This window comes from Lactuca serriola, chromosome 9 (genome assembly GCF_051521515.1).
Source record: "Lactuca serriola cultivar US96UC23 chromosome 9, Lser_US96UC23_V15, whole genome shotgun sequence".
NCBI classification, from domain to species: Eukaryota; Viridiplantae; Streptophyta; class Magnoliopsida; order Asterales; family Asteraceae; genus Lactuca; species Lactuca serriola.
Window position 1 is genome coordinate 204,314,260 of NC_136416.1, and position 72,089 is coordinate 204,386,348.

General features: G+C 37.1%; 1 protein-coding gene, 2 long non-coding RNA genes and 1 other non-coding gene across 6 annotated transcripts; 2 read left to right on the plus strand and 2 right to left on the minus strand.

Annotated features, from left to right (window-relative positions):
• Positions 1 to 30,686: 30,686 nt before the first annotated feature.
• On the minus strand, positions 30,687 to 33,882 carry LOC145075514 (uncharacterized). Of its 3 annotated transcripts, XR_013692449.1 has the most exons (11): positions 33,389 to 33,877; positions 32,868 to 33,074; positions 32,695 to 32,779; positions 32,456 to 32,610; positions 32,131 to 32,201; positions 31,978 to 32,071; positions 31,703 to 31,817; positions 31,544 to 31,604; positions 31,301 to 31,367; positions 31,087 to 31,151; positions 30,687 to 30,913 (listed from the first exon to the last, which is right to left on the minus strand). It is a non-coding gene; the product is annotated as an uncharacterized LOC145075514 (long non-coding RNA). The 3 variants fall into 3 exon arrangements; XR_013692450.1 differs by having other exon boundaries at positions 31,301 to 31,382; positions 32,131 to 32,610; positions 33,389 to 33,882; XR_013692448.1 differs by having other exon boundaries at positions 32,131 to 32,610; positions 33,389 to 33,881.
• Positions 33,883 to 40,743: 6,861 nt separating this feature from the next.
• Positions 40,744 to 40,850, minus strand: LOC145077469 (small nucleolar RNA R71). Its single transcript, XR_013693211.1, has one exon. It is a non-coding gene; the product is annotated as a small nucleolar RNA R71 (small nucleolar RNA).
• Positions 40,851 to 41,998: 1,148 nt separating this feature from the next.
• Positions 41,999 to 42,631, plus strand: LOC145076481 (uncharacterized). Its single transcript, XM_079022343.1, has one exon. It carries the CDS (start codon positions 41,999 to 42,001, stop codon positions 42,629 to 42,631), a length of 633 nt encoding a protein of 210 aa, XP_078878469.1.
• Positions 42,632 to 70,097: 27,466 nt separating this feature from the next.
• On the plus strand, positions 70,098 to 71,165 carry LOC145076058 (uncharacterized). Its single transcript, XR_013692580.1, has 3 exons — positions 70,098 to 70,240; positions 70,325 to 70,417; positions 70,756 to 71,165. It is a non-coding gene; the product is annotated as an uncharacterized LOC145076058 (long non-coding RNA).
• The last annotated feature ends 924 nt before the right edge of the window (positions 71,166 to 72,089 follow it).

The window sequence follows — 72,089 nt, forward strand, 5'->3', positions numbered from 1 at the left end:
TACATTTACAATGAAGATCAGTTCATGGCAACGTTAGCAAATGATATCTCAACTATGAAAACCCTTCCCAAAACCATAAAAGGAGCCATAAGAAAGAAATAAATCCCTTCATTTAAAGTGTTTAACTCATAAGCCACTTTGTAGATGAACTAGTTATTACTGATGGTGGATGCTTATACGTAAATACATTGTTATTTATGTAATGACCCGAGTTGTTCTTTATCATGGTTGTGCTGAGATTTTTTAGGTACTTAATTAAATTATTCTAACTATATCTATTTTTGATGGATTTTGTGTGAATATGAAGGATGTACATGGAATTATCAAAGGCAATATTACTGTGGATTCACACACACAAGGTCCGAACGGTTCATGGGACACAATAATCAACATATCTGGAGGAGAAGTCTTCGGTGGCCAAAAGAAACTTATCCTGTTTCATGTAATCTTTGAAAATATAGTGGATAGGACATGAAGCGTGAAGTGAATCTTAAGAAATAGCATTGTACTTTAAGGAATTCATGATATATAGCATTAAACTTTCAAAATTTTGTAATAGTTAATAACAATAACTATATTTGTTTATGTTTGTATGTTTTAATTGTAATATATACAATTTTGGTCCTTAAAGCATATATTTGGAATTAGTTACATTTTGGTCCCTGAACTTTAAATTTGCACAATATTTACCAATTTCACAACAAATGCAAATCCATGAAAAAAACACTAAAGCAAAATGATGTGTGTGAAACGAACTAGTTTTAATCCTACTAACTTAGACACAAAATAAACACACAAAAGGCAGTGTACCTATCGATTAGTAATATAGTTTAAGCAAGTAGGGTATCGAACACAGGGAACGGTAAATAATTAAAATAAATGCTAATATTATCTAAATAAAACAAATAACAAAAAGGGGGGTTTCTCTAGTTTTACAAGACTAGAAACTTAATTAGAATAACTAGCAACTAAAACAATTAATTACCAACTAAATTCAATAGTAAAGAGGACTTCTGTTTAGGTACGACTCATTTGTTCCCATTGATGATTTTAATGTATCGGATTAATTCTTCATTGGCTACCGATTAAGATAATTAGGTTCACGTTCGCTATTCCTAATTCTTAGAAAACAAATTAACTCAAGCAATGGCCAGTTGTCTAAATTAACGGGTTTCCTAGATTATTGATTCGGGTTAAGTAAGACTTGTAGTGGTTAACTAAATTGGCCCTTCAATTAACCTCTTGTCGATGTTCATCCAACAAGCTTACACATTAACTTACCTATCTTCTAGTTAATTCTAGTTTCACGTTCGTTATTCCTAGACATACAACTATGTGGTCACAATAAATCATATGAAATTAATAACTAAGAGATGTTCATACAACTTAATTACTGATTTATTAACAGAAGAATAGTTATTGTCAACATATAAGGTTCTTTAACAAGCTTAACAAAACATAATTACCAATTAAAATTAATCCTACTCAAATAATCAATCCATGTTCACAAAATTGTCTACCCTAACAGAAGAATAAGTTTTTAGCTCATGATTGCAGTAAACATAAACTCAAAAACGAAATCAAAGTATGTAAACACGATTCAAATCAAAAAGTTACTAAGAATAAACCAAAATTGTCTTTCTCTTCACAATTGAATGTAGGGTTGATTCTTCAGTTCCTCACGACCTAGCAGCACTTCCAATCGCTTCTCAGCCTCCTAGGGTTTCTCTCCATGCTAGGGTATCGATCTGAAAGTCCCTTTATATAGATTTTCACAAAACAGAGTCTACTCGGCGAGTCCAGTGACCTACTCGCCGAGTACATCACTTAAAACCCGTGTACGGCAAGTCAGCGCGTCCAGAATCGCGAAAGTTCGATACAACTCGCCGAGTAATCGACCCTACTCGCCGCGTACGTTTTGAATCAGCATTTTCTCATAACACGAAAGTCGTCCGAAATTGTGTCTACTTTTCAGAACATTTTGAATCTCATCAATCGGTGTTACGGTTCGTGAGATATGGCCAAAACACTGACGAGGGGTCAAGCTGCCCAGCAACATCCTTCTTTCTTCAAAATCCAAGATCCAAGCCTCCAATCGCCAATTCCGCTTCATTTTCCTTTCGAGCATGTCTTTGTTGCTGAAAATGAAATATTTAAGCTAATTAAGCACCTTTGGTTCATTATTTGAGATAAAATTAACATAAAGTATTAAGATCATGCATGATTTTTATGACTAAATATGCCCATATCAAAATACCCCACACTTAACTTTTGCTTGCCCCCAAGCAAAACTGAATTTTAGTACACTAATATTACATAAGATAATCCCAATCAAACCCAACCATTATGCCAAGACCACAACGCATGCATTTGTGTCTAAATTTTTTCCTAAAGAACCCCCATACTCTAAATACTCACAATCCTCATAAACATTTGCCCACTTTTTCCGAACAATGCTCATTTTATGCATCCCTCCGAATCCATCCGCAGAAAACCTCCTAACCTCAAGGTATTTTTGGTTGAGCAACCCAAGCATACACAATCTAGACAATTACAATTTATAATACCACTATGGAGCTCTTTGGAATTCTTCACTTCTTTGACATTTGATCTTTAATTTTTTTGAATTCACCACCTTGTTGTTTGATTTTTGGTATCTTCAACTTTTTGAATCTTCGGAATTTTGATCTTTTGATCTTCACTTTGATTGCTCCAAAATTCTTACAACTTTTCTTGTAATTCTCTTTTTTTTACATGTACCTCACTTTTTTTCACTCAAAACCCTACATGCTTAAGCAGGGGCGCTCAACCTCAACCTTTATTGGCTAACGATAATAATTTTCCTGGATACATTTCTGGTACACGATGCTAAACATATTGCATCCTTCAAACTAAGTGAGGTTGTGTTTTTGTCCCATGATTTCACTAGAATAAGGAAGCCACAAATGCACTAGAACGTATATAGGCTCAACTAAACATTTGGGTCTTCATAAAATCATCAAACATAATACTAGCATGAACCCTAATTGCTTTACCAAAATTTTCTAAATTAGCCCTAGCAATTTTAATACAAATTTTTTTTCAAAAATTTCAAAATTTAACTAAAATTTTAACTAATGTAACCAACCCCCTACCCCACACTTAATTTATGCAATGTCCCCATTGCATATTATGCATGATAAAGAACAATAAAATAAAGAGGGAATTGGAACAAACTCCCCTGGGATAGTAGTTGCGAGGTTGATCTTATTTATTTAAAGCTCCATCTTCAGCTGACTTTAGACATGGGAACAACTCATCCATGTCTTGGGTGTCATTCGTCTCGTGTGGTTGACAGCTCCAAAATATCGAGGAAAAAGCTTCTTGGAAATGCTCGGAAATGATCTTCAAAAATATAGACAATACCGCCTTGAATTGAATCAAATCATTGACTCAAAGATAAAAGAATGAGCAACTCGTCGAGTTTTATGTGGAGACTCGCCGAGTTGAATTGTCATATGGGCAGAAATCGTGATTTTTCCCTTGGACTCGTCGAGTTAGTATTATGCACTCGACGAGTTCTTGACTCTGATTAGGTATTTTCTTCTTTCGGCCTCAACTTTAATTTTGTGTTCAAGGAGAGTATCAAGGTAATACAACTCCTCATTTTCTTCAGGGACGAGACTCTTATTAATCAAATATAAACATCAGACTCAACATATCGCTCAAAGTCTTCTCATCTTCTCGTAAATGACTCAACCCCTCACTTTAATTCCCTCACGCTTTAAGAATTCGCTCTAATATCACCCTAGCTTCTGCAAAGATCAAAGACAAAACCACGTAATAAAAAGGAAAAAAAACATCAAAATTAAAATTCCTAAATTATCCCTAAATACTAGAAGTTTAAAAGAAAAAGAAAAGCAAACTCTAATGACGGGTTGCCTCCCGCAAGCGCTTGTTTTTGTGCAAGTCTTTAGCTGGACTCTCAACTTAATAAAATTCTAATAAATTCGTTGCCCATCCATCCATTGCATTAAATATTTTCTTTGGACCAATTTGTAAAATTTGGCTATTTTCTTCTAAAATTGGCCAAACGAGCTTGAATACATAAAACCCAAGAATATTGACAAGGGTTGGAATCGGTTGGATACTAATCATAAATGGATCGTGATTTAGAACTTTCTCCAAAGTTGGAATCGTCACCCCATGCTTCGAAACACAAACCGGAAGAACAGGGGGCCCTGTTGTGGTAATGGTCAAACCACGAGTTGGTTCCTGCAATTCAGCTTGTTTTTGTTCTTCATCCGAACTCTCTGCTAGCAACCTTTCCAGCTCCTCCAAATCTTTTTCTAGATTAAATTCTTCATCTTGTAACTCAGATTTCCCTTCTGTGTTGGGCAAGATGTTATCTAACCACCTTCCAAATTTCTTCAAATCTTCATCCGAGTCATACTCCTCATCTTCTTGCTTAATTTCCTGTACTACATCCTCAAGAAAAGCATCAAAAGCATCGAGATTTGGAAAATACATAATAAATAAAAAAATAAAAATAAAAATTAAACTATATAAAAAAATCAATAAAATAAAAATGATAACAATTAGCAAATAAAATTAACTATTTGAACCGTTCCCCGGCAACAACGCCAAAAACTTGATGTGTGTGAAACGAACTAGTTTTAATCCTACTAACTTAGACACAAAATAAACACACGAAAGGCAGTGTACCTATCGATTAGTAATATAGTTCAAGCAAGTAGGGTATCGAACACAGGGAACGGTAAACAATTAAAATAAATGCTAATATTATCTAAATAAAACAAATAACAAAAGGGGGTTTTCTCTAGTTTTACAAGACTAGAAACTTAATTAGAATAACTAGCAACTAAAACAATTAATTACCAACTAAATTCAATAATAAAGAGGACTTCTGTTTAGGTACGACTCATTTGTTCCCATGGATGATTTTAATGTATCGTATTAATTCTTCATTGGCTACCGATTAAGATAATTAGGTTCACGTTCGCTATTCCTAATTCTTAGAAAACAAATTAACTCAAGCAATGGCCAGTTGTCTAAATTAACGGGTTTCCTAGATTATTGATTCGGGTTAAGTAAGACTTGTAGTGGTTAACTAAATTGGCCCTTCAATTAACCTCTTGTCGATGTTCATCCAACAAGCTTACACATTAACTTACCTATCTTCTAGTTAATTCTAGTTTCACGTTCGTTATTCCTAGACATACAACTATGTGGTCACAATAAATCATATGAAATTAATAACTAAGAGATGTTCATACAACTTAATTACTGATTTATTAACAGAAGAATAGTTATTGTCAACACATAAGGTTCTTTAACAAGCTTAACAAAACATAATTACCAATTAAAATTAATCCTACTCAAATAATCAATCCATGTTCACAAAATTGTCTACCCTAACAGAAGAATAAGTTTTTAGCTCATGATTGCAGTAAACATAAACTCAAAAACGAAATCAAAGTATGTAAACACGATTCAAATCAAAAAGTTACTAAGAATAAACCAAAATTGTCTTGATTCTCTTCACAATTGAATGTAGGGTTGATTCTTCAGTTCCTCACGACCTAGCAGCACTTCCAATCGTTTCTCAGCCTCCTAGGGTTTCTCTCCATGCTAGGGTATCGATCTGAAAGTCCCTTTATATAGATTTTCACAAAACAGAGTCTACTCGGCGAGTCCAGTGACCTACTCGCCGAGTACATCACTTAAAACCCGTGTACGGCAAGTCAGCGCGTCCAGAATCGCGAAAGTTCGATACAACTCGCCGAGTAATCGACCCTACTCGCCGCGTACGTTTTGAATCAGCATTTTCTCATAACACGAAAGTCGTCCGAAATTGTGTCTACTTTTCAGAACATTTTGAATCTCATCAATCGGTGTTACGGTTCGTGAGATATGGCCAAAACACTGACGAGGGGTCAAGCTGTCCAGCAACATCCTTCTTTCTTCAAAATCCAAGATCCAAGCCTCCAATCGCCAATTCCGCTTCATTTTCCTTTCGAGCATGTATTTGTTGCTGAAAATGAAATATTTAAGCTAATTAAGCACCTTTGGTTCATTATTTGAGATAAAATTAACATAAAGTTTTAAGATCATGCATGATTTTTATGACTAAATATGGCCATATCACAAAATATTTATTTATGTCACGTACTAACAAAAAAAATCCATCAATTGAACCCTAACTAAGAATATTTTCAACTTAAACTAACAAAATTTTTCTAAAGGACCAACTAATTTCATGATACTTTTTCATGTAGAACCCGAAACTCCCGAACCACTATGTGATTTTGTATCCTTTCCACGTAACCTTTTAGATGTAGATGTTTCACTTTGATCAAAACTTTGAGATGATGGATTTTTACATGTCTTTTCACGGTGTCCATACTCTCCACATCGCGGACACTTGTGTCTTCTTTTAGACTCATCCGATGATTTTATTCTGTTTTTTCTTGGTCGTCCAGGTGGGCGTTTGATAATAGGTGGATATATTTTCTCTCCATTCTTTTGCGCCCATTGATCCTGTCCGGGCATCAGAGCAATTTGAAAAGCATATGCGACTTTAAAGTTCTCTATAGTGAAATATGGATCAACATATTTGTCCCAGTTAGCATCCCTTATATAAGCAATAAAATCCGCTGCATGTACACATGGTCAACCCTGAACTTGCCATACTCGACAACTACATTTTTTTTCATCTAGGTTGACCTCCCAACATGATGCCTTGTACTTCACTTCAGCTTGATTCTCAGAACTTCTAATAACTTCATACTCTCCCAAGTTCTACATGAAAAATTATATATATATATATATATATATATATATATATATATATATATATTAGATATATATGTATTATTGAAGTAAATACTAAAATAAATATAATCATTCAACTGAATTATTTAACCTGCTTACCTTAGCGATGTCATTGAGATGGTTTTTAGTAATAGGAACCAATGTGCCATTCCATGTATTCACCAAATTTCTTTTCTTATCAAACCGTTTCATAATCTTTTCCCTAATTGCATCAAGGAGATCATACATGGGTTTATAGCACAATTTACCAATCCAAGAATTAAACGTTTCTGAAATATTATTAGTGATGTAATCACACTTAGAAGTAGTACCAAACTTGCTTCTACTCCATATTTTTTTATGATTGGTATTTAGATATGCAATGACATCTTCATTTTTATCACTAATTTCCTTCAATAATCTGTCATGCTTGGTAGAACGGTAGGTTTTGGCAGTAGCCCATAGTTTCTTTTGTTAAAGAAGTCCCCACGAAAGTGTTTCTTGAAGTTGCTATATAAGTGCCTCATACATTCTCTATGCTCAACATTAGGATAAACATTCATCATGGCTACTTCTAACCCTTTTTGCATGTCTGATGAGATAACAAGACCATTTGGCGTTGCAATTGCTTTTTTCAATGAATCAAGAAACCATGTCTATGATTGTGTGTTTTCTGATTCAAGCACACAATATGCTATTGGAAAGATAGAATTGTTACCATCAATACTAGTTGTTGCGGCTAATACACCATTGAATTTTCCTTTTAAATGACAAGCATCAAGACCGATATACGGACGACAACCAGCAACAAACCCTCTAGAACAAGCTGCTAAACAAATAAAAAACCTTTTGAAGTTTCTTCCACCAACTATGTCAAAGTCAATTTCAACAATGCTTCCTTCGTTCCTTCGTAATAGTTCTTCTTTAAATTCATCCATCTTCATGAAGGAGTCTTCCCACTTACCATACATGTTGGTATAAGCTTGCTCTATCCCTCTAAAAACTTTTAGGTATGGCACATCAACATTGTAAGTTTTCATAATCCAATTTCTAAGCTCATATGGAGAGACCTCCCCATCAGATTTCAACTTGTCAGTAACTACATTAGCAATCCATCCTTAAGTGGCTCGCTTCTTGCCACCCTTGTTGCTGCGAGTGCAAGAATGTACTTCTACCATTTTCTTAACCTAAAAAATGAAATAATCATAAATATATTTTTAATATGAAGCATGTTAAATATAACTTAAGGTGTACACTTACTTCAAAGGTAATTGCATTGTAACACCCATAAAGTTCGAGCCAAAATAAAACATTTTAATTCATTTAAAAACCATTAAGTTCATACACCTGTTTTCAAAATAGTTTAAACATCAGAGTATCTCCCAGAACCATATCATAAAAATCATAAACATGAGGAGCGGTACGATCACGCCTTCGCCTAGCCACGGTCTCCTGAAGTACCTGAAACAATACACTGAAACTGTAAGCCCGAAAGCTTAGTGAGTTACCCCCAAAATACCAACCACAAAACCATACACATATCATATCACATCATAAACAGAACATCCATGCATATCGATTCTACAGTGTGACTGGTCCTCCTGCACCAAGCCTTCAGTCCACCCGGTCCACTCTCTCTCCGAGTCTACAATATGACTGGTCTGCCCGCACCGAGCCTTGAGTCTGTCTGGTCCACTCTCTGAGCCTCGGCACATCTGGTCCGCCCTCTTGGGGCCTTCAGCCTATCTAGACCGCTCGCCGGGCCTTCGGCCTAACCGGTCCGCCCTGGGCATGTTGGCCTACAGCACAAAGTAGGACCCGCCTCAACCCAACCCCAGTCAAATAACCATGTGCACGTAAACATATAATCATATAACGTCTCACAACTAATCAAACATATCCAACACATCACATAGCATAGCAATATCCTAACCAGGATACCGATCTAATCGGTCACTAGCATAGCATCATCCTATATGCTGTAACCCCCGTAGATCCGGGCTAGTCAATTTAGAGATAATAGGGGTCGAAAACGACTTTTCGACTAAAGATTATTTAGAATAAATAATCTTAACCAAGTTGAAGTATATGTTACAAGGTTTCCGTACATATAAAGAGTGCCGAAATCCGAGTTATAACGAAGAAGTAATGACCTGTCGAAGTTTCGCGACGGAACCGACACGACACCGGGAAGTATAAATAGTGAATTTATGATAAAGAAACTTTTATCCTTAATGATCTAAACAAAAGTCATATAAAATGTTAAACCAAGAGTGTCCATAAAAAGAACGCCTAAATCTGACTTCGTATGAGGAAGTTATGATTTTTCTAAGATTTAGCATAGCAGTGCATAACCCGAAAAATCGAATTTTAGATCGGTCGATTTTCAGCCAAAATAATCTAAACGAGGAATGAAGATATCTTTAATAGGAGTCAAACGATAAAAAGACAGTAAAAAATGGAGCTCGTATGCGAAAGTTATGGACGAAGCTTAGTCTCTACTTTTCAAGCGCGACAAATTCGATACAGTTTTGTAAATCCGAGATAGATTGAGAATTAGCCAACGAGGTCTAAATGAAATTTGTAGTACTCGTAAATACCAACGCATGGATATAAATAACGTCAGAAACGGAGCTCGTATGCGAAAGATATGGACGAAGCTTAGTCGCTACTCTTCGAGCGCGATAAATACGATACAATTTTTGTAAATCTGAGATAGAAGGAGAATTAGTCGACGAGGTCTAAATGAAAGTTGTAGTCCTTGTAAATACCAACGCATGGATATAAAGAACATAGAAAACGGAGCTCGTACATGGAAGATACGGACGAAACTTAGCGGCTACTTTACTATAAAATCCTTATAAATAAAGGGTTAACCCTTCATTATTTCTTCACACGATAAGCATTTATTTCTCTCTCTAACTTCTCTCTAGCCTCCCTAAACCCCTCCCAAGTCTAGGGAACCTCCCTAGCACGAGAAGAAATCCCCAGAGTGCCGGACGGCTCCGAGAAGAAAAACTTTCGGCTTGGAAACGCTGCTCCAGCGAAGCCCGGTTTTTAATAAAAACCCGCTGTTTTGTCGAAGGAATTTTTTTTAAGAAGCAAAGCGCTGTCTGAGTTTGGAATCACCACCTTTTCAAGTGAGTGCATAGTTACTTTCATCTTACACATAGATATGAAGTATTTTATATAAATTACGTGCTATGTGTGCATATTATCTGAGTACTTGCTGTCTATGCTAGATGAACGATTTTATACTCGTCGGACATGTCTGCTTGAGAGTGCGTATGGACTAAGTGTGGGGTGGAATAAATTTTCTTTTCTAAATAAATGGCAAAATTTTATAATTTTTGAATTGTTTGCAAGAGACTCGCCGAGTCTGACGATGACTCGACGAGTCGATTCATATTCGAGATAGTTTTAAAAATCGCGACCAGGCTCGCCGAGTATGACCCTGACTCGACGAGTCAATTTTATTTACAAAAAAAAAAAAACTAATTTTGAAATTACTTTTACAACCGGTAACTAGGGTTTTAACCCTAATGAAATCAGTTTTTTTTTCCACACTTCACTTGCCGTGCGCCTCCCTCCCAACTCTTTCTCTCAAGAATTCATCATCTTCTTCAATTTTTCTTCAAGTTTTTCAATTTCCATCACAAAAGGTACTGAATTTCTTCCTAATTTCTGTTAAAGCAATGATTTTTAGATGATCTATGGTAGTAATTTCATAGAATACCTGATTTTGAGTTATAATGAATTTTAGGGTTTTGCTTTTTCATGAATTATGTTGTTTTGGATGATTATTCTTGCCCTAATACCTTATAGACATGTCCCTAGACAGAACCCTTGAGTTAATTTTGAGTTTTCATGGTCGGATTTTGACCGATTCGCCGACTGACTTGCACAGTTCTTGCGACTCGCCGAGTCGTTCATGGACTCGATGAGTCCAGTCGGGTACCCAGGTGTGACTTATTTTTATGATTTTCTGTGTTTTTCTGGGTTTCGTGTTTTGTGTGTTGCAGGGACAATGTTTCACAGAAGTCAAGGTTCCAGTGGACGCCAAGGAGATTTTCCTTGGTTAAATTTTCCTCAAATCGAATCAGCTTCAACTATGACGAGATGGAAGAAGAAATTAGCTGAATTCAGAAAGAAAGAGATATACGTGCCCAACAGAATTGATTGGGATTGGTTGCAAAGTGTGCGTTATGAAGAAGAGTTGGCTCCTTATCTTTTAAAGGAGTTTACTTACGAGGGGGAGACGATGGTTTGCGATGGGTGGAGCTGGGTCTTTCGTATTCAAGAGCCGGTGTACCATGAGCTTTGCCTAGAATTTTTCTCCACGGTATCTGTTCATGGAGGAGATGACTGCTATCACCCGACGAGTGTCAGTTTCTGCCTTGGGGGCGAGTTTCATCAGTGCTCCGTTGTGGATCTTGCTTGTCGGATGGGTATTTATGACCGGCCGGTGGTCTCGACTGCTATTTTCCGCGCCCTTATGGAACGCTCTGACAAGGTGTTCCCCGATGGTGTGACGAGCACGGGTTGGTGGAACACGATTGCTAACAAAGTGTACATTCCGAAGTCAGCCCAGGAGGGAAGCATTCGGTCGCCTACACACCGTCTTATTCATCCCCTTATTTCCACCACCATTAAACAATGAAAGGATGATGACAAGGTTTCTAACCTTGATGTTTTTTACTTATGGAGCATTATCACACCAGACACTTGTTGCAATATTCCTTGGTGTTTGGCTTCATATTTGGCGGAAGGTGCGGTTAAGGATCGCAAGACATCGAAGATTAATGGTGGTATGTTTGTCACACGGCTCGCCAAATCGTTTGGATTGATGACCCGCGGCGCATGGAATTTGATGACGATGATTCCTACCCCTCCATTCAATCCCATTCTTTTTAGGAGGGCTAGGATCATTGAGGACTATGGTGGTGGTCATTATGCGATCCCGCATGATGATCTTGTTGCTGGTCCCGAGGCGCTGGGAAGGAGGGTCGGATCGAGGCGAGAGCGAGATGTAGAGGAGGAACCGCCGATGATTCCGGTGGACAATGATGAAGTACCAATAGATTGGTACAATGTTGAGACGAGGCAGTTGCAAGATCAAATGGCGCGGGGTATCAACTTTAGCAATCAATCCCACATTCGACTTTTTGACCACGTCAATATTCCGCACATCGATGGTGGTAACTTCCCATATATTCCGTCTTGGGAAGAGGTGATCAATGCGAGAAGGAGCGGCGCTAGTGGAAGTGGAGCGGCGCATGATCATGACGATGAGGAGGAGGATTAGTTTCTTTATGTTTTTATTGAACAATTTTTATTTTGTTTTTGTTTTTCTTATTTGGTGTGTTTTGGAATTTGTTAAGACTTTTACTGTTTTGCTTGATGTTTGATTGCCTTGATGATTTTCAGAATTGGATTAGGAGTGCTTGCATAGAAGGGTTTAGAGTTGTAGAGTCAAGAGAGTTATAAAGAGTGAAAGAGAGAGAGTCAAGAAAGGGAAGCGTTAGAGTCAAAGTATCGAGTCCGGTCCCAAGGGACATGAGCAATTGAGTCTAGAAGTTATGAGACATTTTGAAGATTTATTAGAGGCTGGAACAAATGCAGAATGCCAATTTTTATCGTCTAGCGGTCTACTCGTCGAGTGCACTAAACTGACTCGACGAGTTGCCTTGTATTCTCACATATTCGAACCTGTCCGCGCTTTTACTCGACGAGTCACATATATGACTCGACGAGTCATTCATTTTTATACAAAAATGACTGCTGATTGGATGCTGCTGAGTGTACCACTTGACCATTTATTCTTCCATGTCGATTCTTGAAGATCTTACACTGTTTTCCCTGCATATTTGGAGCTGCCACACGAGACGCATGACACCCAAGACATGGATGAGTTGTTCCCATGTCTAAAGTCAAGTGAAGATGGAGTTGGAAAAAAGAGTATCAACCTATCGACTGCTACCATAGGGGAGTTTGTTCCAATTCTCTTTATATTTGCATTTTTATTTTTTTGCATAATATGCAATGAGGGCATTGCATAAAATAAGTGTGGGGTAGGGGGTTGGTCACATATTAGAAAATTTAGAATCCTAATTTAGGCTAATTTTAAAAAATTGTTGCATACCAAAAATATTACTTAGGACTTAATTTAGAAAATTTTGGTAAAAGAAAATTAGGATTCCATGTTAGAATTGTGTTGATAATTGCATGAAAACCCAAATGTTTAGTTGAGCCTATACACGTTCTAATGCATTTATGGCTTCCTTATTCCAGTGAAATCATGGAAAAAAAACACGACCTTGCTCAGCCCGAGGGATGCAATATGTTTAGCAGCCTAAACCTGAAATGTATCCAGGAAAATTATTATCGTTAGCCAATAAAGGTTGAGGTTGAGTGCCCCTGCTTAAGTATGTAGGTTTTTGAGTGAAAAAAGAGAGGTACATGTAAAAAAAGAGAATTGCAAGAAGAGTTTGAAGAATTTTGGAGAAAATAAAGTGAAGATCTAAAGATCAAAATTCCAAGAAGTTCAAAAAATTGAAGATACCAAAAGTCAAACAATAAAGGTGGTGAATTCAAAGAAATCAAAGATCAAATTATCAAGAAAGTGAAGAATTTGAAAAGAGCTACATAGTAGTATCATAAATTGTAATTCTAGATGATGTATGCTTGGGTTTCTCAACTAAAAATACCTTGAGGGTAAGAGGTTTTCTGCGGATGGATTCGGAGGGATGCATAAAATGAGCATAGTTCGGGGTGAGTGGGAGAATGTTTATGAGGATTGTGAGTATTTGGAGTATGGGGGGTTATTAGGAAAACTTTAGACACAAATGTATGCGTTGCGGTCTTGGCATAGTGGCTGGGTTAGATTGGAGTTGTCATATGTGATTCTAATGTTTTAAAATTCAGTTTTGCTTGGGGGCAAGCAAAAGTCAAGTGTGGGGTATTTTGATATGTGCATATTTAGTTCATATTAAGTGTAGATTTTTATTCATTTATTAGGTAAATTATTGCATTTTATGGACAAAAGGTACTTAAAAGTGTTTGAATTATGTTTTCAGTCCAAAAGTGAAGCTCGGAAGCAAAAGGAAGCAGGAGAAGCGGTTGAAAGCTCGAGAATGGAACGAAGAAGAAAAACACTAAAAATAATACCTACTCGGCGAGTAGTGTCGACTACTCGGTGAGTCCACACGAATATTCGAGAAGATAAAGACTCGGAGACCCAAAGACTTATCGCATAGGGGGACTGAGAAATGGACTCGACGAGTCGGAACCTGACTCGACGAGTCGTTTCGCATATATAAAGATAACTTCTCAGAACGATGGGGGAGAATTCTGGAACGATTCAGAAGAGGTTAGCTGTGATTAAAGAGTCAGAAAAACCCTAGAGGACGAAGAAACAAGCTAGAATTCAATTCCGAAGGAGATTTGAGGCAAATTTCATCATTCTACTTAATCTTTTGTTTTTCATTATGGTTAAACAATTAGAATCTGTTTGTTTGCTGTTATTTACTTCAATTATGAGCTAAAACTCTTAAACTTCTGTTTGGGGATACGAAATTGATACTATGGTTTGCTTATTGGTAGGATTAACTTAAAGTTGGTGATTTTTGCTTGCTAAAGAACCTTATGTGTGAATGATAATTGATTTTCTCTTAATAGGAAGGTAATTGAATAGCATGAACATCTATTGATTATCAACCTCATATGCTATGTGACCACTTTGTCATATGTCTAGGATTAATGAACATGAAACTAGAGTTAATAAGAAAATTGAGTAAATTCATGTGTGAGCTTGTGTGATGACCATCAACAAGAGGTTAACTAATGGACCAAATTAGTTAACCATTACAAGTCTAAATTAACCCGAATAATTAATCTAGTGAATTTAATTAAATTAGACAACTGGCCACTGTTTAAGTTAGTTTATTTGCTAAGGATTAGTGTAGTGAACGCGAATCTAATCACTTGAATCGGTAACCAACAAAAGAGTTAATCCATTGCACCATTACCTTGAAATCAACCATATGATCAATTGAGTTGAACTAAGCAGAAGTTCCTTCCCATTATTGAATCTAGTTAATTCTTTGTTTTTCTAAGTTTTAGATTAAGTAATAGTTAGTAAGTTTTCTAGTCTTGTAAAACTAGAGAAAACCCCCTACTTATTAATCAATTTAGATAGAATTAGTTTTTAGTTTTAATTTATCGTTCCCTGTGTTCGATACCCTACTTATTTAACTATACCACAATTGATAGGTCCACTGCCTTCGTGTGTTTATTTTATAATTAAAAGTAGGTTTAAAACTAAGTGAGTTTGCACACATCAGGCTCCAATACAACCTAGATCTTAAGTTGCAACTTCAGATCTAACCTCTAAACCCGAAATGGATCCAAACCAAGTTAAGGAAGCCTCAAAACAACCACCATGGATGACAATAAGGAAAAAGGCTTAATGCAGTGGCTTCTTACCCCAAAGACGAGTCTAAACTGACGTAGACTTTAGATCCACCAGCCCTCTTGATGCTGTCCTCAATTTCCTCCAACTTCTCTTCACAAATTTCTCCTTCCAAGCTTCAATCTTCTTAACAATGGAGCCTCTCACAATTTAGGGTTTCTCTGGAACACTCAGGGAAGATAGAGTCTGAAATGAATGCATATCATTCTATAAATAAGGTGTAAACCCTAAAAATAGGGTTTCATATTCCAGCACCGACTCGCCGAGTCTAGCCCCAACTAGCCGAGTCGGGTCACTTATTCACGCGATCCATTCGCGATTCGACTCGCCGAGTTACCTTTCTAACTCGCCGAGTCTAGACCTCCATTAACACTTAACACCCTCGATCTCTTGCTCTGGAACTTGGGATGTTACAATTCTGTCCCACTTAAATTAGGCTTCGTCCTCGAAGCCTGCTGTAGCACACAATTTCAGATACTATTCCCACAACGCACCTCCCGGTATCAACTGACCCAGGTTCTTCCAAACACTGCTACCAAGCCCCTATAAAGTCCAACTCTTTCTCACAGAGTCACAACAACTGCTTCAAGCCGGCCACCGACTTCTTCCCTGATAACAACACTTATCAACCAATGATCACCCGATGATACTTCCATCCTTCCCAAATCACACAATCACTTGTCTCTTGCAAACTAGATATCACCATGAACCACCGGGTCCTGGCCCGGTACCAACTGCTATCCTTTTACTCGCTTGTCATAACTTATCAAACTTACTACTGGGACTTATCCCTCTTCCTTTCCGAATCCAACTCTTTTCTTTCCGTGCTGACAAGATGACACATCCTTCAGCTCCTGAGCAACTCCCATGATCTCTCCTCTGCAATCACATACACGTGCTGAACGTGCTCTAACATCCTCGGGCTGGAAAAACCCAACACACTGATGATACCTCCAAACATCCCCAGGATGAACTACCGCTACATAGATAACCTCCTGATCACAACCATACCGGAAATCCAAGGCTCCATCCTTGCATCCCTTCCGAACTCCTTTGGTTCTATACCACCGGAAATTCTTCTGCAACCTCAACAGACACCCAATCCGGATGTGCTTCCATACCATTGGGACAATCACAGTGCTCAACAACCATAAGTGAAATACTCTCAATCATTCATTCTCACTATGGCTTTCACTTCCGTGAACCAACACTCCCTCCCAGAATTACATACCTTTCCCTTTCCTTATCCAAGGAAATCTACTCGCCAACCTTGCCACTTTCAGACAAGTGCCACGGTGCTCACACCCCACTCTACACTATCCCTAGTAGAGTAACCGCTACTCCATGCATCGCATATGCTCTGAATCTGCTCGCAAGGACTCTCGGGTCCATGCACTGCCTTTCGATAACATGATCAATATCCGGGGGAAGACTCGCTGCTTGCTACTGCATAGTAGCATACTCAAATCACTTTTCGCATACAGATCTATCAACACTTATAGAGTCTTCAGAATGACTAGACCGCCTTGCCAGGCCTTAGCCAATCTGGACCACTCTCAGAACCTTTAGCATGTTTGGACCACCCTCCAGGGCCTTCAGCCTGTCTGGACCGTTCTCCGAGCCTTCGACTTGACTGGTACGCCCACCGGCCTCCAGTCTCCTTAGACCGCTCATACTATCAATCATCATCCCAACTATTCCTCCAGGGAATCTCCCCCATACATACTGTTCTAGCCCTCTAGGGGTTCCGAACTCTAACTCCATTCCATATACCCAGATCCCAGCCTAATCCTAGGCCTCACAACAACCAATCACCCTATCCGAAATCCTTGGTCTGAACTCCGCCCAATCGGTCTGTCACTTACTCATATCAGCCTACACTCTTGGCTGACCGAAACACTGCTGGATCGTAAACAGCTAACCAAACTCTAACGCTTATCGATCCTCTTGAGAATTTTCCAATTCTCCCCACTTAGAGCACTGACTTCCAAGCACCGGTGACCCATCCGACATCACTTAAATAACCCTACTCACATGTTCCCATTATCCATGAACTGATTCCTTCTACATGAGCAACCTCCATAAAATCACTTCCCGGCATCGCACATCACAAACTCTAAGGGAGTTTGACTCTCCGCTGAACACTTCTCAAAACGCAATTGCTATACCTGACATCCAGACCGAAAATTCTAGTTCCCCACCAACCATCCTCCTGGATGTTAACTAAGTATGACTCCCAATAGCAAAACCCTCAATCATACGATAAACCAGGCGAAAACACGAACAATCACAATACTATGAATCATGCGAACAAGACTAGCAGATATACAATACTCCATAATAATCACAAGATAACAAGATAACAAGATAACAAAATGGAAACATACCCGCAGCTGCATCTGACTCTGCCCTGACCTCCTCGACAGTAAGCTGAAAAGCTCACCCTGAGCCCTCGGAGGCTCTGCTCCGCCCTGGCCCCCGCCAGTAGTCCTCAAAGTGGTCGGTGCTGGAACCTGCACCGGTCTGGAGACAACTTGTGGACAGTTGGCCCTCAAGTGGCCAACCTGATGGCAATGATAACAAATCCTCAAATCCTGAACCGGGGCTGACTGACGGCAATCCCTCGCGTAATGCTCCTATCTCCTACACTTGCGGCACGCACCACCGGACCTACAAACTCCGGTATGACCCTTCCCACACTTCTCACAAGTGTGGCTACCCTGACCTCCCAACCTGGAATCAACGGTCTTGGACCGTTTCGGCGCCGGCTGCGACTGCACCGGGGCCTGCCTCTGTTCTCGCAACTGCAACTCAATCTCCAACTCACGCCGCCGAGCGGCCTCCTGTAACTCCAGCAAAGTCTCGCACCTCTGCGTAGACACAAACTGCCTGATATCCCTCTTGAGCATACTCAGATATCGGGACATCTGAGCATGCTCCGAAGCAAACTCAGGGCAAAACATCGCTCTCTCAGTGAACATTCTGGTGATCTCCGCCACCATCTTTGAATCCAGCTTCAGCTCCAAGAACTCCTAAGCGAACCTCTCTCTCTCAACTCGCAAAACATAACGGGTACTAAACATCTCACGAAACTGATCCCAAGAAATTGCAGCCTGCTACGCATCCGAATAAGATCCCATGGTTAACCTCCACCAATCCTTCGCCCCGAGCCTCAAAAGGTTTAAAGCACACCTCACCCTCTGATCCGCAGGGCATGAACACGTGAAGAAACAGCCCTCCACGTCTGACAACCATCTCAAAGCAATGATCGGATCCTGAACTCCATCGAAAGTAGGGGGCTTCGTATTATCGAAGTCCCGATACTGAAAACCTCGACCGGTTCCTCCCCCTGCCGTTGATACAGCCGCTGTAGCCGCCTCCGCAAGAGCTGCATAGCGCTGATCCAAGTACTCAACCATGGAGGTCTTGATCGACCCAAACATCTCCGACAACTTAGCCCGGAACATAGCAACAACCTCATCATGCAGGATCTCACGAATCCTAGCATCTAACTCATCCGTACTCATCTGACCAATGACCTCGGGTAGTACTGGTCCATCCTGACCATCCTCTCCTGATCCTGATCCCGAACCGGATCCTGCACCGAGACGTCTCGTAATCTCCATACTGAAAAATACGCCACAAGAATATTAGGCATTCCTCATAAAAATCCCGAGAACTAGCTCCCAACGAAACCCTAGGGGTTGTGACTTCCTTGATACGCGTATGGGTCCTGTGCTTTTAGTAGTACGAGCCCATACTACCTTCCACACCTACCCATATTTGTATAGAGTATCACCACAACACGCTAAAAATAGCATGTACATAATGAACACCCGACTCCTAGAGGAGCACCACTGACCCATAACCGACCCACCGGTCTCACGCAACCCTCCCATCCATGAAACTTCCACCAACCCTGCAGCACTAGTGTATGCTAGTCATACATAACGCTAGACCTTATAGACTTTCGAATATCCAATCCTACCCTAAGCTCCCAATCATTCAAGAACAGAACATAAGGTCAAATCAAACATTCTCAGGCTATAAGATCTTAATTATGTATAACCATGATGCATACGCTAAATAACTACAGTAATGATGTCAATTTCATACAAAGGAAAACCTAGGCTAGCAGGCATCATAGAATCATACAATTCTATCATGCAATCCCTGAATATCCCTAGCCTAGTACTAGCATGCTTTTCTAACATATCACATAATTAAACAACTTGTATGGTATTTTGGGGTCTACTTACCGGCTCCGGCTGATCGTACCCTCTGCGTCCTCCTTTACTTATTTCGAAAAACCTTTTGAAAACCATTTTGAAAATCCCTCCTTGATTTGAGACTGGATTCACACGAATGTTCATCCAATTCACTCAAACCAAGGCTCTGATACCAACTTGTAACACCCATAAAGTTCGAGCCAAAATAAAACATTTTAATTCATTTAAAAACCATTAAGTTCATACACTTGTTTTCAAAATAGTTTAAACATCAGAGTATCTCCCAGAACCATATCATAAAAATCATAAACATGAGGAGTCGTACGATCATGCCTTCGCCTAGCCACGGTCTCCTGAAGTACCCGAAACAATACACTGAAACTGTAAGCCCGAAAGCTTAGTGAGTTACCCCCAAAATACCAACCACAAAACCATACACATATCATATCACATCATAAACAGAACAACCATGCATATCGAGTCTACAATGTGACTGGTCCGCCTGTACCAGGCCTTCAGTCCACCCGGTCCACTCTCTCTCCGAGTCTACAGTATGACTGGTCCGCCCGCACCGAGCCTTCAGTCTGTCTGGTCCACTCTCCGAGCCTCGGCACGTCTGGTCCGCCCTCTTGGGGCCTTCAGCCTATTTGGATCGCTCGTCGGGCCTTCGGCCTAACCAGTCCGCCCTGGGCATGTTGGCCTACAGCACAAAGTAGGACCCGCCTCAACCCAACCCGAGTCCAATAACCATGTGCACATAAACATATAATCATATAACACCTCACAACTAATCAAACATATCCAGCACATCACATAGCATAGCAACATCCTAACCAGGATACCGACCTAATCGATCACTAGCATAGCATCATCCTATATACTAGGATACCGACCTTACCCAGGTCTCTAACATATACCATCCTAACAACCAGGATGCAGACATAGCAAAGCAATAACATAACAACTACTACCCGAATTTCCATCCGATAAAGGGCCGGCCTTGGTGCCTTAGACCTTGTTGATATAGTGAGGATAACTCACCTGCAACTACCGACTTGAAGAAATAAGACTACGCTGCTCCGACCACCAACACGAACTCCACCACTGATCATTACCAAATAACCAAAACCAATGAACACCAATAATTACCAAAATACCCTTGGAAGTCAAACTGGTCAACCCTTGTTCCAAGTCAAAGTGAACCTTCCTGGTTGACCCTACTCGCCGAGTCACCCGTTGACTCGTCGAGTCCCTATACTCATAAATTCCCAATCATGACTCAACTCTCCGATTCACCCCAAGACTTGCCGAGTCCAACAATCTTCGGGTCTCATCCTGCTCAACACACCGAGTCATCCCTCAACTCACCGAGACACGGCTCAACCAGAAATGGTTAGGATTCCACGACCAGACTCGCTGAGTCCAAGAACAAACTAGCCGAGTCCAAGGCAATCTTCAACAGACTCCCCGAGTTGTTCTTCCAACTCGTCGAGTCCCCATGTGACATCTTCATTCAGACGATCACAGTCCATTCCATTGCTTCCAATACATAGATCTGGACTCCTAGGGCCAGATTCACACGTAAAGTTTCCAACTTTACGTGCATGCAAGGCTCAACAAGCTCCAACCAAGCTGCAAGAAGGTTTTGGGACAAAGGCACTCTCAAACAAGCCCAAAGACTGATGCTTTCTGCCCTTATGGCTCCAGTACAACCTAGATCTGAAGTTGCAACTTCAGATCTAACCTCTAAACCTGAAATGGATCCAAACCAAGCTAAAGAAGCCCCAAAACAACCACCATGGATGACAATAAGGAAAAAGGATTAAGGCAGTGGCTTCTTACCCCAAAGATGAGTCTAAACTGATGTACACTTTAGATCCACCAGCCCTCTTGATGCTCTCCTCAATTTCCTCCAACTTCTCTTCACAAATTTCTCCTTCGAAGCTTCAATCTTCTCAACAATGGAGCCTCTCACAATTTAGGGTTTCTCTGGAACACTCAGGGAAGATATAGGCTGAAATGAAGGCATATCATTCTATAAATAGGGTGCAAACCCTAAAAATAGGGTTTCATATTCCAGCACCGACTCGCCGAGTCGGGTCACTTATTCACGCGATCCATTCGCGACTTGACTCGCCGAGTTACCTTTCTAACTCGCCGATTCTAGACCTCCTTTAACACTTAACACCCCCGATCTCTTGCTCTGGAACTTGGGATGTTACATGCATCTTGTGTAATAGAAGCATGAATTCTCCACTCGCACTCTAGGTTTTCACACCTTGCTATGAATCGTGTCGGGTCGCTTTTTTGAATGTAGTAGTTAAATTCATTTATGACTGCAAAGTGGTTCAAAGCTCTCCTAAAATCAACCACATTTTCAAATTTTGAGCTGACTTTCATGCTTATACTATTCTTACTAGATGAGTAAACTACGTCATCATCATTAATTATATCATCTTCATTATCAGAACTGAGATGACTATGATAGCTTTCTTCACTAGGACAATGGTCAACATCATACTCATCGTGTGGTTCATCTCTGTTGGCACACAAATGGTTAGTATGATTATTGGAGCCGATGTTATTATCTGTTGTCCCATAAATGGTTACTTGTTTCTCGCTTCCATACATGCCAAGCATAGCCATGAACTTTTCATCAGAATCAAGCACAATAAGGGATTTTTCTCCGCATACTTGTCAACATAAAAAATAGAATCTGTCGTCCCGTTCATTGTGGTTCCTCGGCCCTGCTAGCCATTGTTCTTTGATGAATAACGTTTTACCACTTCTTCATGTACTTGACTAAACTTGTATAAAAATGTGTCTATGTGGATACATTTTTGAGAGCCAAAGCAATATATTTGCCCACAACTATTCTTCGTTAGCCGAAAGTAACCTCCATATTTCAATTTTAACTTGAACTTGGATGTTGGTATATGCCTGAAATTGAAAATTAATTAGAGAAACAATCATACAATTTAGTAAATGTCTAATTGAATTAACATTAAGATATTTGCATAAACATACTCGATTATTGGAGATGTAGCCCTGCTCTCCCATATGGGTTTTGATGTATCATGAAGGGTAGTATCTTCTATTTGAGAATGATCTTCCGACATTGGTTTGTATCGCCTCTAAAATATAATATTAAGTCGGCGATAAGAAAACAAAAAAAGATATAAAGGTATAAAAACACGACTACAAACATCAACATTGCATATCATTGGCACAATAGCTAAGTGTAGCTGATTCAGATATAAAGGTATAACATGATTCAGATATAAAAGTATAAAAACACGACTACAATTAGTTTTCTTCATGATATAATAAAATCATCAGACAAATTATATGCACCTGCAATAAGTCTAGGAACCGTTGAACAAATCAAACAACAACATAATCAAAATTAGTTTTCTGGTTAGTGTCTTCCCATGAAGTCATGTTTTGACATCAAATAGGTTTCTAGTTAGTGTCTTCTGTTTTGAAATCAATCAATTTTCTTCATGATATAATGGAATCATTGACAAATCAAACAAATTATATGGAAAAGGAATGATGAAACTGATACAGGGACTTCACCAATTCCAGAATCTTGATGTGTAGTTGACATATTCATCAGTTGTAATCCCCAATTGAATGTTCAATTGACAAAAAAAAATCATAAAATTCTGATTACTGCAATAAGTCTAGAAATTGTTGAACAATCAAACAACAACAACATAATCAAAATTGAGGAACGGGAATGGATTCAGTTTTAATTACCTGTGCGTGTGTGTATGCAACTGGAAGCACGATTGACTGGAAGCATGATTGATTGGATGCGGAAGCAACGGTCGACAATGTATGGAATAATCGATTGTGATGCTGATTGGAGGTATCGACAACAGTGGCTTGATCATGAATTGTGGGCAAAACGCTATGATCTCTAGTATGTAATCTATGAATCATGAATTGGAGATTAGGAGGAAGGGTATTGTTGTCCATTCATAATGTATGTTATTTATAATGATTTAATATTATGAAAAACAATTATAAATAAATAAAAAATACCAAAAAAATAGATTTGGGTATATATGATATTAAAAAACATTAGGGAGGGTAAATACGATATTTAGAGTTTAGTCTGGGCAAATACGATATTTAGCTGTTTAGGTTAGTCAATTCAACAACAGTAAAACCAATAAGAGAAGTAGAAGCTTCATTCTAAACAACACACATGATCTCTTCTCCCTTATCAATTATTCGTACAACCAATTTATACCGATATAAAAATGTTGATAAGTATAACATATAAAAACTACTTTCGATTGGCGAGTGTTATCAATTTTTTTTTGACAACTTAAACAAAAATAATGACCATCACGCATAGTAACTATTGTGATATGTCAGAGATGGTAGGATTGAGATCAAGGGTGGGTGTTGAGCTAGTTCCTTCTCCTGATATCACAGTATAAAAAAAGAGATGATCGTTAGACAACGTCCAGGAGTGGTTCCCAAGACGAAGCTCCAACGATCAAGTTAGAATTGATCCGGAGAGAAGATAGAGAATGTATGAGAGAAAAAGAGTCCAACTGATTTGTTGAGCCTTCCTTTGTGAGACGAGATGTGGCGAATCCGTATTGAAGGATCCTCCATCACGTCTTTCTATCTCGTTCCCCCATTGGATAGAGGGGAATCTTCAATATAATGATGATTATGGCTATCGTCAGATAGGCAAGTGGAGCTCTCTGATTGGATCCACGTTTTCCAGGGTATTTCTCCTGGGGAGAAGAGGGTAAGGTGCAGTTTTGCCCCTTAATCGCCATACAAGTGAGTCCATGTAGGCGGAGGCCCGACCTTGGCCTCTGACTGGGTATAACCAGACTCTAACTAGGCGAAGCTTGGCGCTAGTTTGACTTTTCTTCTTTAACATTTTTCTGAGGGATACGTTACCAAGTCCCTTAGGCTTGTAGGCGTATGCGTTATCCTGGTAGCGTCGCCGTTTGAGCCAACATTACAACACGTGTATGTGTGCGATTATTTTTGGCATTCAACAGACTTAGACAGTGTTGTCGATATGTGTCAGATCCATCATGAGACGGTTCGTGACACCAGTTTTACCTTTAAAATCCCCTTTACTAAAGACCTTTCACCTTTTCCTTATTTTCTTGCTTTTGTTGTAACGACTCAGGCATTTTGTGATTTTTTCTTTTTCATCATTCATCTATTCTTAACGATGGATCGTTATGGCAGAGTCCCTACTGTAGAGAAATTCCGACTATTGCAAGAACAATTTGGTTTCTTGTTAGAGCATGACGTGATGATTCCAGCGAAGGGATCATCGATCTATGACAGACCTCGAGGGAAGTGGGGGTTCATGTCCCTCTGTTCGAAGCGGGGTTACGCCTACCAACGTCTGACTTCTTTGATATGATTGTGCACCTAAAACATCACCAAATACGACCCAAAAATTTCGTTTTCAAATCATTATTAAAATCATAAACCATCCAATATTATAAATAAAACCGTGAGTCATGTATTGCAAAATATCATAAAATCTGTCACATAACAAAAATCTCATAACAAAACATCAGAGTAAAACTCCCAGGCTGAAGACTGTGGTGTGTGCCATGTGATTATCCCGAGCCATTCCCTTTGCTAGTGGAAGTACCTGAAACCAAAACTAAAACCGTAAGAACGAAGCTTAGTGAGCTCCCCCAAACTACCACATACCATACACATATAACATGCAACTAAGAGATACGGGCCCCGCCCACACTCATGGAGATACGGGCCACGCCCACACTCCGTTAACTAGGAGATACAGCCCTGCCCACACTCCGCTGGCTCTGAGATACGAGACCCACCCACCCTCAGCTACAGCGAGATACGAGCCCCACCCACACTCGGCTGCTATGAGATACGGGCCCCGCCCACACTTAGCTGTTATGAGATATGGGCCCCGCCCACACTCAGCTACCGAACAACATACAAGTACCACACAGACAACAAGTATAACTAATTTTATTAATCAGGCATATATCCATAATCAAACTAAACTATGAGATACGGGCCCCGCCCACACTCGGCTACTATGAGATATGGGCCTCGCCCACACTCAGCTACTAACATATCATGCTACGGGCCGGCCTTGGAGCCTTAGATTTGTTCCTACTAAAGGGAAACTCACCTCGCAAAACTGAATGCTGAAAACTCAAGTGAGGACTCCCTGTCCGCTGCTCCGACGACTCTCCGGCTATCAAATCCATAATAACACTTAATCACAATCTGATAATCCTACTTGGGGGTAAAATGACCATTTATCCCTGGTCAAAGTCAATGTCTCAGTCAAAGTCAATCTTTCAGGTTGACCTAACTCGCCAAGTTGGCCTATCGACTCCTTGAGTTCTAGAACTAAGAACCCTAAAATCACGACTCGACTCGCCAAGTCACCATATGACTCGTCGAGTTCCCACGCTACCCATCAACGCATCTGGACGAACCAACTCGTCGAGCCGTCCTCAGGCTCACCGAGTCCTGACATAATCAGAAAAGGGCAAACTCATCCAACTCTTCGAGTTCCTTAACATCTCGCCGAGTCTTATGAACATCATCGGGGTTCCTTCATCGGACTCGTCGAGTTCCCATATGAACTCACCGAGTCCCTTGCAGATCTAAACTAAACATTGGTTTCACCCTTCTACAGCTCCAAAATATAGATCCAGGTCGTTTCCATGGTCCATTTCTATAAAGTTGGAGACTTGATGGCTTTGCACACCTTAATTGGACCCAAACTCAAGTTATAGCATCCTACTTTCATGAACATGACTATGGTTTGGATAAAAATGGTTTCAAGACCTCTTTTATGGTTCTAGAGGCTAAATATCATAGAGAAGTGGGATTGCTTAGTATACAACCCAAGAGAAACAACTTATCCTACTCAAAGGGGTCAAAAGACCCATAAATCAACACTAAGGAGATCTAAGCTATGGATTGACAAGTTGAGAACCTTTTACCTCAAAAGGCTGCCAAAGATGGATGGAATCCTGGATCTTGATCTTCTTCCATAAGCTTGATAACTCCAAGATCTTCCAAGTCTCTTCTATATCACAAAACACACTCAAAATCTCAATAATCTCTCAACAATGGAACTCACAACGAATCAGGGTTTTGGGGGGAACATGGAGGCTGGTAAGGGAGGCCCAATGGGGATTAAGTGGCTTAAATAGGGTGCAAAACCTCAAAAATAGGATTTCCTCCTGGCAGACCTACTCGTCGAGTCTATTCTTGGACTCACCGAGTAGACCTTTTAAACCCCACATCCTTTCTGGCATCTACTCGACGAGTTAGGGCTACCAACTCGTCGAGTACTAACTCGTCGAGTAGCTCAAAAGTAAATACTTAAATGATTTAATTTGTGTACCAGGAACAGGGTGTTACAGCACCACTACAACTTTTCTGTTGACGAATTAACACTAAGTGTCGTCAATAAGATTGTGGGCTTCGAACTGATCTGTTGTTCCCTGGGCTGTATACCCACTTGTTGGGCCTTCAGTTACTTCTTTTGTGCGTCTACAAACTCTAGCGTCAGCACATTGGCGAAAAGGTGAGGCATTCTTCAGTTGATCTCTGAGCAAGATAATTCGAAGAAAAATTGGAAGAGACAATGGCTTTGGGTCAACTGAAACCTTGTGGGGTACGGGTTTCGTAAGACCCGAGACTTTCCCGACCGTCTTCCCAAACTATTCGGGAATAACCCAGTTCATGGCAAACAGCTGGGAAACATTACTGTCGTCGAGGAGAACTGGAAAGATTTCATCCTTGCCGCAGCTAACATGAGTGTTGCCTGGAGGGATCTTGGGAAGATGGCGCAATTATTCATCGTGAGAGATGGTATTCGCTCATCTCCCCCCCCCCCCTTTTTACAAGAATAAGAACAAAGTATTTTATTGGGCTGTCAATTCTCATGCTTGGTGTTTGTGTTTGTAGGTGCCGAAGCCAAGATTTGCTTGGAGATGGCCTTGTGTGGCCATTATCGGGGTAAGCTTTGTCACCAGGAGGTTGACCAAGCAGATCGACTTGAACTGTGTACTTTGTGCTTTGTACTTGGTATATGAATGCTTTTTCTGTATTTTGCATTGACCAGTGATATCCTTAGACTAGGATTATTTGACATTTCTACTGTAATTCTTTGCTACATATTCCCTTGTTCTAGGGTTCGCATTAATTAGCTAGTGTGTATTTTGGACGTCGTGTAACCGCTATAGTTGGCTTATATGCTTTCGATAGCCATTGAACTGTATGTTTAGTCGGGTTTCTTACGTTAATTCGTGAAATGATAGTCTATGTTCTTTGCTATATACTTTAAGGTTTAGCTACCTGCGTTTTGGCAGAGATCGTCACCTCAAGACCTTTTACTATCTGATTTTCAGGGGAAAGGTTATGAATCTTTTTAGGACCCCTATTTTTCATGCCATTAATTAAAGTTTGTACATTCTCAGCTCTGAGATGTTATTGACAAGTTTTAGGCAAATATTATGATTCTTTGAGGCCTATGGTTGCATCCTTGTATAGATTTTGCTCAAGTAGCGTAGGTGATCAGCCCTTGTTGTTACTTGGAAAATATGCACGACCTCTTCACTTTGTGTTTATGCAATTGGTTGAATAGAATTATGGAAAGCTCTTTTAAAGCAAAAATTATATTCACTTTAAAAAGGAAAAACATGAAACATTAGACTCTAAATGACTAAGTGCGAGGGCGCGGACCTAGTCTCCGCGCTGGCACTTGGAGTATAGTTATCCTATGCAGAGTTTGGCCATACTCCCTTTTCTCAGCCTTTGTTTTATTTTTGTTTGGGCGCTCTGCTGTGGCTTCTTCGTCATAGACATGTGTCCTTTTCTCATTTCCTCCAAGTGTTTCTTGCTAACTTGGGGTTCCTTTTTATTTCCACTATCGGGTCATGGTGTGAATTTCTTCCATCACTGCCTGTCGAACTATCTGGGGAGTCTAGGGTGCAACCTGTCCTGTTGAATGTTGTGTTTTTGAAACCGGTGTGATATTTCTGTTGTTTCTTTTCTTTAACATGGGCAACGTCTACCTCTCTGATTTTCAACTAGGTATGAAAGAGCCGAATTTCATCTTCCATGCTTTGCTGATGCTCGCACTTCCCCTTTCCCTTGGCCCAATATGTGTTGTGACCTTAGGGTGTGCCTCCCCTTGACTGGGTGAGAATGTCGCTTGCCATTTTCTGCGCGTGCCAATTAATCTTTCGTTTCACATGGTTATTTAGGGTTTTGTTGTTATCATTAGTGACCCTACTTGGATCCCCTCTATAGTGGAGCTTGCGTGCTAGAGTGATTGATGCTCCGTTACTATCTGTGTTTTTACCAGTGCCTGGATTCTTCACCCCAAAGGGGTTTTGTTCATCTTCAAGACCGGTGAAGAGGTGATTCGAGTCTCGAATCATTGTTCATTTAGGTGTGGCTTGGCCACTGATTTCAGGCTGGACTGGTGCTCCTGCCCACAAATAGGCATTCCCATGTCTTGCGATTTTGCTCTAGGGCCTGGCTGAACTATCTTCGGATCAGTGTTTGCTTCTTTTTGTGACTGGGATGTTGCGAGTGGTCTGAATGCATCTCTGTGTCCTTTCCGTGACTGGGATGTTGCGATTTTTGCTTCGCCGTTGATTTCCTTTGTCGATTCTCCACTTTTTGAAAACTTTCTCTTTGACACGATCTGATTTCCTGCTTTGTTTCTTGTTGGGTACTGCATTCATTATCTGGCCTTGTTGCTACGACTGTCGCCGACCCATCTCTTGTGCTGAAATTGAGAATGTCATGGAGGGTGGACGGAATTGCTTGTAGTTGAAATAGTGCAGGTCGGCCCAGTAGGATATTATGTTCTGCCGGATAGTCAATGACCCAAAGCTCGAGTACTCTCGTTATCTGCTCTGCCCCATCATGACTGACTAGTGTAAATAGGAGCATGATTGTGCCTGCTGACTAGATGCCATGACCAGTAAACCCAACTAGTGGGCCCTGTGGTGGTTGGAGGTACTTTTTCCACTCGATTGGCAACCACCGAAGGTAGTTCTCATAGATTACATTGACCATGCTTCCATTATCAATGTATACATGCTTAACACATTTTTGACTAATGAACCCTATGATGTGTAATGGGTCGTTCGGATCCCAATGTTCTGGGATCACTCGTTGAAAAGGCTATGTTAAGCATGTTTTGATTGTATATCGTCACACTGGCTTGTTGGCCTTGACAATTGTTGCATGGGCGAGGCCCATTGATGTTTACTATCTCTGGCCTCTTATCATGGCCCTTTCCCCCGTCATTTTGATTTCTAGGTTGGTGTTGGTCGTCATCAAATTTTGTTCTGAGCCCTTTTGCGATGTCAACTATGTTTCCAACCAGCTGCTTCTATTTTTTTGTTTAAAAAAAGAGAATTGAGTTACAAAATCTGGTTGACAGAAACTATAAATTGTAATTTGAATTGTATTCATTCCAAATGGTCAAACAAAATATGGAAAGTTGACGACTAAAGATGAATGAAGTTGAGCTTTAAAACGTACCATTTGCTATGACTTTTAAATTTACGTCACCTGTTTAAAAGTACCAAATACATTTTAATTTTACAATAAAATATTATGAAAAAGAATAGAAAAAAGGAAAATAAATTCTAAATTGTTTTATTATTGAAGGACAACTCTTATCTTTGAACCCATTTATGTAGATTGCCAAAATAGAATACTGGTGTAATACATTGCAATTTGTAGTTTATAAAAGCTAAACACTACTACAAAAAAGGGCATTACCGACGGTAAAAACCGTCGCTAATCCGTCGCTAATGGGCTCTACCGACGGAATTGTAACAGACCAAAATCTGTCGGTATATTCTTGTCGCTAATTTTTTGTAACGGATTTCAGACGGCTACTACAAAATTTTAGCAACGGATCTTTCCGTCGCTAAATAGTAACAGATTACCGACAGAACAGGTTTTCAACAGATTACCGACGGAACATGTTTTCAACAGATTACCGACGGAGTATACAACTATTTTAGCGACGGATTTCTGCCGCTAAACCGTCAGCAAATATAAATTTATTTTTTAGAAAATAATTGCATAAAAATCCACATTCTTCTATATTAAATGCACACAAATGTAATAGAAAAACACAAAGCTCAGAAAAATCTAATTGAAACATTTTTAAACATAAATAATAGGTAATTCTAAACAACTCCTATGCAAAAAATGTAACAAGAAACACTAAACTCAGAAAAATCTAATAGAAACTTTTTTAAACATAAATAATAAGTAAATATAAACCACTCCTAGATAAGGCTTCTGTTCCTGCCTTGTCGGAAAATGGATGCCCAAAATCCCTAGCTGTGCAGTTCTTACCATCAATCTGTAAAAAAAAAAAAAAAATAACTTTGCATCATGAGGAATACAATCAAGGAAATGAACATCAGCACTATGTACTTTTTCAACCTATTCTCAAGAAACTAGTTTTTATAGTGTTATAAATTAACTACTATAAAAAAAAAAATAAAAAAAAAAAAACTAAAAAGTGAAACAAACCTTTATGATCGAGTTTGTTACTTGTCTGGCAAGAATCATGGTCAACACCATAAAAATCCTGTGCACTTGATAAACATACACAAAGTTGAACACAAAGTTTAATTGTTTAGAGTTTAGGCTAGTATCATTCTCAAGAGCAGGACTGATTTAACACATGGCATTTATGCAGAAGTGATAACTGTAAATGTATAAAACATTAGAGTTCTTAAATTACCTCAAATAATCACTTTGCTCTGTAGGGATCCAATAAGCAAAATGAGCTGACTCTAGATAGATAGACACTGCAAATGCACAGACTAAAAATGAAAAAAATGACCATTCTAGCACATGGAATTTATGTAAAAGATCATTTTCTAAGTTCACATATTTAGGCATTTTGTATAATCTACAAGTACACATATAAAAGTAGCATGACTGAATCTGTGATTGAAAGTTGCTAAAAAAAAGTGAAAGCAACCTTTAAAACACCAGTAGCAAGGCCATTCCAAAAGCTGGAATCCAAAGACTCATACAAACACCTAAAATATGACAAAATAATGTAATAAAAAATCTTTCAGGTCAAAATATTTGGTCAAGATTATCATATGTTGTAACTCTTTCAGCTAGATCAACTTACATTAACATATGTTGGAGTTGGAATTGGAGTAGAAGGGATTTCCAACTATAGGCTGGATCCTCTATCAACTTTTTTTCACTTTTGTATCATAAAAATATCTCCAATTTTTTGCAAGCTGCATAACAGGTTATATGAAACTTCTTAACATAAAGGTATCGACTATCGAGTACCTTTGGCTAATGGCGAAACTCATAAAATCTAGAAGCATACTTGCAAATTTGCGATCGATATTTACACAAACTAATTTAAGATTTTATTAAGTGCAAAATACTTACTGAGGGTGGAGCATTGTTATGAATAAGATAGAGGATTTAAAGTCAAACCAACAGCTCTGCTTGATGGGTCAATGAACAAAATCCGAGCATTGACCTGACATCAGAAAAACTAGTTAAGAGATAGATTACAATTTTAAGGGTATGAAATTTTACCTTCTTATTTTGAGGGTACTCATCTTTCCACTTTTAATCAGGAAGAGTTTTTCCAAATGAAATAGATCAACCTGTGAAAATTGGAAAAACAATCACATCAAAAATTGATTTCATTGCTTAATTATAACTAAAATTAAGTAAACATTTGAGATTTGCAAGGATGCAGTTTATGTAAAGAAGGAGAGTAGGATGCCATTTTCAAGAGTTGAAAGCACATAGACATTAACCATCATGCCAAGAACATGCAGATTGAATGGAATGCCTTTAAGATCGTCTGTTTGTATAAGAGAACCAGAATGTAATAAGTTTTTAAAAAGAAGCTTACCATTAAAGTAAAGAATGAAATGACAAATACATATCACACATTTCGCCACCTCATCGACATTAAAACTAAGATTAACGACTTTACGGGTTCTATCAATACTCTTTACAACTCCTTGTAACCATGGTCTTCAATGTTTTCACATATCCATTGATGGCCTGCAAAGTAGATGGTAAAACGTATAAAGACAAAAAAGACTTTCAAGAAGGTAACAAAAGTCTGAAAATCAGTAAATCACTCACTGAGATAATTACAAAGGATGCAGTGAAGGCATGATTCTTGATACATCTGAAACACTTAATCAGTGCAACTAGAGTGGTCAATGTCCTACAGAACATAACCAAGAATCAATGTCAATAGCTCATATTTCAAATTAAAATTTTGATCGATATAACAAGATATGTGTATTCCTTACCCTCCATGAAGACCATTCACCTTGTCCTTGTTAGAGTTGGGCCATATGTCCTTGTTAGATAGGAACTATGTCCAATGAATATATATATATATATATATATATATATATATATATATATATATATATATATATATATATATATATATATATATATATATATATATATATATGATAGTGAGACAATAGAGCATTCATATCATGATGAACCTGAAAGATAGAAAGATATATTATCATACATATTGAAGAAATTGTGTTAGGTGACAATCAAATTATGCTAATCCGAACAATCTCCATCATATTTTTCAGGAAGTACATTTTCATTACGACATATGAAGTCGTTCATTTTCTATAACTATTTGAAAGTTTTGTAGGTTGGAGAAGGTAGAATGGAGAGCTAATAGTTCCATTTCTAGAAACAGGACAACAATTTGACGCAGACTAAATTTAGGAAAACTAAATTAGGAATCTATAGTTAACTTTCACGACTTCGAATCAATCACAACAATGAAAACTAGAATTACCGTAGGATGCAGATCAAGGGTAGGATTAGAGTCGCTAAACAGGTACTTGAAGAACGTCTCGAGATTGAAACTCGTGCGATGGAAGATATCACCATAACTGCTTGCGCATCCTCCACGGTAGTTTTCTCTTGTTTCTGAACTTGAACAAGGAACCACTGAAAGTGATCCACCTTCATGATGCCGTTTTCTGAGTATTACTCAAACAACGACTTGATTGACGGCGGATCTTCCATGGTATTAGCTCTGAGTATTGCTCAAACAACTTGCTCCAAGTTAGGGCTTTTTTTACCAAAATCTGGAGAAAAAACTCAAATCGCCTCCAAGGATGAGGTCCATAAGCTGTACCGACGACTCCATTAGCGCCGGCAGCTTCGATCGTGGCGGGAAGAGAGAGCCGGAGTAGCTGTGGGCGGGCGATGCATTCTGGCGTCTTTCACAGCGATAGGGAGTAAATATCTCTTTTCCCCTTTGGTCAAGTCCGATGTTCGTAAAAGTTAATAGAAACGAGTAATTTTCAGGGAAGGCTGCCCTTTGTCTTTTGCAATTTTACCAAATTGCCACCGATATTTAAATAGAAAAAAATTGTAATATCACCAACCAATTACCGACGGAACGTGAAATTGTTGATTTTCCGTTGGTAAACCGTCGCTGTATTGCAACGGAATACCAACCAAAAGTGTTAGGTCGTTAAACTGTCGGAAATCAGTCACTAGAATCGTCATAATCAAGTTTTCTTAATCCGTCCGAAATCCGTTGGTGTTCGTCGCTATTACTGACAGATTATTCCGTCGCTAAAATTCTGTCGCTAATACCTTGTTTTCTAGTAGTGAAAGCAGAGTAAACACAATAGTAAGATTAGAGGTACATACTTGGACTTAATAAAGAAGAACACATGTGCTGTAGTTAACAGTTTCCATCCCATAGGTATGTGATCTTTTGATTGTCTGCATGCATAAGGAAACAATAAACTTATGAAAAAGATTTTCTCGTTTAACCTAGTGGAACAACAAAGAATTGTAAATCAATTAAAGAATTGTAAATCAATTAAAACTACACTTGAATAGCATTGGAGATACATACCAAGCTTCTAGCTTCCTTCTCTTGATTTTTTATGTGTATGCTTTGTGTGTGTGTGTGTTGTCGGAGGAATAAATAGGAATGAACAACATAATCTTAGGAATTAGTGGTAATTATCCTCCCAAATAATTGTATCAATATCTGTTAAGCAATAAAATAAAAAGTTTGTTTATGATCAGTTATTTTTTAATACAAGATGTGTTATCGGAGGAATAAAAAGTTTTGTTCTTGTCAATTAAGGCTATCAAGATCTTTGGGTGAAAATGCCCCGGTAGCAAAAAGACCATTTATGCCCTTTGATCAAGAACTTATGTCAACATATAACAATTAAATTAAACCTCATGTGTATCTTACCTGATTAACTGCAGAGTGGGTTTCAGGAAAGTCTAGATATTTTTTCCTTAACCGACCTTTTTCCATGAGAAATACAACAGGTACACGATGATAACTGAGAAAGAACCATTCAGAATGTCAAAATGTGGTTATATATATAAATCATATATAACACGATGATAGTCATTTATATAACTAAAACTAACATAAAAGTCAAGAACTTCAACAAAGCTCAAGATTTAATGCATCTACTGATCTGTTTCAAACCCGACCCCCCTAAAACAATTTGCACGTCTTCTTCTTATGTGATTCAAAAATAAAAATCCTCAAAAAAAACTAATTCAATCAATATAGATTAAGACATAAAATCAAAATATGTTTCACTTTCTAGTATATACCTGGGCGAATTGTTGGTTTCCATGGGCAGAAACACCAAAGGGGAGAAATTCGCAAAAGAAAGAGATTTCAATTACTTGTGAGATCCGGAAGAAGGAAATAAATGTGATTTGGAAGGAAAAGTTCTTCAATTTGGTTCCTTAACACGTGAGAAATAAATGAGTTCCAGATGAAACTCACTTTGTATCGACCCCGATTTGTCGGGTGAAGTTGAAGCCAAATTCCGATGTGAAATCATCGATCCTAGTATCTTCTTAATGGAAAAAAAGGGTCAATAATCAACCAATGCAGAGGAAAATTATGTAGAAAAGAACTGAAATTTGCTTTGGAGGTGGTGAAAGCAATATATAACAGATGGAGAGGTTGAAGAAGAGGAGACGTGACCGGAGAAGAGGAGCTCGAATGAAAAACCAATAGGAACTGTTGTTGCAGTTGAGAAGAAGAGACAAAGATCGTGTGGGAGAAGTTCCATAACTGAAACACTCTTGGAAGGGAGGCTGCGAAATCGATAATTAAACCCACTGTCAACGTGGGGAGAAGAAGAAGGAAGCATGCGGTGGAGCTGAAAATGGCCAGCAATGTCCGATTAACCGTAAATAAAGAGTTGTTACGGTCCAGATTAAAAGTTGGGTGAGTTTGAAAGGCTGAGATTCATTGGACGGTTTCCTACCCACCGTCAATAATAGTATAAAGAGTTAAATGAAAGCACATGTAATGTGTATTACATAACAAATCTTGATGGTTAACCATAAGTTCTTTTTTTCATTTGTTGGCACTTTCTTCTGAGTCGGATATTCCATAGAAATTAACTTTCTTCTAAGAACACCATAGTCATTGGGGAATTTATTTTGCTTATCACCGCAATGCTGACGAAGACTGTTAAATTCAACTTCTTGTGGCTCTGTTATATCCATTAGACGTCTAGATGTTCTTTTTTTCCTCGGTACTGGTACTTGTATTGATACTGGTTGTTGTTGTGGCTGATCATTCATCATCTCTATTCTAGATGGTTTTCAAATGGCTCTAACCACCTAACCACCTACCTGAACAGATTACAAAAACAATTCAACATGATATCACAATGCTTATTTGGCCTTTTGATTCATATAACAATTTATATGGTTACAATGATGAGGAATGGTTACATGATCGACTTTTCTATGGTCATACTAGTTATTCCTAACATAACAAAGATATAACAAACAATACCCATGATCTAAAATTTGTTGTTTTTCCTTAAATATATTTTTTTAATCTTGGAATAAACAGATGGATTGAACATCAACTCTTGGAGATACAATACATTATATGAAAAAACCTCTTAAAAGTATTCATCAGTTGAAAGAACAAAATATTAAATAATATTTGGATCAATTAAAAACTTGAAATTGATGTGCATGTTTAAAAAATTCAGCATGAACGGACCACAAGTAAGGAATCCACAGGAGGCAATAATATTATTCATATTTTACCATGTTTGACCTCTGACACAAGCACACAAAAACTGGTTTTTTTCAAAAAGGTTATGATTTGTAACGAAGTCTGGATTTTTTTTATCGACAATCAACAAAATTGAAGCTATAATCATAAAAGGAAGTCTGGATTTTTTTTATCGACATATCAAATACCATTGAACAAAACTTACAAACTACTGCTGCACCGATAATGATTCGGCGAACAAGTTAGATAGATACCAGATAGGGAAAATCGAGAAGAAAAGAAGGGCTGAGGCACCGGTGTGGTTGTCGACATGATGAGTTGGAGTCGTCAGTTGAGGCAAGGCATGTGATAAGGATTTGAGATGACGGTGCGGCGGTAACGTCGCTGTTGTTGCGGTGGAGAAGAAGAGGAGGGTAAGGAGTGACAATGTGGTGTGGGGTCTGATTCTGCCTTCAAATTTGTGGCAAGATATCGAATTTTCACGTGGGTTACCTCATAAAGTTTCGGCCAAAACTACTTTAACTAGTTTAATACCCGGTAGAAGGTTGACTTGTTTAATAAAAAATAATAACTATTTTACTAATATTTTACTTTGTTCTGTATCATTGTTATGTAATTTGTAAAGATGCAGTGTACAATGACAAATCTATGAAATAAATAACATGTATAAAAATGCATTAAAAGACAATAAAATATAATAATAACAATCAATTAACACACAATTAAATGAAATTAAGTTAAAAAAATGAAATCTATTGTTTAATTCTTTTAAAATCAATTAGGTATATCATCATCGGTAGTCTTGTCGCACACGCGTGGACGCCGACGCTTCTTTGATGTTATTGAGGATCCGATACATGGTTTTTCAAAAGAATCAGCTTCAATAACATTAAAAGACGCCTAATTGTAAACTTACCAACACAACAATAAGAATCATGAGAAATAAACTTATTCTAACAGAATACCTAACAATAAAAGTTAGAAGTAAAATTATTCTCATATTTTAAGAAAAATAGAAAATTTAAAAAATATGTTATAACTTATTTGAATCTCTTCACCATCTTGTAAAGTAGAGATAGATATAGGCGGGTTACAAATATGATCTTCAATATTATTATGACCAACCTAAGTGTAAATAACGATCATAGTAATACGAAACATACCAAAAAAAATCTAATTTTAAATAAATAATAAAAAGTAACCCATACAATCTCATTCCGTCTTCTTCTGCTTCTGCAACAATGAAATTAGCTATACATTTTTGAAGACCATTATTTTCTTTAGTATCACAAGTATCGTATGTATATTAAGACAAATCAAGTTTAATACATATAAACTACATATTTTACATAACATACCACGATATGAAATAATAATTACCATTATTGAGATTGTTGATGGTATCAAATCACTACATGGTCCCCATAACGCTTAGTCTAAGAGCTCCCATTCATACTTAGGGATTTTAGAAAAACTTTCATATTCGTCTTCGACTATATAGTAATCTTTATCAATTTTTATAACCACCGTACTATTCTCATTCGTGGGAGAAATCTTATATCCCTTATCAATATGTTTTTTTGTCAATGTAGTATTTAGTTATAGTAAAAAGACGCACATAGTTTGACAACGAATTGAATTTGTTAACCTTAAAAGTAAAAATGACCTTATGACCACATAAGCTTTTGAGAAGAATTTTTTTAACCCAATTAGGATCACTGACACCCTAAGAAAACATAACAAACATATTAATATATATACAATCCCCCTACACACACATATATCTATATATATATATATATATATGTATATATATATATACACACACATATGTGTATGATATATGCATATTTACACACATAATTATACATAATATCTTAATATTTCTAATTACTTTTATGCCCTTTATTGAAAAAAGGTACTTAATTTCTTATGAATTGTGTTGTAGGGGTAAAAGACATGATTGGAGCAAAAAGGCAGCAGGAAGATAGGATTTTGAGCTAATGTTTCAAAATGAAGAAAATACACTAAACACGTCGTGGTGACCCTACCACGACGTGGTGTTTTGAAGTGACCCGATTGACTTCGAAGACTTGTGGAATACGGGATAAACACGAAGACCACGATGTGGTGGCCTCAACACATTATGGTGCTCTGACTTCGGGAAAATTATAAATAGATCACATTCTCCTCCGAATTGGGTCCTTTTTCTCTGGAAGCAATCATCACTTTTGAAGGCAAAGCACCTATTCTAAGGCTTGGAAGCAAGGAATTCGTTTATAACCTTGGAAGTAGGAGCATTGAGGCAACCAAATTCTACACTTTGACTTTTATATATATTTTTTTATCTCAAATACTATGAATTTCGAGTTTATGTCTTTGTTTGCTGAAATCATGAGCTAAAAGTCTCATGACTTTCATTTAGCCTAGGATTTATTGATTTTTTGTAGTTGAATTTATGGATTGGATTTAGTTATTTGGTTATTTGTTGATTTTGCTTATTAAAGAACCTCACATACTTTTGATAACTATTTCCTCTACTTATTGCCGAATTTGATTAAGTTAGTATGACCATCTTCCTTAGTTGAATTTGAATCTTATGATCTTGTGAATTCCAAAATTATAGGACTAGAGTTTTGAACAAAACCTAGGTTAAGTAGAAAAGTGGGTAAAAAGCTATAGGAGCTAATATATGACGACAAATCATATATTGAATTCAGTCAATAAACTAAATTGATCAATCTATTATAAGTCTAATTAACTCGAACCGAACACTAGTAAACTTGTTAGTTTGTCCGCTTTATCACCGAATAAATAATCTAGTTTGCTAAAGTATTAAGTTAGTGAACATTAAGTAATTTGGTCATCTTAGGAATCGGTAACCAAAGAAACTAAAATCCATTGCACTTCCATAAATCAACCATAATAACAAATAAATTCGAAGCTAAACGAAAGTCTCTTATTTACCTTGATTAAGTCCTCTTTATTTCTTTAGTATTAGTGTTAGCTTAATTAGTTGAGAGTTAGTTAGTTTGGTAATTTAAGTCTCCAGTCTTGCAAAACTAGAGAAAAATCCTTTCGAATTTTCTTAGTAAGTAGTTAGTGGTAGATAAAAATTAGCTAAAAATATTGTTCCCTGCGTTTGAAACATGTCGAGTGTGCTATACTATCTTCAACAAGGTACACTGCCTTAGGAAATAATTAGTCACGTTAGTAGGGTTAACTAGTGCATATTATTTTACCCATAAAGTTTTTGGCGCCGTTTCTAGGGAACGGTCCAGTTTTAGTTACTTTAAATATGGTATTTTATTAGGATTTTTTCTTTTTATTTGCTTTTAATTTTCTTTTTAAGTTTTTCTTCTTTTTGACCCACCACGTCGTGGTGTCGTAACAGTAAACCTTTATTTTTCGTTTTGTTCTTTTTATGCATTTCATTTGTTTCTTTGCAGTAGTATATGACCAGAGGAGCCAACACTCATCTGATTCCATCACTTGAAGACCCGAAGCCCCCTTTTTTAAAAACACGGAAAAACCCATAGAAGATTCTAGCACACCTAAGAAGTCACCTTTCAAGAGTCTCAAATCGGTTTTTAAGAAGAAGGGAAAGCAAGTGGGAGAATCTAGCAAGGCACCGAAGGACGAAAACACATACGAAACAGAATGGGAAGGAAGCGATAACGAATCGGAAAAAGGTAGCAATCAAGAAAGCGAACCCGAGAACATCATGTCAGACATTGTTCACATTACCATGGAAGCATAAAAGAATATAATTCGTGATGACACTGGACCGGGCTTGGTGCAACCCACCATACCAACCACTGCCACATTTGAACTCAAGGGGCACATCCTTGCTGCGTTAAAAGAGATTCCTTTCATCGTAAAGGATCATGAAGATGCTTACAAGCATCTTGATGAAGTCAACATCATTGCAAACTACTTTAACATTCTAAATGTTCCACAAGAAACGGTGTTGTTGAGGATGCTCCCTGTCACTTTCAAGGGATCTGCAAATGATTGGCTAAAGGCACTTCCACCAAGCGCGATCACGACATGGGAAAAAAATGCATGAGGAGTTTTTGGAACAATTTTTCCCACCATCCAAGGTGTCTAAGTTCAAAAAGGCTATAACTAATTTTGAACAACAAATTGGGGAGTAGATGTTTGAAGCATGGGAGCGCTACAAGGGTCTACTTCAGAATTGCCCACAAAACGATGTCAATGTGCAACAAGCAGTTTCAATCATTTACGATGGGGTGAATGTGACAACTAGGCAACTCCTTGACTCTCAAGGCCCCTTAACTAAGAAAAACCTTGCTGAAATCAAGGAGCTCATTGAAGAATTCTCTAAACACTATAGAGTACCATAACCTGCGAAATGACGTAACAAGGGGATCGGCTAATTCTATTTTTGAAGACATGTCGGCAGTTTTGGCAATGTTGCAAAACTTGGATTGAAGGATGACTAAAATGGATCAAATAATCCGTGAATTAAGGGTGGGGTGTGAAAACTGTAATGGGCCTTATCTAACTAAAGACTGTGATCTTGATCAGAATGGAAACCGAAAGGTTCAAGCTTTTTACTCGAGCGGTGATGGATATGATGAAGACTGGCGAAAACCCAATAAGAAGTGGTTACCTTATGAAGAGTACAAGAAAGCCAAGGAAGAAAAGTATCAGCAAAAAGGAAGGGGCTTTTACCAAAGAGAGGAACCAGCTCCTAAGAAGAAACCCGACTTCGAGTCAATGCTTAACCGTTTTGCTGCTGCATCTGAAAAAAGGCACGAGGAAATAGAAGCAGCAATTAGAGAGCAACAAACTATGATGAGGGAACAACAAAATCTACTCAGAAATTAGCAAGCCTCAATCTTGAACACTGAAAAAAAATTTGGGCAACTAGCTAAGCAAATCAATGAAAGATCACCGGGAGGACTTCCAGGAAATGCCGAACAAAACCCGAAGGGAAATCACATCCATGCTGTAATGACAAGAAGTGGGAAAATTATTACTCATTTGACTCCCACTAACAAAACAACCCGGATGTGGAGCAGGAAGTTCGAGAAGAAAGTCAAGGACAAGAAACTGAACAGACACCACGACGTGGCAAGAACCTGAAAAGAAAATTGTTGAACCCGTTAAGCCATACCTCCCACCACTGCCCTTCCCAAGTAGAACAATACAAGAGAAGAATGCTGAAGATTATCGGAAGTTCTTAGATCATATTAAGTCTCCTGAAATCAACATTCCATTCCTTGAGGCTTTAGCCTAAATGCCAAACTATGCCAAGTTTCTCAAGGAACTCTTAACAAACCGCAAGAAAATGGTGGGATTATCTAAATTGTATTAAATGAAACTTGTTCCGCTGCAATGCAAAACATGTTACCAAAGAAGATGGGCGATCCAGGAAGCATAACCTTACCATGCCAATTTGAGAATCTAGCAACTAGTCATGCTCTAGCAGACTTGGGAGCAAGTGTTAATTTGATGCCCTACTCATTCCTCAAGAAGCACGATCTCCCCGAACCAAGATCGGTTTGCACGATCATCCATTTAACTAACAAGACTATGACCTTCCCAAGAGGTATTTGTGAAGATTTATTAGTGAAAGTTGAGAAGTTGGTTTTTCCTGCAGATTTCATAGTATTAGTTATGGAGGAAGACGAACAAGTCCCAATCATCATTGGAAGGCTCTTCTTGAGCATTACCCGAACCTTAGTTGAAATTAGAGAATCCAAACCCACTCTCCGAGCTGGAGAAGAGGCGGTCACTTTTAGCATAAATCGAGCAATCCAACATTTAAGGATAAGTGACGATACTGCCTTTTCTGTCGATGTGTTTGATGAACTACATGAAAAAGAGCTAGGAGGGTGGAAAGAAAAAGAGACCGAGGGATTTATGGTGCTTGAAGAAGGAGATTTTGATTCCGAACTTGATATTCAAGAACTGGAGAAGCTATTGGAAGAAAGTGAGTACAATGAAGTGAAGAAAGTGTTGGATTAGTGTCTAAGTCCATAACTATTTTGGTATGTACTTGACCCGATGGTGCATGGTCCTTTTGGGCTGCCTTCACCAAAGCAACTTGATAGGATGAATTATGGAGAGAGAAGATTAATTATGATTTATTAATATATTATGAGAATAATATATTAAAGGAGAAATCATATTGTTTAATTAATATTAGTCAAGAATTAATTGATAATTAATTTTGTGGCTAAAAGAGATTAATAAAACTTAAGGGACTGGAACTGTAATTATAAGATGATTGCATTTGGGCTATGGATTACCTTGGGATAATTGGTTGGATGAATTCTATGGGGAAACCCATTAGAAATGGTCCAAGGGATATTCTAAAAAAGTCCATGGGCTGCTTAGGGCTTAAGCAGTCAAATTAGGGTTTCCTAGTTGAAAACCCTAATAGCCTACATGTATATATACTACCCTTAAGCCCCAAAAACGTGGCTAAGAGTTCCACTAGGGTTTCTGGATGTTTTGGGCAGCCTCCTCTCTCCTTATTCTTCATCCTCTTGCTCTTGGTGTTTGTGAGCCATTAGAGGAGTGACAATTGTGACTCTAAGCTTTCTAAAGTCATTACAAGGAGGATTTGAGATTGTTATTGCTACATAACAATCAAAGGTAATTCTCTAAACCCTAATTTCAGTTTATAATATGTTAGATATAAGATTGTAAGTCTTGGATACATTGCATGTACAATACAGAAACCTAGATCCAAGCATTAGGGTTTGCATGAGCACATAGCATGTTCTTATGGCTAAAACCCATCAGTGGTATCAGAGCCTTGATTGGTTTCTGTCGTATGTGATGCTATGTTGAATTATTAACTAAAAATCGAATTCTGGCCTTCTGTTCGAACTGACTCGGCGAGTCACTACATGGACTTGACGAGTCTGCCCTACTCGGCGAGTTCCAATGTGTGACTCGGCGAGTCGGAGCGTCAGACAGAGGGAATTTCAGATTTTATTACTATTTTGCTTAAGGATAATTACCATATTCGTTTTAAACTTATAAAATACGATTTTTAATCTTTCTAAAAGATTATCCTTGCCTAAACACAAGATAATTACCAATTGATTAGATAATAACTTCCTTATATGATTAAACATTGATTATTTGTATTAATTGGGTAACTTATCTTGCAAGAAATTGAAATTAGGTCAAATATATATAATGACAAAATTAATTGTTTAATTTCTATTATTTGTTATTTGATCCTTGTGTTGTGAAAAAGTTTCATTTGTGCCCATGTAAGTTTTATGGTTTAAATTTGAACTTAAAGGTTTTGTTTTGAAATTTAAATAGTTGAAACCCTTGATGTTTTAAAATGTTTCAAAACTTTCCCTCAAGTTTTGGAATTTAAAAGTTGATTAAAAGTTTAATTTAGAAATGTTAAATTCTAAAGCCCTAGAATTGTTTTGAAAAGTTTAAATCACACCCTTATGGTTTTATTAATTAATTAAGGTGTATAATTAAAAGAGATTTAATAAATCCATAAATTTTTGGTTCACATTTAGTTAAATTAAAACTATAATTTATTAAATTAGACCACCTAGTATTTTAAAAGTGTAAAATACACCCTATACTATATACAACATTAAAAGTCTAGTATTATATATGTATGAGTAAACAGTCAGTCTTACCCTTAGTAGGCCTCATTCACGAAGTTGGTGTATAAGGGGTGTTTAAGGAAATTGCCTATAAAATGGTGATTGAATGGGTATCCACTCTTACCCACCGCACTGTTGACTAGTGGAGGGTCGTTAGCCGAACGGGTAGGATAGGACAAAAACCTTCCATTATAAGTATAATGAAGTACAAAAGTAACTAAATGCTTTTACAAATTCCCAATCTTAGTTACTTTAGGCAAAAGTGAATTTATGCAACTCCATGAAATTACACTTTGTGCCCTTGTGAAGACGTTAGTGGAGCATGTGTGGTTAACCGGCACACTAAATGGTTCTAAGCAAAGGTAGCAAAGGTAGCAAAGGGTGACTCAATGTTTGTCATAATTCGGTGGAGCGTGTGTGGTTAACCGGCACATCGAATAGGTGACTGTAACATGTGGGGGCACCATGTAAGTCTGCATGGTTATTCACACCCGCTTTGTGATCCTCGGTATCCCAGTCACAAACTAGAGGGGCATATCGAGATTTAAACATGCCATTGAAAAGTTTAATGAATCTCAAAAGATCTAGGAATTTTTAATAGATTTAAAACTTAAATTTCTTTTTCGTTTTTCATGGTGGAAATTAGTGAATCGTCATTCACTTACCTTCAAATATTCTGCAACTAGATTATGGCATCCTTTTTCTAGGTTGTAGAGTATTGTGTTGGGTCCTAGCCTTAATATCTCATTTGGGTGATTTATTAAGGACTCAATCAATCAACTAACTTGAATTTAATTTTTCTCCCGTTTTGTAGATGTCAAAGTATGACAACTATGGTCTTCCCAAATCCCATGGAACAAGCTTTTCACATGAAGATGATATTCCATGATTTGATCGAGGAACATGAGATAATGCTTCACTTCCTCCACCTCCTCATATTGTTCTCCCTAACCCACGAGTTCATAAGATTGAAAAATTCAAACTCACTCAATTAAGTGTAAGTCTCAGTTGATTGAAAGAGTTTCAATCAATAGCAGAACGAATAAGAAGAATCAAATAGGCAGAAAGATAAAAGTTTCTCTATTCTAAGAAGAAGGGAGAGTACCTTTTATTATGTTTTATGATAGGTCTTAATGATTAAGAACCATATCTCAATTGATCCTCTAAATGAGTCTTAGTGCAATTGTATGTCTAAGAAGAGGAATCAAGAATTGAAGAAATGGTTAAATCAAGAAGTCAATCATACTTCGTTCCAAAACAAGTCTTAGAGTTAAGATTGTGACATTGAGTGACAAGTCTTAAGAAGGTTTATAACATTCATCAAATGTGGAATTTGAAAAAGTTTTCTTATTTTTTGAAGTCTGAAAGTTGTGATGTCTTGGATAAGACAAAGACCAACTAGAACCAATTTTGTGAAGTGTTTGTGTTGATAAAAGCTACACTAACTCTTGAATATTTGTTTGTCAAGAAATGTTTGTTGACAAGAGAATCTTATAGGTCAAGGAGTCAGTGGGAGTCTTAATGGTATTGAAAGGTTTCAAGAACTAATCAAGAATAAACCTTATCAATCATCACTAGCACACGACTTGAGGTTTACAACCTATCGTGTTGACACTATCTTGTTTCTGTGCCGTTCCAGTTGAGTTAATTATGCATGAGAGTTCTATGAGTTCTCATTTAAATGCATAAAAGGCAAGGACCTTAATCAATGAAAAGTACATTGATAAGAAAGGATGAGCTGCTTAACTACTTGGAAAACATGGTGGGCACTCGTGTTACCATAAGGCAAGAAATCAAGATTAAGAAAGTTCGGTCCATATGAGTTTGGATTTGTCGCAAACTTTGGTTTTGGGCAAATTCGCATGAATAGGAACACATACACCATTAAAATCTAAGTGTCATAAGATTCCCCTCCTTCATGAAAATGACTGTGAGGAAATGCTTTCACTAAGAGAGATTTTAAGAAGATAGTGATTGTGAAATTGTATTCTCGAATTCGATTATGGTTACGGTATCCCTTTCCATAATTCGAATTGTGAGGTTTGGAAATTAGTATAAATTTTTTAGACACACATATGAGTTATCTAAGGCAAAGGTGTATAAGTTTAAGAAGCTTAGATAAAGGATTATCATGTCAAAGCTAGTGGGAGCATAAGTGTTATGCTTATTTGATAATAATCATCATGATAGTGGGAGCATAAATGTTGTGCTTGTATGATTATTAAAACAAGTATTGCAAGTTATCAATATTAATTATAGAAAACAAGAGTTATACTTTGCAAAGTTGTAAGGGTTGAATGGTTGTTTTGCTATAATTAAGGGAGAGAATATTATGCTTCATTTCAAATCTAAAGGCTTAGGTTGTGGAATGTTAATAAATTTAGTCAAGGATACATAGTGTTATGGCATTGTTCGAATTGTGAGAGCGTGGCACATTAAATATTATGGCAGAAGATTGATAAAGTATCATATCTTTATGTAAGACATTATGCATTGTATCCCATACGCTTTGGGTATAGGCTTGATTGCTAGTGCTATTATATTTGACCATTCTAAAATTTTCCAAATGTATAGCGCATTTAGAGGGAAAAAGGACTAGAATCGGTTTTGACTAAAATAATTAAACAACTATCAAAGGACGATCCAAAGCTCGCTGAGTATTGGTCGCTTGTGAGTAGTTGGAAGTATGGTATTGGATGGACCATATCGACATTATTATGAATAGATAAGATTCTATTAAGAATAAGTTGTCGTATGGCAAAATATGGAAATGTTTCCATATTGGGAGTTGGATATTGAGAATCTATGTCTGGATTAGAAACTTTTATGCAAGAAGGATGTTCGAAGGAATGTACTTTGAATGACAGACATCATATCTATAGAATTGCTTCTGATAGAGAATGGCCAAGTCTTGATGATTTTGAGCTATGAATTTAAGAAAGGATCATTGCATAAAATGTTAGAATCTAGCATATTCTATAAGTGGCAAGAATTTGATATTTTTATACTTATGATAAGGATTGGGAGTTGTGAAATGAGTATGATTGGAACTGTGTTCATTTGATCTATTTCACAAAGTAAGGACCGTAGGTAAACATTGTGTGCATGCTAAGAGCATGGGACAATTGTTGTTATACTTCAAGTAAGAAGTTGATTACCCGAAACAACAAATAATGAGTAATCAATACTGTGATTAAAATAAAATGTTTTATTTATACCCAGAGTTTGGGGCCATATGGGATTAGTATTATTCTTGTGTTTCACTTTTCATGTTTTGACTTCCTGAATAATTAAATTGATTCGGAACAATCAAATTATTCGAACGGACCACAGTCATTCATATGTTGGAAGTAGGTATGAATGAAGACTGTCGTAAATTGGTGTGTGGATTGTCTAAAGTGTATTAGACATAAGCAAATGTTTCCTATATTAGACATAAGCATATGTTGGAAGTAGGTATGAATGAAGTCTGTCGTAAATTGGTGTGTGGATTGTCTAAAGTGTATTAGACATAAGCAAATGTTTCCTGCAACGTTCATGAATGCTTATGAATATGATTTGAGCATTGTATTAAACCCATGCTCACTTGGATCACTTCATGGATTTTATCATGAGTGATTGGTGAGACGATAACATCTTATATTCTTGAAACCGAGATGTGTGAGTTGTATCTTATGAGTCGGTTACACATTGATAAAATGTAAATGCACCAGTAACTTGGTGTCATAAAACATATTGTTGTGTGTGATTCGGTGAGTGAGTGCAAGAAAGCATTGAATCAAAGTTTATCCGTTCCTTTTATCCAAAGTAGGATGAAACCGATATCTGTGGGCCCCTCGATGATTTAGTGATGACACTAAGTGCTTGGCCAAGCTGGGACTAATTAGATGTTTTCAATTGTAGTCTGTTGTCAGTCGTCATAAATCGGAAATCGAGAAACAGCACATAGATAGAAAGAATTATTTAAATCCATGTCTCAGTCTATACGATATCTAGAATGGAGGAATATATGATCCCTTATCTAAAGGACGCGTATTTGATAAGATCAGAGTTGACAACGGCTTTTGAAAGCTACGATTGCAGATCAGGATCTGAAGTCATACGCAGAATAGTTATTAGACTTATCCAAGTGGGAGACTGTTGGATTAGTGTCTAAGTCCATAACTACTTTGGTATGTACTTGACCCGATGGTGCATGGTCCTTTTGGGTTGCCTTCACCAAAACAACTTGATAAGATGAATTATGGAGAGAGAAGATTAATTATGATTTATTAATATATTATGAGAATAATATATTAAAGGAGAAATCATATTGTTTAATTAATATTAGTCAAAAATTAATTGATAATTAATTTTGTGGCTAAAAGAGATTAACTAAACTTAAGGGACTGGAACTGTAATTATAAGATAATTGCATTTGGGCTATGGATTACCTTGGGATAACAGGTTGGATGAATTCTATGGGGAAACCCATTAGAAATCATCCAAGGGATAATCTAAAAGAGTCTATGGGCTGCTTAGGGCTTAAGCAGTCAAATTAGGGTTTCCTAGTTGAAAACCCTAATAGCCTACATGTATATATAGTACCCTTAAGCCCCAAAAACGTGGCTAAGAGTTCCACTAGGGTTTCTGGACGTTTTGGGCAGCCTCCTCTCTCCTTATTCTTCATCCTCTTGCTCTTGGTGTTTGTGAACCATTAGAGGAGTGACAATTGTGACTCTAAGCTTTCTAAAGTCATTACAAGGAGGATTTAAGATTGTTATTGATGGGTTTTGGTCATAAGACATCCTATGTGCTCATACGAACCCTAATGCTTGGATCTAGGTTTCTCTATTGTACATGCTTTGAATCCAAGACTATAAACCCTAATTCTAGCATATGGAAATCAATATTAACATATAATTAGGTTTAAGATGTTACCTTGATTGTTATGTTGCAATAACAATCCCAATTCTTCCTTGAATTGACTTTGAAAGGCTTAGAGTCACAAGTGTCACTCCTCTAATGGCTTACAAACACTAAGAGCAAGTGGAGAAGGTATAAAGAGAGAGGAGAGAGGTAGAAATTCGTCCTTAGATGCTCTAGGGATCAAGTGCACGAAACCCTAAGGCCTTAGGGGTCTTTATATAGGGTTGGGATTAGGGTTTCAGTCCTTATCCTTATCTAGTTACTTGCCCATCAAGCAACCATAAGATAAGCCTTGAAAATCCCTATCTCTTGGACCTTGGACGATTTTAAGGATATCCTTATCCTTGAATTCGTCCATCCTTTAACAAGGATAGCCATTGCCCTATTTTGCAACTATCACATAATTACAATTCAACCCCTCTAGTTTAATTAATTACACTTGATCACAAAATTAATTCTTAATTAATTATTGACCAATATTAATTAAACAAATATGATTTCTCCTTTAATATATTATTCTTATAACATATTAATAAATCATAATAACCTCTCTCTTTATTTATTTCTCCAATGAAGTTGCTTTGGTGAAGGCAACCCAAAAGGATCATGCACCATCGGGTCAAATACATACCAAAATAGTTATGGACTTAGACACTAATCCAACAGTCTCCCACTTGGATAAGTCTAATAACTATTATGCGTATGACTTCAGATCCTGATCTGCAATCGTAGCTTTCCAAAGCCGCTTTCAACTCTGATCCTATCAGTTACACGTGTCCTTAAGATAAGGGATCATATATTCCTCCATTCTAGATATCATATAAGATATGATTTCAAATCATTCTCTTTGTACTATATCTCGATTTCCGATTTATGATGACTGACTAATTGAACAAATCAAATTAGCCCTAGCCCGGCCGAGCATTTACGTTTGTCATCACAAAATCATCGAGGGGCCCAAAGATATCGCTTTTATCCTTCTTTGGATAAAAGGAACGGATAAACTTTGATACAATGCTTGCTTGCACTTACTCACCGAATCACACACAACAATATGTTTTATAACACCAAGTTACTATTGCGTTTACATATTATCAATGTGCAACCGATCCGCAAGATACAACTTACACATCTAGGTTTCAAGAATATAAGATGTTATCGTCTCACCAATCACTCGCGATACAATCCATGGAGTGATCCAAGTGAGCATGGGTTTGATCCAATGCTCAAATCATATTCATAAGCACTCATGAACGTTGCAGCAAACATTTGCTTATGTCTAATACTCTTTTAGACAATCCACACACCAGTTCACGACAGTCTTCATTCATATCTACTTCCAACATATGAACGACTGTGGCCCGTTTGAATAATTCGATTATTCTTAATAAATTCAATTATTCTGGATGTCAAAACATGCAAATGTGAAACACAAGAATAATACTAATCCCATATGGCCTCAAACCTTTGAGTATAAATAAAACATCTTTTATTTATCACCATATCAATTACTCATTATTTGTCGTTTCGGGTAATCAACTTCTTACTTGAATTACAACACTTGTCCCATGCTCCTAGCATGCACACAATGTTTACCTATGGCTCTTACTTTGTGAAATAGATCATATTGAACACATTTCCAATCATTCTCATTTCACAACTCGTAATCCTTTTCCATAAGTTTAAGAATATCAAATTCTTGCCACTTATAGAGTATGCTAGATTCTAACATTTTATGCAACGATCCTTTCGTAATGTCACTATACCAAAGTCACAAAGACTATTGCCAATGATATTACAAAGTCCTCTATCGGAGATTGTTACAAGACAATTCCTTAGATATGATGTCTCTCACTCAAAGTACTTTCCTTTGAACATCCTTTTGCATAAAAGTTTCTAATCTTAGACGTAGATTTTTCAATATTCAATTCCCAATATGGACACGCTTCCATATTTTCCATATGACATCTCATTCTTAATAGAATCTTATCTATTCATAATAATGTCGATATGGTCCATCCAATATGGAAACATTTCCATATTTTCCAATACTATACTTCCAACTGCTCACAAGTGACCAATCCTCGTCGAACTTTGGATTGTCCTTTGATAGTTGTTTAATTATTTTAGTCAAAACTGATTCTAGTCCATTTTCCCTCTAAATGCGCTAGACATTTTGAAAATTTTAGAATGGTCAAACATTAAAACATTTGCTATCGATCCTATACCCGAAGCGTATGGGACACGACGCATAATGTTTTATTTGCTATGTTCTCAAAATTCGAATTGTGAAGAGGAATGCCGTAATCATAATCGAAATTTATTTGACTAAATTTATTAACATTTCTCAACCTAATCCTTTAGATTTGAAATGAAGCATAATATTGTCTCCCTTAATTATGGCAAAACAACTATTCCATCCTTACAACTTTGCAAAAAATGACTGTTGTTTTCTATAATTAATATTGACAACTTGCAATACTTTCCTTAATAATCATACAATCATAACTTTTATGCTCCCACTATCATGATGATTATTATAAAACATAACACTTATGCTCCCACTAGCTTCGACATGTATTCACAAACATCTTAACTTTCAGAAAAAACAATACCTATTGAATTTCATAAATCCATGTTTCTAATACTTAATGCTTTGATAATCTTTTATCAAGGCTTCTTGAACTTATACACCTTTGCCTTAGATAGTTCATATGTGTGTCTAAACAATTAAGACTAATTGCCAAACCTCACAATTCAAATCATGGAAAAGGATACCGTAACCATAATCGAATTTGAGAATGCAATTTTACAATCACTATCTTCTTAAAATCTTTCTTAGTGAAAGCATTTCCTCACAATCATTTTCATGAAGGAGGAAATCTTATGACACTTAGATTTAATGGTGTATGTGTTCCCATCCATGTGAATTTACGACAAATTCAAACTCATATGGACCGAACTTTCTTAATCTTGATTTCTTGCCTTATGGTAGCACAGCTGCCTACCATGTCTTCCAAGTAGTTAAGCAGCTCACCCTTTCCTATCAATGTACCTTTCATTGATTAAGGTGCCTTGTCTTTTATGCGTTCAAAATGAGAACTCATAGAACTCACATGCATAATTAACTCAATTTGAAGAGCACAGAAACAAAATAATGTCAACACGATAGGTTGTAAACCTCAACTCGTGTGCTAGTGATGATCGATAAGGTCTATTTTGATTTGTTCTTGAAACCTTTCAAGACCTTTAAGACTCCCACTGACTCCTTGACATATAAGATTCTCTTGCCAATAAACATTTCTTGACAAACAAATATTCAAGAGTTAGTGTAGTTTTATCAAAACACTTCATAAGTCGGTCCTAGTTGGTCTTTATCTTATCCAAGACATCACAACTTTCCACATTTGATGAATGTTATAAACCTTTAATACTTTTCACTCATTGTCACAATCTTAACTCTAAGACTTGTTTTGGAACGAAGTATGATTGACTTCTTGATTTAACCATTTCTTCAATTCTTGATTCCTCTTCTTAGACATACAATTGTACTAAGACTTATTTAGAGGATCAATTGAGATATGGTTCTTAATCATTGAGACCTATCATAAAGCATAAAAGGTACTCTCCCATCTTCTTAGAATGGATAAACTTTTATCTTTCTGCCTACTTGATTCTTCTTATTCGTTCTGCTATTGATCTAAACCCTTTAATCAATTTAGAATTACACTTAATCTTGTAAGTATAATCATATTTACTAAACCTTTAGTAAATCATGACGAATATCTTTATTACTCTTATGGTGGACTTGATCAACACGCAACTTTGTGTATTCGATCTCCAACTCCTTCACTTGACACTTTGTCAATGAATTAGTCTAATTTCCAAATATGAAATTTCTCATTCATCGTGCAACCAAGTTGCATGATTCCAAATTTCTGTCCAATTGAAACTTGGGCGATGAGAAACTATCCCTATTTGGTAAATTCTCGACTTTTCCATGAACACCATAAATAAGAATCATATCAATTTGTTGTATAAATAAGAAAACACCAATTTTCATAACGATTTCATTGCAAGGAAATAAACAAATAAATAAGTCAAAATTTATTTTATTTATAAAAGCAGCGGAAAACATTTGTCCTTACAATGCAAAATCCATTGAAAACTATGTATTTTAAAAGAAAATTTTCTAACAACTCTATCATAACTATCTAAGCTCAAAATCTAATCTTCAAGTCCATGCGATCAAGATCCATTCCTTGTGATTAGATTCATCTTGCTCTTTCACCAAGCTTCTTTTGTTTTCACCGATCCTGTAAAACATTCAAATGCAATCTTATCACATTATGTATTAAGAATTAATGAATAGGAACTTAATGGAGTTAGACAGTGGATTTTACCTGAAGCGCAGCCATACTCTTTGACTCTCCCATCTTCTGGACTCTTCAGGCTCTTTGGGCAGACTTGTATCCAATGCCCTTTCTTTTGGCAGCAAACGCAAGTCGGTTCTCCTAGAACGTCCTCGGAAGTATGGTCGGTTGATTTTTCCAACAAATACGCTCCATTGTTACGCCAAATCATTTCTGATTCAGCAGCAATGAGCATGTAAGTTAGGTCAATGAGGTTGTCGTCATGATCCATCATATAATACTTTCTTCTGAACTCATTATATGATTTAGGAAGTGACTGCAAAACCCAATTTACAGCCAACTCATCTGGGAATGACACACCCAACATTATCAACCTATCAATGTGTGATTTCATTCCTAGAACGTGGGCACACACGGGTTTACCATCTTCATGTTTCATTTCCAATAGGGCCTTAGTGATATTGAACCTTTCAATTCTTCGATCTTGTGGTTTGGGGAGAACAATAGGAGGAGGAGGAGGAAGTGAAGCATGATTTCTCGTTCCTCGATTGAATCGTGGAATACCATCTTCATGTGGAACGCTTGTTCCACGGGATTTAGGAAGACCGTAGTTGTCGAACTTTGACATCTACAAAACGGGAGAAAACGAATTCAAGTTAGTCGATTGAATGAGTCCTTAGCAAATCACCCAAATGAGATACTAAGGCTAGGACCCAACACAATATTCTACAACTTAGGAGAGGGATGTCGTAACCCTAATTGCCGAATATTTGAAGGTAAGTGAATGACGATTCACTAATTTCCACCACGAAAAACGAAAAAGAAATTTAAGTTTTAAATCTATGAAAACTCCTAGATCCTTTGAGATTCATTGAACTTTCAATGGCATGTTTAAATCTCGATATGCCTCTCTAGTTTGTGACTGGGATACCGAGGATCACAAAGCGGGTGTGAATAACCATGCAGACTTACATGGTGCCCCCACATGTTACAGTCACCTATTCGATGTGCCGGTTAACCACACACGCTCCACCGAACTATGACAAACATTGAGTCACCCTTTGCTACCTTTTCTTAGAACCATTTAGTGTGCTGGTTAACCACACACGCTCCACTAACGTCTTCGCAAGGGCACAAAGTGTAATTTCATGGAGTTGCATAAATTCACTTTTGCCTAAAGTAACTAAGATTGGGAATTTGTAAAAGCATTTAGTTACTTTTGTACTTCATTATACTTATAATGGAAGGTTTCTGTCCTATCCTACCCGTTCGGCTAACGACCCTCCACTAGTCAAGAGTGCGGTGGGTAAGAGTGGATACCCATTCAATCACCATTTTATAGGCAATTTCCTTAAACACCCTTTATAGACCAGCTTCGTGAATGAGGCCTACTAACGGTAAGACTGACTTTTACTCATACATATATATAATGTTAGACTTTTAATGCTATATATAGTATAGGGTGTATTTTACATTTTTAAAATATTAGGTGGTCTATTTTAACAATTATACTTTTAATTCAATTAAATTGTAAACCTAAACTTTTATGGATTTCTTAAACCTCTTTTAATTATACACTTTAATTAATTAATAAAACCATAATGGTGTGATTTGAACTTTTTCAAAACTATACTAGAGTTTTAGAATTTAACATTGCTAATTAAACTTTTAATCAACTTTTAAATTCCAAAACTTGAGGGCAAGTTTTGAAACATTTCAACACATTAGGGTTTAGAATTTAAATATACATCAAAATTAAACCATTTAATCAAAATTTAAATTCCAAAACTTGAGGGCAAGTTTTGAAACCTTTTTCAAAACATTAGGGTTTCAACTATTTAAATTTCAAAACAACAAAACCTTTGGGTTCAAATTTAAACTATAAAACCTAAAGGGTAAAATATGAAACTTTTCAAAGCACAAGGATCAAATAACAAGTAATCTAAATTAACATTTAATTACATAATTATCCATATTTGATTTATTTAATGATTTCTTGCAAAACAATTTACCAATTAAGTCAAAATAATTAATTAATTATCACATAAGGAAACAATTATCTTATTAATTGATAAATATCTTCAATTAGATCAAGAACATAGTCAAATATATCATAAAATCGGATTAATATTGATCTAATATGATAAGGTAACTATCCATAATAAAAAAAAGCAAGAAATCGCGGATATACCTCTATCTGACGAGTTGAATCGTCGAGTCAAGCTTGGACTCGTCGAGTTTGCATGGACTCGGCGAGTTCAGCTATGGACTCGGCGAGTCCAGCCTCCATAACATCAAAAATCGAATTTTTTTGAACATTTAATGCATCAATACAATTGAAACCAGTCTAGGCTCTGATACCACTGATGGATTTTGGTCATAAGACATCCTATGTGCTCATACGAACCCTAATGCTTGGATCTAGGTTTCTCTATTGTACATGCTTTGAATCCAAGACTATAAACCCTAATTCTAGCATATGGAAATCAATATTAACATATAATTAGGTTTAAGATGTTACCTTGATTGTTATGTTGCAATAACAATCCCAATTCTTCCTTGAATTGACTTTGAAAGGCTTAGAGTCACAAGTGTCACTCCTCTAATGGCTTACAAACACCAAGAGCAAGTGGAGAAGGTATAAAGAGAGAGGAGAGAGGTAGAAATTCGTCCTTAGATGCTCTAGGGATCAAGTGCACGAAATCCTAAGGCCTTAGGGGTCTTTATATAGGGTTGGGATTAGGGTTTCAGTCCTTATCCTTATCTAGTTACTTGCCCATCAAGCAACCATAAGATAAGCCTTGAAAATCCCTATCTCTTGGACCTTGGACGATTTTAAGGATATCCTTATCCTTGAATTCATCCATCCTTTAACAAGGATAACCATTGCCCTATTTTGCAACTATCACATAATTACAATTCAGCCCCTCTAGTTTAATTAATTACAGTTGATCACAAAATTAATTCTTAATTAATTATTGACCAATATTAATTAAACAAATATGATTTCTACTTTAATATATTATTCTTATAACATATTAATAAATCATAATAACCTCTCTCTTTATTTATTTCTCCAATCAAGTTGCTTTGGTGAAGGCAACCCAAAAGGACCATGCACCATCGGGTCAAGTACATACCAAAATAGTTATGGACTTAGACACTAATCCAATAGTTATTGCTACATAACAATCAAAGGTAATTCTCTAAACCCTAATTTCAGTTTATAGTATGTTACATATAAGATTGTAAGTCTTGGATACATTGCATGTACAATAGAGAAACCTAGATCCAAGCATTAGGGTTTGCATGAGCACATAAGATGTTCTTATGCCTAAAACCCATCAGAAAGAGGCAGACGTGCAAAGTGACGTGGCACTGACAACACATTGTGGTCATCATTTTTTTCACAATCTGAAATTAAAAACTGCGACAACACGACGTGGCAAGAGGCCTATGTCGTAGCGACTGACGAGAAACCAAAAATCGAGCTTAAAGCCTTACCCGAGCACCTGGAATATGCATTCTTGGAAGAAGGGAAACAAAAACTAGTAATCATTGCATCTGATCTAGCAAAATACGAAAAATAAAGCCTAGTGGAAGTACTAAAGAAAAGACAAAGTGTCGTAGCATGGAACATAGCCGACATCAATGGAATTTTTCCCACCTATTGTTCCCACAAAATTAACTTAGAAGAAGGAGCTAAGCCCATAGTACAACGCCAAAGAAGACTTAACCCGAATATGCAAGCAATAGTGAAAAAGGAGGTGGTTAAACTTTTGGTTGCCGATATTATTTATTCGATTTTTGATAGCCAATGGTTGAGCCCAGTGCATGTTGTACCTAAAAAAGGAGGAATGAAGGTGGTTACCAATGAAGACAATGAGCTAACCCCAACAAGAACGGTGACCGGTTGGAATGTTTGCATCGACTATCGTAAGATCAATGTTGCTACATGTAAAGATCATTTCCCTTTGCTATTTAACGATCACATGTTAGAAAGGCTATCCGGTCATCTCTACTATTGTTTCCTTGATGGTTTTTCGGGATACTTTTAGATTCCTATTGACCCACAAGACCAAGAGAAGACGACTTTCACTTTCCCAAGTGGGACTTTTGCATACAGAAGCAGGCCATTTGGGTTGTGCAATGCACCAGCCACATTCCAAAGGTGCATGATGGCCATCTTCCACGATATGATTGAAAAATTCACGGAGGTTTTCATGGATGACTTCTCGGTTTTTGGGTCCTCTTTTGAAGATTGTTTTTCCAACTTAGACCTAATGCTAGCACGATGTGAGAAGACCAACCTAGTCCTAAATTGGGAAAAGTGCCAATTCATGGTAAAGGAAGGAATTGTGTTGGGACACAAAGTCTCAAAATTGGGGATAGAGATGGATCGAGCAAAATTCGACACTATAGCTAAATTACCACCTCCAACAAGTGTAAAATGGGCGAGGAGCTTTCTAGGCCATGCAAGATTTTATCGCTGATTCATCAAGGACTTCTCAAAGATCACAAGGCCATTGACTCAACTTCTTTTGAAGGATGCTCCATTTGACTTTTCTAAGGAGTGTATTGAAGCCTTTCAAATGTTGAAGGAAAAGTTAACTAGTACCCCTATTATGACCGCCCCCAAATTGGAGTCTGCCTTTTAAGCTGATGTGCGATGCTAGTGACTATGCGGTTGGAGCTGTTTTGGGACAAAGGATTAATAAGAATTTTCAACCTATCTACTATGCAAGAAAAACTCTAAACCCTGCTCAAGAGAACTATACTACTACCGAGAAGGAGCTGGTCACGGTGGCCTATGCTTTTGATAAATTCCGCCCACATCTAGTTTTGTCCAAGACAATTGTTTTTACCGACCATTATGCACTTAAGTATCTTTTTGCTAAACAAGATGCTAAACCAAGATTGATACGTTGGGTGATTCTTTTACAATAATTTAACATTGAAATTAGAGACAAAAAAGGAATGGAGAACTTAGCGACTGATTACTTATCAAGACTAGAGAACCCACATTTGGAGGAAATGGAAGAAAATAGATTGGAGATGATTTCCCCGAAGAATATCTATTGGTTATAGCAGGAGAGGTACCTTGGTATACGGACATAGCTAATTACTTAGCAAGTGAATATATTCCAAAAGATTTGAACCGACACCAAAAGAAGAAATTCTTTTCAGAAATCAAGTATTAGTTTTGGGATGAGCCTTACCTCTTTCGAAGCTGTGCAAACGGTATGATAAGAAGATGTGTGTTCAGGAAGGAGAGTCGAGAAATGTTGAAACATTGCTATAGTGGGCCCACCGGTGGACATCATGGAGCACAATATACGGCTAAAAAGGTTTTTGATACCGGTTTCTATTGGCCTACTATTTTTAAAGATGTTGCTCAATATGTTAAGGAGTACGATTCATGCCAACGGTCGGGGAAAATTTCCTCCCGAAACGAGATGCCCCAAAATAGCATCCAAGTTTGTGAAATATTTGATGTTTCGGGGATTGACTTTATGGGACCTTTCCTAGTGTCAAAAGGAAATAAATACATATTGGTGGCGGTCGACAATGTATCTAAATGGGCGGAAGCATAAGCGTTACCTACTAATGATGCTCGTGTGGTGGTGCGTTTTCTTAAAAAGTTATTTTCACGATTTGGTGTTCCTAAAGCTCTCATTAGTGACCGGGGTACCCAATTTGCAAAAGATCAATTGGCTAAGGTGTTACAAAAATATGGTGTACACCATAGGTTTTAACCACCATACCATCCACAAACAATTGGGCAAACCGAAGTTACAAATCGGGCGTTAAAACGAATATTGGAACGATCGGTTGCCGAAAAAGCTTGATGATGCACTTTGGGCATTTCACATGGATTTTGAAACACCTGTTGGTACTACACCATATAAGTTGGTTTATGGAAAAAATGTCACTTGTCGGTTGAAATTGAGCATAAGGCATTTTAGGATTTAAAGATTTGTAATTTTGAACTAGCCAAACTTCGTACCAACGATTGATGCAAATGAATGCGCTTGAAGAGCTTAGAAACGAAGCATACACTAGTTCATTAATATATAAAGATAAGACTAAGAAATGGCATGACATGAGACTAAAAGGACACAAGGATTTTCACGAGGGGCAAAAGGTGCTACTTTTCAATTCAAGATTAAAGCTTTTTCTGGAGAAATTGCAAACTAGGTGGGATGGGCCATTCATTGTTAAACAAGTTTTCCCACATGGAGCAATTGAGCTTATATCAAGAGACGGAACCCTTTTCAAGGTTAATGGGCATAAAGTAAAGCATTACGAAGAAAGAATGCCAATTAAAGAAAAAGAGGGGGAAATCGTCAAATTCACACGAGCTGAATCAACGTGAAGTGGGAAGGAGTCCGACTTATGACTCCCCCCCCCAAAAAAAAAAAAACTAAGTGCTTGCAGGACGCAACCTATGATTTTGAGTTTGCATTTTCTTTCCTTTCCTTTTATTTTCTTTTGTTTATTTTTCTTTTATTTATGTTTGCTTTTTACTCTCTTATTCTTCTAAATTTTAATGGATCTCGAAGTGGGGAATTGCATGGAATGAGTGTGCGGTGGAGACTTTTATAAAATTTTTGACTAAATGACATCATTTTTATACCACAACGTGGTATATTTCAACACATGGTGGTGATTTTCTAGAAAACGATACATCGGATTTTTATGCGACATCACGACGTGGTGCCCTTGCCACGACGTGGTGACATTTTAAACTCAATCAATTTAGGGTTTTATTCCACAGTCAAAACACTTTCTTACTTTTTACTCTCCGCCTCACTCTTTCCTTTTTGTCGCACCCATAAATAATTCTTCCTCCTATCTTCAATTTCTTTGCTCTTTCAACCAAAAGGTATGATTTTTATGTAATTTATGTGCAAATAATCGAGTATTTACTAGTATTTGGTATGTATTTGCTGATTAGAACAAGATTTAGGGCCGATTTTGAGAACTTAGGGTTTTGTTTTTTTACAAAATCGAATAAAGATGTTGATGTTTTTGGCTTGAGTTTGTTGCTATCTTACTCGTCTTCATACCCTAAACAAACCCTTAAGTCGATTTCAGTTGATTATGTTTGGATTCTTGCTCGACAGTTCCCAGAAACACCGACAGTTGGTCGACCATGACGAATCGTCATGGTCCTCGACGTGGTGACCTAATCTGAGGGCTACTCTGCTTTATTTTGTTTTTAATCTTGCATATTTTTTGTTGGTATGTTGTTCTTGGTTATTTTGCAGCGATGGCTAGCCGCTCTAGAAGAAACCAACCCGGGAACCGCCCCGATTTTCCATGGTCTAATTTCCCAAGGGTTGTTGGTCCCGAAGTTCTTGCCCAATGGAATGCAAAGCTAGAGCGAATGAAATAAAGGAAATTTCATGTTCCTGTAGTGGTTGATTGGCACTAGATTGAACAAACTGGATTATTGGAGGGCATTGAGCCATATTTGGTTAGAAATTTTGCTAGGGTACATGGGCAGTTTATGTGCATGGGGTGGAGACGGTTATTCCAAATCCAAGAACTCGTATATGAGGAATTGGTACTCGAGTTTTTAGCCACAGTTTCTTTCATGAGGAAAGATGGCCCATTTGATGAAGACAACCTTACTTTTTGCCTTGGAGGGGAAAGGCGCACCCTTAGCCTCGCTGATTTCGCATCGAGGACGGAAATCTATGTTCCGTCTAGGGTCCATTCCAAACCCTATCTCCAATACAATATACGTTCCTTGCGCATCACGGAAGGTTTCAAGGTGGAAACACATTGGAACAACATAGAAAACGGAACCTATCATAAAGGGACAGCTCAGGAAATTGACATTCGGTCCCCTTTTCATCGACTCTTGCATCGGTTGATAATGAATACGATAAATCAAAGGCTAGAGGGGGACAAGATCCCGAATTTGGACGTATTTTTCCTATGGGACTTAACTACTCCCGATGTTTATGTGGACCTTCCTTTCCTATTGTCGGAGTTTCTTTCAGTTTGGGCGGGCAAAGACATGCGTGGATCTCCTCTTTATGGTGGCATGTTGATCACTCATCTTGCGCGATCATTTGGTATTCTAGAAAATTGTGAAGCTATGTTCTTGACGATTGAGCCACAAAAATCCTTCTATACTCTTCTTTATAAGTGGTAAAACATTGTTGAAGATCATGGGATGGGTACTTTTACATTCCCGCTGACACCCCTTGCAACCGACCCGGGAGACGGGTCGGACAAAGAGGAGGGGGACCAGAAGAAGATGAGCCGCCGGTGGTCCTGACAGAGGACGAGCTTCTCATGGATCCTTATAGTTTGGCGTCGAGGAGATTTTAGGACAATTTGGCACGGTGTTCCAATTACACAAACATGATTCTGGATTAAATTATGGAGCAGATGCATTTTCCACGACCCGGTCATTTTCCCGTCTCCTATCCGTGTGTGCCAAGTTGGGAGGAACTTTGGCGAGAGCAGCAAGGAGGCATCGGAGAAAGTGGAGCTGGCGATGATGATGTGGAGGATTTAGAGTTTTTGTACTTTTCTTTAAGTGGATTCAAGACTTATTTCTTTTCCTTTGTGTTTTTATTTTTGTGTGTTTTTTTCTTTTGGTTTGTTGGATCTTTACTTTTGTGTTTTGGTTGCTTTATTATGTTTCCTAGTTTCATTACCTTTTCTTTGATTTAGATTCCAGGCATTTTTAGAGTCCAAGTGAGGGTATTTTTGCCAAAAGGAAGTTATTTTTAGAGAAAGATTAGAAACCGACTAGAGAGGCGAGATTAGAGCATTGCCGGGTGTTCATTTAATTCAATAAGTGAAGAGTCACGTCAAAGCAACGAGTAGATTAGTTTATGTTCAAGAATATTTCACGAATCTGCTTATTCCTGCATAGTTTTGGGCCATTTTACGACCAACACGAGGAGACACTAGACAACATGTCGTGTTGTAGCAGTCAGAACACCGAAATATTATCCTGTTTAAGCCACCACGACATGTTCCATTTCACCACAAGGTGGTGTCTGTACGAGTCCTCTTTTCAAGTCTAATCATATACATGCTAAAGTCTACATGTCCAAGTCTTTAATAAGTGTGGGGTGCGTGTCAATATTTGGAGGGATTATTATTTCATAGAGTGGCGTTTCTAATTATACATTAATTCCCATGGCATGGATGAGTTATTCCCACGCCATGGAGTTTTATTTTCTCGCGATGTTGAAGTATCATCCCAGATGCCATGACATGGTTGATACATTCCTATGTCGTGGGGCAGGTTTTCATCGCATGAGGACGCTGCTATTCTACATACCACGATGTCGCTGTCAACCACTTCTGTTTCCACATTTTCAAGCAAGCTAGGGATCCTACACACAATTCGAGATGCATCTTCTATCCCAGGGGAGTTTGTTCCTTTTTCTCCCTCTTTTTTATTTTATGTTTTGCATAACATGCAATGAGGGCATTGCATGACTTAAGTGTGGGGTAGGGGGTATATCGCATTAGAGAAAAAGCTTTTGATTTCTTTTAAAAATTTGCATTGCTAGTTTTCAAAATTAGCATTCATATAAACTTGAAATAATAGTTTAGTTTAGGAAACTTAGCTAATTAATTTTTTTTGCTAGTATAGTGTGGGATGGTCCGATGAGAACCTAAATGTTTACCCGAGCCAATATATGTTATATTGTAGTTGTGGCTTCCCATTTCCTAGTGAAAAGTCATGAAGTATGAAATGTAATATGGTAGCTTATATGATGCTATAAGTTTTGGAGGCTATACCTAAAATCTATTCAGGAAAGCTTAAGTAGTCATTGCACTTAGACTAATGCCTTAACTAATAAAGGTTGAAGTTAAGCTCATTACTTAAGCATGTAGGTTTTGAGTGGAAAAAAGTGAGGTACATGTGAAAAAAGAGAACAGAGAAAAATTACCAAAAAGTTGAAAGAATTTTGGAGCAGTCAAAGTATAACATTCAAATATCAAAATCGAAAGAAATCCAAAAAGTTGAAGATACCAAAACTATCAAACAAAGAAGGATGTGAATTCAAAGAAATCAATGATCAACTATACAAATAGGTGAAGAATTCAAAGAGCTCATTTGTGGTATCAAATTTGTTATTTTTATATGCTTGGTTGTTTAACCAAAAATACCTTAAGGCTAAGAAAAATTTCTAATTCTGAGGCTTGCGAAAATGAGTGTCGTATAAGTAAAGGGGTGAAGGTTCATATGAAATGTGAGTATTTAGGAATCAGAGGTTTTAGGAATTATAGACACAAATATATGCATTGCGGTCTTGGGATAATGGTTGGGTTTGAAATGGAGGGCTCTATGCGATATTGGTGAGATAATAAAAATCAATTTGCTTGAGGGCAAGCAAAGAATAAGTGTAACAGCCGCAATTCAGGTACAACCGATTAGCCCTTCATCTTTATTTATTTGTCATTTTGGGCCTTTGTGTTGGGCGAGTACGCTAGGCGTACAAGGAGTACGCTGCGCGTACTCGCACGCCTCATTTAAACACGTCATTGTCGGGTACGCTGGGCGTACCCAAGGTTACGCCCGGCGTAACCGCTCCAGACCCAAAACCCTAATTTGAGTTGTTGGCTATAAAAGGAATGAGATGGCTTGGCTCCTCAGCCACCATTCCTTAGATAGAAACCCTAAGAGAGTGTTCCATCGTTCCTAGCCCTTTTGTAAGTGTTCTAAGCTTGGTGGTGTCATTTCAAGGTAGCAAAGGAGAAGAAGAGTCCATTGTGAAGGCTAAGAGCTTCTTTCTAGGGTAAAAAGTTCGGATCTTGACGTGTAGATCTTGTGGTATGCTTTATGGACCATTTTCTAGGGTTTTGGTCCCAAAGGTGGAGACTTTATGAGCAAGTGGTCTCCATTAGCTTAGATCCATCATATTTCTGGTCCATTTGAGTTGTAGATCCATAAAAATGTAATCTTGGATGTGAATGATTAGCCACACATGAGATCTAGATCCTTGAGTTGAAATGGAAAGGTGTTAAGGAGTGTAAGAGCCTTTACAGCCATGCCAAGGCTTAAAGGTTCCGACTTTATGAGTAAGGATGCTTAGATAAGGCCGGATCTAGAAGTTGAAGTAGTAGCTTAACCGATTAAGACCAGAAATGAAGTGTGTCTAGATCTGACTATTACGCTGGGCGTAACTCCCAGTACGCGCAACGTACTGGGTGGAGACCCCGATTATTGAGTTGGCGATGTACGCCCCGCATACTGAATATGTTGACTTTTGCTGAGTTTTAGGGTTTTGGTCAACTTGTGGACTTTGAGTCAAGGGAGGGTAAAATGGTCTTTTACCCCTCTGAGGAATGTTAATAAGGGGTAAAGTCTAGTGGTGGAAGTCTATATTAATTAAAATGATATTCATTATGATTAGGCGAGGTTGAGTCTTCGTGTTGGATTCGGAGATAGCGAGGTGAGTTTTCTCACTATACTGTACCCGGAAGGGTTTTATTATGTGACCGGAAGGTCGGATATGTTATGGGTTGTATGCATCGTATATGATAAGTTAATCGTTTATATGTGCTATGTATGCTATGCTTGTTATGGGCCGGAAGGCATATATGTTATGGGCCGGAAGGCATTGTGATGAGGACCGTAAGGTGGGACCGGAAGGTTTACCGAGTCGGGACGGAAGTCCCCTGAGACACATGGACTGGAAGGTCAGGGCCTAGAAAGGCGTATGTGCGTAAGTACTATATTGGGGAACTCACTAAGCATTTATGCTTACAGATGTTGTGTTATGTGTTTCAGGTACTAGCGAGGACCGTGGGAAGGCGCCGGCGTGATCTGTACACACTGATGGAGGATTTATGATCTTGGGATTATATGATTTGTATTATGATATGATACATTGGATCTTTATGGCTTGCTCTGGATGAAAACATGTTTTTAAGAAGTAAAAATTTTGTTTTGAAAATTTACGTTGTTACAATAAGTGTGGGGTATTTTGATATGTGTATATTTACACACATAATTATACATAATATTTTAATATTTCTAATTACTTTTATGCCCTTTATTGAACAAAATGTACGTAATTTCTTATGAATTGTGTTGTAGAGGTAAAAGACATGCTTGGAGCCAAAAGGAAGCCAAAAGCTAGGAGTTTGAGCTAATGTTTCAAAATGAAGAAAATACACTAAACACGTCGTGGTGACCCTACCACGACGTAGTGTTTTGAAGTGTCCTAATTGACTTCGAAGACTTGAGGAATACGGGATAAACATGAAGACCACGACATGGTGGCCTTGAAACGTCGTGGTGCTCTGACTTCGGGAAAATTATATATAGATCATATTCTCCTCCGAATTGGGACCTTTTTCTCTAGAAGCAATCATCACTTTTGAAGACAAAGCACCTGTTCTTAGGCTTGGAAGCAAGGAATTCGTTTATAACCTTGGAAGTAGGAGCATTGAGGCGACCAAATTCTACACTTTGACTTTTATTTAGATTTTGCTATGTCAAATACTATGAATTTCGAGTTTATGTCTTTGTTTGCTGAAATCACGAGCTAAAAATCTCATGACTTTCATTTAGCCTAGAATTGATTGATTATTTGTGGTTGAATTTATCAATTGAATTTAGTTATTTGGTTATTTGTTGATTTTTCTTATTAAAGAACCTCACGTAGTTTTGATAATTATTTCCTCTATTTATTGTTGAATTTGATTAAGTTAGTATGACCATCTTCCTTAGTTGAATTTGAATCTTATGATCTTGTGAATTGAAAAATTGTAGGACTAGAGTTTTGAACAAAACCTAGGTTAAGTAGAAAAGTGGGTAAAAAGGTATAGGAGCTAATATATGACGACAAATCATATATTGAATTCAGTCAATAAACTAAATTGATCAATCTATTATAAGTCTAATTAACTCGAACCGAACACTAGTAAACTTGTTAGTTTGTCCGCTTTATCACCGAATAAATAATCTAGTTTGCTAAAGTATTAAGTTAGTGAACATTAAGTAATTTGGTCATCTTAGGAATCGGTAACCAAAGAAACTAAAATCCATTGCACTTCCATAAATCAACCATAATAACAAATAAATCCGAAGCTAAACGAAAGTCTCTTATTTACCTTGGTTAAGTCCTCTTTGTTTTCTTTAGTATTAGTGTTAGCTTAATTAGTTGATAGTTAGTTATTTTGGTAATTTAAGTCTCTAGTCTTGCAAAACTAGAGAAAAATCCTTTCTAATTTTATTAGTACTTAGTTAGTGGTAGATAAAAATTAGCTAAAAATATTGTTCCCTGTGTTCGAAACCTGTCTAGTGTGTTATACTATCTTCAACATGGTACATTGTCTTAGAAAATAATTAGTCATGTTAGTAGGATTAACTAGTGCATATTATTTTATGCATAAGTACACACACACACACCCACACACACACACACACACACACATATATATATATATATATATATATATATATATATATATATGTATGTATAATATGTATGTATATAAAAGAAAAAAATGTGTATAGAATCAAACCTGTGATAAACTCGTATTAACCGATTCAACAATAGTAAACCCAATAAGAGAAGTAGCAGCTTCATTCAAAACAACACACATGATCTCTTCTCCTTTATCAATTATCCGTACAACCAATTTATACCTATATAAAAATGTTGATAAGTATGACATATAAAAACTATTTGAATAAAAACTACTTTCAATTGAAGAGGGTTATCAACATTCTTCTGACAACTTAAACTAAAAATTACGATCATCACGCATAGTAACCTTCTTACGACATATTCCACACTGGACAAATTTCAAATCATTAAACATATCTATATCAACAATGGTTCCCTCAATAATATAATGTGTTCCCTTTACAAAGAAAAAAAAAGTGAAATCGCAAATCACATGGAAGTTCAGTTATAGATATGTATAATAAAATACCTCAACAACAACATGTTGTAAGTAACTATAAACATCAGATAAGCTAGTCACAGATAAGTCATGTATTTTATTTTGCTCTGATATAAAGTGCACCGGTTATGATACACTATAAAACAACAACATGACATGTAAGATAAATTGATCAAAATGTAATATTATGCTTAAATTTCATGAAAATATATAAGTAATTACATAATATTGAAAAACTCAATCTCCTTCACCAAAAGGTTCAAATACATCTGAAATGAAGTTGTTGACTGTACCGTTGGAACACTTGATAGAATCAAATAACCATATTAAATTTAAAAAATTATAAGTAATATTGTTTTGTTAAAAAGAATATACCTTTGAAAAGAGAAACTTTGCAAGAAGTGAGAATGACAACTACATTATCATTGTAGCTTCTTATATCTTCATCGTTGTACTGTCTAGCAAGTTTTTCCCATATCGCAACACTAACTTTCATACCCCTGCATTTTAATTTTCAAATACAATATAATTAATATATAATTTTATAAACTAAATTATTGGAAATAATTGTTCTATTGAACATATGTTTCATCGGATAAAACGTCTACAAACAGATATATGTTAGAAACACATATAGCTTTGAATAAGAAAAAGAAATAATTCAGTGTTAACCTGATAGAGATTTAGAATCATTAACGCCTGAATAAAGCTTGCAAAAAGGAATGAAATTGAAAGAATATCGTTGGAACAACGATAATGGAAGGTGAGAATCTGAAACTAATATAAAAGGCATGAACTTAACATATATATCCTTTTGTAGCGGCTGATAAAATGTATCATATGGAAGAACTTCAAAGTTAGGTATCCTTTAGACACCTCCTTCTTTGAATTTGTTATTAAATGAGTGTGTCAATGTATGATGAATGGTTATATGGATGCAACAATTATAAAAATGACAAAGAGTTAGAGAAAACAAAAAGTTTAAACAAATAGTAATTTATGTTGATAGAAAGAAAAAAACTTACATGTTCATCAGATAAGATCAGGTCAAAAGATATGAGCCGATTGTTGATAGGTTATATAGTGTCCATACATGGGAAACAATTACATGCACTTTCCAACTGTTTGTAGGACGTAAATCGCTCACCAAAATATTAACATATTACATCTTCGTCGATAGTTGCCTACATTTATAATCAGCAATAAGTAGAATTTGGCTAAATAATGAGCAGTGGTAAAAACGGAAATCAACACCAAAAGGTCAACAATCTGAACGATGACAAAGAAAAACCAAAACAAATACTTGCTTGAACGTGGAGAATGCCTCGTTCCCGTTATTAAAGTTGAAAGACGAATGGGAAGTACTTGTTTATGCATCAACATGTATGTAAACTATGTTTTAAATGATAATACCATTAAAGTATTAAACAACAAAGTAGAATTTGTAAAACAAATATTTTTTAGTGTGCACACAACGAATATCATGACGGATAAAACATCAACACGGGTAAAATGGGTAATCAAGGAGAATGAATAGAAAAACATCATAAGTAAACAAATTTTGATCAAATAATAAGCAGGGTTAAAATGGGAAATGAAGGCCAAAAGGATCAACTAATTGAACCATGGCAAAGAAAGAGAAAAGTATAAAAGAGTTACAAAGAGAGGCTGGAACTTACAATTCTCTTGAACACTTTATCAATGAACCTCGATTTGTTACTAATTTCTTGTAAAAAGAAAAACACCTGGGCCTTTATAAAACTTTAAAGGAAAAAAAATGATAGAAGGGAAGCATAACCGGATTTATAATGGTCAAACAGTGAACATCATGGGGGAGAAATCGACATACTGTTGTGAGAAAAACATGGAGAAGTGCCTAATCCAGATGAGAAAAGAAACTACATGTACGGATGTACCCACCCATAACCTGAATTGAAATCTTGGACCAATTTTATTTTGAATAGTATACACTTTCAAACAATATAAACAATATACTTATCTCATATATGAACCTTTTTACCCCTGTGTTGATATGATGCTTTTCTTGGGACAAATAAAGTCAGTTTATTATTGAACTAAAAATTACCACCTATGATTTGTTGTTTATTCTAGATATGGTATTTAGAAAGACAACCTTTTGTCACTTTGTAACTTAGTTTTGTCATTAACATAATGACATAGATATAAAAGTCAAAAATGACTGTTTTACCCGTACCTTGGTTTTTTTTTTTACAGTGGAATTTGATATTAGAAGTAGTTACTTACTGATATGAGGTCCATACATCCGATCATATCGTATGCTACACATGAAGGGTATTTTTGCTCATTAATAATGCTAAACCCATTCAACACAACGTATATCGGGCAAAGCAACTCCAAAAGCAAAAGAATGGAAAAAGGAACTCCATCATGCAATACAACATAAATATTATATGATTAGTTTGAAGTGATATGGAGTTTGGTTTCAAAGCATATTAAAAAGGGATAACTCGACTGGATGATTATGCCCCCCACCTTTCCTTTTTAAGGCTTAATGGGCAGGCCACTGATTTCTAAATTCAATACAGCAGCCTAGTCCATGTTTTTGTCTTGCCTAAGATTCTCGTTGTTCTTCTTTATACAAGACAAAGAGTTGTTTTAAGTCCTGATATATTTTTGTCATTGGTTTTACTCACTTACAAAATAAAATGACTATATTACCCTCTTTGCTGATGCAGTCTAACCAACCTCACACATTTGTGGTTGTCACTCTGGACGCTCCTATTTGTAAAGGTCAAACAATGTACCCATATATTGTAATGCAGGTACCATTTCTTCACTGCTTTTCACATTACCCTCTCACAATCCGGGTCCCACATATGATGCTCTCTTTATTTTTGTTGTATTAGTTTGAAATTGATTATGTGGTCGAGAGAACTTTGATGATGAATGAAGACTTGTATTCTACAAAATACAAAGACAAATTAGAACCATCATATAAGGTAAAATGAACTTCATACTTAAGCTTCACGTTGGTATTAAGTCTGATAAAATTTCAAATTTATCCTTGAAATCAAAAGGAACTTATTCATGAAGTGTTCACAATGATCTTGCATGCATTATTTAGTAGAAAGTATATATAACGCCTTAATAAGGAAAAGAATCCAAGTATAGTTATGTATTTAGGTAGATCTTTGAAAGATATTGTATAGTAACGTGCCTTAATAAGATAAAAAGTTAAGAGCACAGTGTTGCAATGAAAAGAAATGAAAGTATGTTCTTATTTTTAGCATTTATCCCTCAGAAATATACTGCAATTTTAACTATTTTTTGGAGGCAGAAAAATCTTCCTAGAAAGAAAAGAAGGAAACTTGAAGCATCTAAAGAGATGTTGGGGATGAAGCAGAAAATGGGGCATGTGGCACATCTCTCTCTCTCTCTCTCTCTCTCTCTCTCTCTCTCTCTCTCTCTCTCTCTCTCTCTCTCTCTCTCTCTCTCTCTCTCTCTCTCTCTCTCTCTCGGAATGCAATTAGGAGTGGACCGGAACGCACTTGAGAATGGCTGGAAATTAATCAAGAATCATTGGGAAAGAATCAAATGGTTGATTTTTGGTTGGAATGACATTAGGAATGGGCTGGAACGCAGTCAGGAATGGCTCAAAGGAATCAAGAATGGCTGGGAAAGGGATGGGGTTGGGGATACTAAGTACGGGTGTATGAGTAATCTAGTACAGATGTATGGTGAATTAGATGTGGGTGTATGCGATGGTGAATTGTATGCTTATTGGATTCATATAGAGTATGGTTAAATAGTCGTGTTCTATTAGGCAATGTAATCTAATACACCCCTCTACTATTCAAACATATGAATTATATTTATAGTTTCAACCGTATTAGATTACACTTTTTCTAGTACTGCTTCATACAATTTTCATGTCTATGGATTTGACCCGATCCCCTATAGACTTTGCATCGTTTGTTAGATAATTGATTATTTGTAAACACATAATTTAACCGTGAAGTCCCTATGGATTTGACCCGATTCCATACTAATATTTTATAGTTTTATTTTTTATAGAGTCAACAATGCTCGATCGCAACCCGTGGATTTAGAAACAAAATTTTGTCCGACTATGTACATGCCTACTACAACGATCTTTTCATGGACTTAAACATGCCCTCGAGCATCATGCCATCAAGTTTCTTAATATACATACAACCTTGGTTTTGCTAACACTTGTGAACCCTCTCTTTTTATACATTGATGTAGCCCTCATACAACTTATAATCTTTTGTATGTTGATGAGATTAATGTGTTTACAACATCTTCAAATGATTTTTTTAACATATCATGACCAGACTTGGCATCAAATTTTCCATGTCTGGCTTTGGGGATTTTAACTATATAGTATTTTTGAGTATTTTTGTTTTTATAAACTAGAAGGTCTTGTTTCTGTCACAAGAAAAATATATCCTTTCTAGTGCTGCTATGTTAAACTACAATGCAAATCCGACCCTGACTGACCCAACCACCAAGATAGAGGAGTTCATTTTTCTTATCATCGATTAAACTCTCTATATAGAAGTTTCACACAGGGGCACACCAATACCTCATGTTTAATTTTGTAGGACATCACATATGTGATTCAACAAATTTTCTTTTCATGCATGATCC

Coding starts and splice junctions, on each gene's coding strand:
- LOC145076481 (XM_079022343.1), top strand. CDS start 41,999: ATGCAAAACATGTTACCAAAGAAGATGGGCGATCCAGGAAGCATAACC.